The sequence below is a fragment of the Coregonus lavaretus genome (assembly GCF_964263955.1).
Source record: "Coregonus lavaretus genome assembly, chromosome: 32".
Lineage (NCBI taxonomy): Eukaryota > Metazoa > Chordata > Actinopteri > Salmoniformes > Salmonidae > Coregonus > Coregonus lavaretus.
Genome location: NC_140019.1, coordinates 21,500,599 through 21,572,687, shown reverse-complemented (window position 1 = coordinate 21,572,687; position 72,089 = coordinate 21,500,599). Strand labels below are relative to the sequence as shown.

The 72,089-nt window shown below is 40.6% G+C and overlaps 4 protein-coding genes across 4 annotated transcripts; 3 read left to right on the top strand and 1 right to left on the bottom strand.

Annotated features, from left to right (window-relative positions):
* The first annotated feature begins 43,094 nt into the window (after positions 1-43,094).
* aga (aspartylglucosaminidase) lies at positions 43,095-47,353 on the top strand. Its single transcript, XM_084149801.1, has 10 exons — positions 43,095-43,425; positions 44,110-44,263; positions 44,437-44,549; positions 44,773-44,885; positions 45,456-45,561; positions 45,668-45,743; positions 45,827-45,934; positions 46,279-46,412; positions 46,530-46,652; positions 47,065-47,353. The coding sequence occupies exons 1-9, from the start codon at positions 43,263-43,265 to the stop codon at positions 46,628-46,630; spliced, it is 1,068 nt and encodes a 355-aa protein (XP_084005927.1). The 5' UTR covers positions 43,095-43,262; the 3' UTR covers positions 46,631-46,652; positions 47,065-47,353.
* neil3 (nei-like DNA glycosylase 3) lies at positions 46,853-53,853 on the bottom strand. Its single transcript, XM_084149800.1, has 10 exons — positions 53,620-53,853; positions 53,425-53,534; positions 53,154-53,288; positions 51,611-51,824; positions 51,259-51,333; positions 50,951-51,117; positions 48,751-48,920; positions 48,024-48,447; positions 47,452-47,632; positions 46,853-47,243 (listed from the first exon to the last, which is right to left on the bottom strand). Exons 1-10 carry the CDS (start codon positions 53,725-53,727, stop codon positions 47,061-47,063), a joined length of 1,767 nt encoding a protein of 588 aa, XP_084005926.1. The 5' UTR covers positions 53,728-53,853; the 3' UTR covers positions 46,853-47,060.
* Positions 53,854-62,549: 8,696 nt separating this feature from the next.
* On the top strand, positions 62,550-65,442 carry LOC311107843 (ankyrin repeat and SOCS box protein 5-like; the record flags this gene model as incomplete). Its single annotated transcript, XM_084150409.1, has 7 exons — positions 62,550-62,616; positions 62,706-62,785; positions 62,875-62,982; positions 63,214-63,364; positions 63,917-64,051; positions 64,618-64,809; positions 65,315-65,442. 7 exons carry the CDS (start codon positions 62,550-62,552, stop codon positions 65,440-65,442), a joined length of 861 nt encoding a protein of 286 aa, XP_084006535.1.
* Positions 65,443-66,428: 986 nt separating this feature from the next.
* Positions 66,429-71,726, top strand: spata4 (spermatogenesis associated 4; the record flags this gene model as incomplete). The annotated part of the gene is made up of 6 exons (XM_084150177.1): positions 66,429-66,529; positions 69,518-69,647; positions 69,927-70,045; positions 71,017-71,237; positions 71,412-71,525; positions 71,632-71,726. 6 exons carry the CDS (start codon positions 66,429-66,431, stop codon positions 71,724-71,726), a joined length of 780 nt encoding a protein of 259 aa, XP_084006303.1.
* Between the last annotated feature and the right edge of the window lie 363 nt (positions 71,727-72,089).

Sequence of the window (72,089 nt, the reverse complement as noted above, 5' to 3'; positions counted from 1 at the left end):
ATGTCAACGACCATTGACCTGTATATCATTACACCGACTCCGAAGCACCATTTCTTTCCAATCTCCTCAATATCTAGATTTTTTATATTTTCTGTCTTCGCCCCCATTGAGAATGGGGGGAGAAGGGTTGCTGAGTAGGGTCCCTCAGGAACTAGCACCTGGCCCTGGTCTATCATGGCTCTTCATCAGCCTGCCAGACCAGGGGCTTTTGGCATCACCCAGGTCACCTCAACTGAATTATTGAGGCCGTCAAGTGGCGCCATCGACAAGCATAGCTGACATCCAACGTCCCACTGAGCTGTCTGAGGGACACAAAAGAGCCTGACCTGAAGCACTTGGCAGCTCCTTCTCCAAGGAAGCTTGCGAGGGCCAATATTGCATTGTATGGCCTACACTGTCCAGACCTTAGAAAGAGAGGGTTCAAAAGCAGCATTTAGGGTGATCGAAGAGATCGTTCTGAGATGTTCAAGCTTTATACTGTAGTTCCACATCTAGAGTGGGTTGTTTTCTGCATACATTTTCTATTGAAATCCTATAGCAATAAACGACACATGGATATCACAAGAACTAAAGCATCTTTCCAAGTTCTCTCTGTGTTCAAACTGTATTTTCGGTGCGTACTGCATGATACAGTGTGATTGAAGACCGTCATTTATGGATAGGAGGATGTCTGTGACAAAGAAGGGTTCAAGTTACACAGGCAAGATGAGAATTTGGGTAGATCAATGTTACCGCAGACCAGTCGCCTTACTAAGTGTTGATCAAAAGATACTTGAGGTTCTTTGTTACGATGCCAGCCCCGCTCCTGATCAATGTTACTACTACGGTCCATGAATGTAAATCTGTTGGTTCCAGAGACGCTGCAGTGAGTGGGGTATGGCCCCCGGCGCCAGCATGGTCAGCAGGATGCCACCATGTGGCTAATCGCAGGTGGCTTTCAGCCCAAGCTGGAGAGGCAGAAGTAAAAGGCAGATACAAACCAAAGTTGCAATGCACGCAGCTTAGTTTTTCAAGCACTTAAGGAACCGTGTATTAGAGAACAATTTATTATCTTTCATGCTAAAACAATAGCTGGTACTTTGTCTAAAACATACACAGACTGAGTTTGAACATGTGTCGTCTGCGTGCCTCAAGACTGTGTTTTTCAGCTGAGCTAAAGCCTAGGCAAGTCCTCAGGGCTCAGAAAAGGTAAGTCATCACACAAGCTATCTGACGTCACTTGAACCAAAGAAACAGATTACAACCAGAAAAACATCATTATGACGCCCCATGCCTCATTTTGCCTGCTGGGTTTGGCTAGGGAAAAACAAGTACCCCCCACAACTATACTGAGCAGGAGTTGCTGGAAACCAATGTACAAAGCTGTGTACGGCTCACATAGATTATGCACAATTCCAAAGGAATGCATACAGCCAAAACATCTGAAGTGTCCATATTTCAGTTAGCGAAATAAGTGACTTGGATACTAAGTATATCCAGATGCTAAGTGTGTTTCAATAGCGGCCATGGTTTAAAATAGCACAAGGCTGAAAGTAGTAGGCATTAAAACAAATTGCAGGACAGTTTTGGTAGCCAATTGCCCCTAACTTGTAGCCAACTGCCCTTAATATGTCTCTTCAACAGCTTACAGTGTAGTTAAGAACCATGGTGGCAATACATCAAAAGCTGTCATCAAATATCCCTACCATAAGCACATTTCAAGGGCATGCAATCCTCCCCAAAAAATGTGGTTGACTTTCAGAGTACAGCCGTCAAGTTTCCACTGCCACACTGTCAAACGATGTAATATAATAATAAAATAATATATTCCATTTAGCGACGCCTTTATCCAAAGCGACTTACAGTCATGCGTGCATATATTTTATGTATAATTTGTATTGTGCTTATCCAAATTAATTCCATGGAGATAAATGTATCCACTGGAACTTTTTCACGTGTATCTATAAAGACCACATAAAGGGCCACATACAGCGCATTTGGAAAGCATTCAGACCCCTTTACTTTTTCCACATTTTGTTTTGCTACAGCCGTATTCTAAAATTGATTAAATCGTTTTTTTCCCTCATCAATCTACACACAATACCCCATAATGACAAAGCAAAAACAGGTTTTTAGAAATGTTTACTAATTTATTACAAATACAAAACACTAAATATCACATTTACATAAGTATTCAGACCCTTTACTCAGTACTTTGTTGAAGCGCCTTTGGCAGCGATTACAGTCTTGAGTCTTCTTGGGTATGACGCTTCAAGCTTGGCACACCTGTATTTGGAGATTTTCTCCCATTCTTCTCTGCAGATCCTCTCAAGCTCTGTCAGGTTGGATGGGGAGCTTCGCTGCACAGGTATTTTCAGGTCTCTCCAGAGATGTTCGATTGGGTTCAAGTCCGGGCTCTGGCTGGGCCACACAAGGACATTCATAGACTTGTCCCGAAGCCACTCCTGCATTGTCTTGGCTGTGTGTTTAGGGTCGTTGTCCTGTTGGAAGGTGAACCTTTACCCCAATCTGAAGTCCTGAGCGCTCTGGAGCAGGTTTTCATCAAGGATCGCTCTGTACTTTGCTTCGTTCAACTTTCCCTCGATCCTGACTAGTCTCCCAGTCCCTACCGCTGAAAAACATCCCCACAGCATGATGCTGCCACCACCATGTTTCACCGTAGGGATGGTGCCAGGTTTCCTCCAGATGTGACGCTTGGCATTCAGACCAAAGAGTTAAATCTTGGTTTCATCAGACCAGATAATCTGGTTTCTCATGGTCTGAGAGTCTTTAGGTGCCTTTTGGCAAACTCCAAGCGGGATTTCATGTTCCTTTTACTGAGGAGTGGCTTCCATCTGGCCACTCTACCATAAAGGCCTGATTAGTGGAGTGCTGCAGATATGGTTGTCCTTCTGGAAGGTTCTCTAGAGCTCTGTCAGAGTGACCGTCGGGTTCTTGGTCACCTCCCTGACCAAGGCCCTTCTCCCCCGATTGCTCATTTTGGCCGGGCGGCCAGCTCTAGGAAGAGTCTTGGAGTTTCTAAACTTCCTCCATTTAAGAATGATGTAGGCCACTGCTCTACGGACAATTCCTTCGACCTCATGGCTTGGTTTTTGCTCTGACATGTACTGTCAACTGTGGGACCTTATCATGTCCAATCAATTTAAGTTCCCACATGTGGACTCCAATCAAGTTGTAGAAACATATCAAGGATGATCAATGGAAACAGGATGCACCTGAGCTGAATTTGAGTCTCATAGCAAAGGGTATGAATACTTATGTAAATCTGGTTTTCTGTTGTTGTTTTTTATAAATTTGCTATAATCTCTAAAAACCTGTTTTCGCTTTGTCATTATAGAGTATTGTGTGTAGATTAATGGTGAAAAAATATAATTGTATCAATTTTAGAATAAGGCTGTAATGTAACAAAATGTGGAAAAAATCAAGGGGTCTGAATACTTTCCGTATGCACTGTATATCAGTCTGTTCATTGTCATTCTAATTGAGATCCACAAGCTTTGCCTAAATGTTCACCTACCTTAAAATGAAATAATGTAGTTACATATTACTTTCACCCATGGCACTGCTGCAACAAAACATAACTAGTGTCTCATTCATTAATTTATTTTAAAATGCAGCCTACACTAGTTTGAATAAATGAAAGAAGGACCCTATTTATTGCTTTCGTCCACAGTCATATAAAATCAATAAAACATACTCCATCCATATTGATTCATAAACAATATCGATTGGACCATGTAAGAGCTAGAATATCAATCTGTCTCACAGACAAAATCTCAAACAGCAGCAAGAGGATTCAGTGAGAATTCAGAAAAAACAGGTGAGATAACAGATCAGCCAAACAGCAGTATAGCAGCCTTTGTGTTAACAGTAGCAGGCTGTGTGTTAACAGTAACAGGCTGTGTGTTAATAGTAGCAGGCTGTGTGTTAACAGTAGCAGGCTGTGTGTTAACAGTAGCAGATTAGGGCCAGCAATTATGCAAAGCAAATATGCCATAAAAACGATCTGCTGGGCCCAGGGATCTGTGCACAGATTGACAAGCTGCATTAACCTTCACATGTTTGCTCATACAGTGGGGGAAAAAAGTATTTAGTCAGCCACCAATTGTGCAAGTTCTCCCACTTAAAAAGATGAGAGAGACCTGTAATTTTCATCATAGGTACACGTCAACTATGACAGACAAAATGAGAAAAAAAAATCCAGAAAATCACATTGTAGGATTTGTAATGAATTTATTTGCAAATTATGGTGGAAAATAAGTATTTGGTCAATAACAAAGTTTCTCAATACTTTGTTATATACCCTTTGTTGGCAATGACACAGGTCAAACGTTTTCTGTAAGTCTTCACAAGGTTTTCACACACTGTTGCTGGTATTTTGGCCCATTCCTCCATGCAGATCTCCTCTAGAGCAGTGATGTTTTGGGGCTGTCGCTGGGCAACACAGACTTTCAACTCCCTCCGAAGATTTTCTATGGGGTTGAGATCTGGAGACTGGCTAGGCCACTCCAGGACCTTGAAATGCTTCTTACGAAGCCACTCCTTCGTTGCCCGGGCGGTGTGTTTGGGATCATTGTCATGCTGAAAGACCCAGCCACGTTTCATCTTCAATGCCCTTGCTGATGGAAGGAGGTTTTCACTCAAAATCTCACGATACATGGCCCCATTCAATCTTTCCTTTACACGGATCAGTCGTCCTGGTCCCTTTGCAGAAAAACAGCCCCAAAGCATGATGTTTCCACCCCCATGCTTCACAGTAGGTATGGTGTTCTTTGGATGCAACTCAGCATTCTTTGTCCTCCAAACACGACGAGTTGAGTTTATACCAAAAAGTTATATTTTGGTTTCATCTGACCATATTACATTCTCCCAATCCTCTTCTGGATCATCCAAATGCACTCTAGAAAACTTCAGACGGGCCTGGACATGTACTGGCTTAAGCAGGGGGACACGTCTGGCACTGCAGGATTTGAGTCCCTGGCGGCGTATTGTGTTATTGATGGTAGGCTTTGTTACTTTGGTCCCAGCTCTCTGCAGGTCATTCACAAGGTCCCCCCGTCTGGTTCTGGGATTTTTGCTCACCGTTCTTGTGATCATTTTGACCCCACGGGGTGAGATCTTGCGTGGAGCCCCAGATCGAGGAAGATTATCAGTGGTCTTGTATGTCTTCCATTTCCTAATAATTGCTCCCACAGTTGATTTCTTCAAACCAAGCTGCTTACCTATTGCAGATTCAGTCTTCCCAGCCTGGTGCAGGTCTACAATTTTGTTTCTGGTGTCCTTTGACAGCTCTTTGGTCTTGGCCATAGTGGAGTTTGGAGTGTGACTGTTTGAGGTTGTGGACAGGTGTCTTTTATACTGATAACAAGTTCAAACAGGTGCCATTAATACAGGTAACGAGTGGAGGACAGAGGAGCCTCTTAAAGAAGAAGTTACAGGTCTGTGAGAGCCAGACATCTTGCTTGTTTGTAGGTGACCAAATACTTATTTTCCACCATATTTTGCAAATAAATTCATTAAAAATCCTACAATGTGATTTTCTGGATTTTTTTTCTCTCAATTTGTCTGTCATAGTTGACGTGTACCTATAATGAAAATTACAGGCCTCTCTCATCTTTTTAAGTGGGAGAACTTGCACAATTGTTGGCTGACTAAATACTTTTTTCCCCCACTGTATGTGTTGAAACAGATGCCTCAGCCATGCTATTTGCCATATCTAATGTAACATTTCATATGATCAACTATTGAGCGTCCACTGGACGAAACAATAGAAATGTAATGAGCAAGATAACAGGAGTGAGGGAGATGTCCTCCCAGCACCATCCCTCTGGACAGTCTTCAATAATATGTTTCTTCGGTCGGTAAATGAGGCAACTGACATGTGTGATTGAAATACAAATCTTATTTACATTGTAGGCCTATGGAATAAATTAAATGAACCTACCAGCCCATCATATTTTGCAGCCCACAATATATTTCATGTGCTTTTTGTGTGGAATTGTTAAAATAGGCAAAACATTGTTCAGTTGATGTACCATTGGTGTTAAATTGCTCAGTATAAAGCCAGAAACTCCTAGATATTCATTTTATTACAATAAAGCTTATCTGAAAGTCTGATTGTGAATGTAGTAAAGCAATAGATCAGAAGTTGTCTGATTTAATTTAGGTGGATCAGGTCTCAGTGACTGCCTGCGCTACCAACTCCAAAGTGAGAAAAACACTCAAATGAACTCAATTATTCCCATCATGACTGGGGGAATCAGGTGAATTATAGGCAGGCTAAGTAATGGCTGTAATAAGGTGTAATGGACTGGGGACTTAATGAACTGCAGTCCCAACCCCAAGCAACATCTCCTATGGCATTATTGTTTATGGCTGTTATTAGTCAATATGTCCATAGCAGGAATATGACATGTTGGTAAGAATTCCTATGCATAACCTCTTCATAATGCAATATAAGGCATTTATAATGCCTTATGAATTAGCCTATACATTATGCTATATTATATATTCATGCAGTCAGGGGCATTGCCAGGTCACAAATAACAACATACACACAAGTACCAATTTAATCAATTTTAGAATAAGGTTGTAACGTAACAAAATGTGGAAAAGGTCAAGAGGTCTGAATACTTTCCAAAGGCACTGTATATCAGTCTGTTCATTGAAGACAATTTCAAAGAAAAACTGTAATTGTCATTCTGTTTGAGATCCACAAGCTTTGCCTAAATGTTCACCCACCTTAAAATGTAATAATTTCACCTATGGCACTGCAGCAACAAAACATAACTAGTGTCTCATTCATTCATTTATTTCAAAATGTAACCTACACTAGTTTGAATAAATGAAAGAAGGACCCTATTTCTTGCTTTCGTCCACAGTCATATAAAATCAATAAAACATACTCCATCCATATTGATTCATAAACAATATCGATTGGACCATGTAAGAGCTAGAATATCAATCTGTCTCACAGACAAAATCTCAAACAGCAGCAAGAGGATTCAGTGAGAATTCAGAAAAAACAGGTGAGATAACAGATCAGCCAAACAGCAGTATAGCAGGCTTTGTGTTAACAGTAGCAGGCTGTGTGTTAATAGTAGAAGGCTGTGTTTTAACAGTAACAGGCTGTGTGTTAACAGTAGCAGGCTTTGTGTTAACAGTAGCAGGCTGTGTGTTAACAGTAGCAAACTGTGTGCTAACAGTAGCAGGCTGTGTGTTAACAGTAACAGGCTGTGTGTTAACAATTGCAGGCTGTGTGTTAATAGTAGCAGGCTTTGTGTTAACAGTAAAAGGCTGTGTGCTAACAGTAGCAGGCTGCGTGTTAACAGTAGCAGGCTGTGTGTTAACAGTAGCAGGCTTTGTGTTAACAGTAACAGGCTGTGTGTTAAAAGCAACAGGCTGTGTGCTAACAGTAGCAGGCTGTGTGTTAACAATTGCAGGCTGTGTGTTAACAGTAACATTATGTGTTAACAGTCGCAGGATGTATGTTAACAGTAGAAGGTTGTGTGCTAACAGTAGCAGGCTGTGTGCTAACAGTAACAGGCTGTGTGTTAACAGTAGCAGGCTGTGTGTTAACAGTAGCAGGCTGTGTGTAAAGAGTAACAGGCTGTGTGCTAACAGTAACAGGCTGTGTGTTAACAGTAACATGCTGTGTGTTAACAGTAGCAGGTTGTGTGTTAACAGTAACAGGATGTGTGTTAACAGTAGCAGGATGTATGTTAACAGTAGCAGGCTGTGTGCTAACAGTAGCAGATTGTGTGTTAACAGTACCAGGCTGTGTGTTAACAGTAACCGGCTATGTGTTAACAGTAGCAGGCTGTGTGCTAACAGTAACAGGCAGTGTGCTAACAGTAACAGGCTGTGTGTTAACAGTAACAGGATGTGAGTTAACAGTAGCATGCTGTGTGTTAACAGTAGAAGGCTGTGTGCTAACAGTAGCAGGATGTGTGTTAACAGTTAGTAATTGGCTGTGTGTTAACAGTAACAGGCTGTGTGTTAACAGTAGCCGGCTGTGTGTTAACAGTAGCAGGCTGTGTGTTAACAGTAGCAGGCTGTGTGTTAACAGTAGAAGGCTGTGTCTTAACAGTTAGAAACTGGCAGTGTGTTAACAGTAGCAGGTTGTGTGTTAACAGTAGCAGGCTGTGTGTTAACAGTAGCAGGCTGTGTGCTAACAGTAGCAGGCTGTGTGCTAACAGTAGCAGGCTGTGTGTTAATAGTAAGAGGCTGTGTGTTAACAGTAACAGGCTGTGTGTTATCAGTAGCAGGCTGTGTGTTAACAGTAACATGCTGTGTGTTAACAGTAGCAGGCTGTGTGTTAACATTAAAAGGCTGTGTGTTAACAGTAGCAGGCTGTGTGCTAACAGTAGCAGGCTTTGTGTTAACAGTAGCAGGCTGTGTGCTAACAGTAGTAACAGGCTGTGTGTTAACAGTAACAGGCTGTGTGAAAATGTATGCACTCACTAACTGTAAGTCGCTCTGGATAAGAGCGTCTGCTAAATGACTAAAATGTAAATGTAAATGTGTGCTAACAGTAACAGGCTGTATGTTAACACTAACAGGCTGTGTGTTAACAGTGGCAGATGAAGGAAAAGCAGCCAACAAGTGCTCAGCATATATGGGAACTCCTTCAAGACTGTTGGAAAAGCAATCCAGGTGAAGCTGGTTGAGAGAATGCCAAGAGTGTGCAAAGCTGTCATGAAGGCAAAGGGTGGCTAATTCTGGGTCTTCCATTCCTGTGCCGGTCCTCATGAGAGCCAACTTCATCATAGCGCTTGATGGTTTCTGCGACTGCACTTGAAATGTTCCGTATTGACTGACCTTCATGTCTTAAAGTAATGATGGACTGTCGTTTCTCTTTGCTTATTTGAGCTGTTCTTGCCTTAATATGGACTTGGTATTTTACCAAATAGGGCTATCTTCTGTATCTTGTCACAACACAACACAACTGATTGGCTCAAACGCATTAAGAAGGAAAGAAATTCCACAAATTAACTTTCAAGAAACACACCTGTTAAATCAAATGCATTCCAGGTGACTACCTCATGAAGCTAGTTGAGAGAATGCCAAGAGTGTGCAAAGCTGTCATCAAGGCAATGGGTGGGTATTTGAAGAATCTCAAATATAAAATATATTTTGATTTGTTTAACACTTTTTTGGTTACTACATGATTCCATATGTGTCATTTCAAAGTTTTGATGTCTTCACTATTATTCTACAATGTATAAAATTGTACAAATAAAGAAAAGCCCTGGAATGAGTAGGTGTGTCCAAACTTTTGAATGGTACTGTGTAAATATATATATATATATATATATATATATATATATATATATATATATATATATATATATACACTGAACAAAAATATAAATGCAACATGTAAAGTGTTGGTCCCATGCTTCATGAGCTGAAATAAAAGTTCCCCGAAAATGTCCATACGCACAAAAAGCTTATTTCTTTTAAATTTTGTGCACAAATGTGTTTACATCCCTGTTAGCGAGAATTTCCCCTTTGCCAAGATGATGCATCCACCTGACAGGTGTGGCACATCAGGAAGCTGATTAAACAGCATGATCATTACACAGATGCACCTTGTGCTGGGGACAATAAAAGGGAGCGTGCAATTGGCATGCTGACTGCAGGAATGTCCACCGGAGCTGTTGCCTGAGAAATGAACATTAATTTCTCTACCATAAGCTGCCTCCAACGTCGTTTTAGAGAATTTACATCCAACCGGCCTCACAACTGCATATCACGTGTAACCTCGCCAGCCCAGGACCTCAACATCCGGCTTCTTCACCTGCGGAATTGTCTGAGACCAGCCATCCAGACAGCTGATGAAACTGTGGGTTTGCACAACCAAAGAATTTCTGCACAAACTGTCAGAAACCGTCTCAGGGAAGCGCATCAGCGTGCTCGTTGTGCTCACCAGGGTCTTCACCTGACTGCAGTTTGGCATCGTAACCGACTTCAGTGGGCAAATGCTCACCTTCGATGGCCACTGGCACGCTGGAGAAGTGTGCTCTTCATGGCTGAATCCCAGTTTCAACTGTACCGGAGTATGGCGTTGTGTGGGCAAACGGTTTGCTGATGTCAACGTTGTGAACAGAGTGCCCCATGGTGGCGGTGGGGTTATGGTATGGGCAGGCATAAGCTACGGACAACGAACACAATTGCATTTTATCGATGGCAATTTGAATGCACAGAGATACCGTGAAGAGATCCCGAGGCCCATGTCGTGCCATTCATCCGCCGCCATCACCTTATGTTTCAGTATGATAATGCACGGCCCCATGTCGCAAGGATCTGTGCACAAGTCCTAGAAGCTGAACATTTCCCAGTTCTTCCAAGGCCTGCGTACTCACCAGACATGTCACCCATTGAGCATGTTTGAGATGCTCTGGATCAACGTGTACAACAGCGTGTTCCAGTTCCCGCCAATATCCAGCAGCTTTGCACAGCCATTGAAGAGGAAGGGGACAACATTCCACAGGACACAATCAACATCCTGATCAACTGTATGCAAAGGAGATGTGTTGTACGGCATGAGGCAAATGGTGGTCACACTAGATACTGACTGGTTTTCTGATCCACGCCCCTACTTTTTTTTGTAAGGTATCTGTGACCAACCAATGTATATCTGTATTCCCAGTCATGTGAAATCCATAGATTAGGGCCTAATGAATTTATCACTTTCACTGATCCCCCGGTACTGCTGCTCATTCCATTCACCAGCTCCGGAGGTCTACGTCACCGGCCTTCTAGGTGTCATTGAACTAGATCATTACCACCAACCCCCGACTGTCTTGTCTCATTACGCCATTCCCCCCGATTAGTATGTGTATATATGTGCCCTCTGTTCCCCATTGTCCTTGTCGATAATTGTCCCATGTCCGTTGGTCTCGTGAGTACCGTGTATTGTGCTCTGGTTGTTTACGGGTCTCGTCCCATGTATTGTGTAGAGGTTACACCTCGCTCTTTGTTTGATATATGTGTTTGTGTTAGGTGGAGTAAATAAAACCCTCAATACGTATTCCTGCGCCTGTCTTCTAATCATTATACAACATGACAGTAACTCAATAAAATCTTTGAAATTGTTGCATGCTGCGTTTATATTTTTGTTCAGTATATAGATAGATAGACTTACTGTTGAGAGTTAGAATAGTAGAATACACAAGGTGCAATTTAGAAATTAGGCTTGGGCGGTACACAGTATATACCGTATACCGGGGTATTTGGAAAAATCCACGGGATGGTTTTTCAATACCGTAAAACCATTGAAACTATTTATTTAAAGTGTTTTTATAAATATAAATATGTGTAGCTACTTTTTAATTGTATACCTGCAGTCAACTTGTGCAATATGTTAGGAGATAAAGAAGATTGCGTTCTTCATTTCACCTGTCACATAATTTTTCATTATGAAGCTTACCGGTAGTCCCCAGTCAGGTGGTGTTTGTTTACAAGCACACAACGATGACAGCTTGTGAGTCACTCACTGTTGTGCAGCACGCGCCAGGTGATCTAGTTACAGAATGGAATTCTCAACTAAATGTTTGCCAGCTCGATATCTTATAACTATTAAGTTAACTGTCTAAAATGTGCTAAATACTGCAGTTGTGCATTTAACTTGTGCATTTAACTTTAATTTAGTAGCTAGTTAGCTATCTCACTCAAATATCATATTAGCCATAAGACTCCTGAACAGCTAATCATGGCTACCCGGACTATTTGCACTGCCCCCCCACCCCATCTTTTTACGCTGCTGCTACTCTGTTAATTATTTATGCATAGTCTCTTTAACTCTACCCACATGTACATATTACTTCAACTACCTCAACTAGCCGGTGCCCCCGCACATTGACTCTGCACCGGTACCCCCCTGTATATATAGCCTCCCTACTGTTATTTTATTTTACTTCTGCTCTTTTTTTCTCAACACTCTTTTGTTGTTGTTTTATTTTACTTTTTTATAAAAAATAAATGCACTGTTGGTTAAGGGCTGTAAGTAAGCATTTCACTGTAATGTCTGCACCTGTTGTATTCGGCGCATGTGGCCAATAAAATTGTATTTTCTTTTATTTAATTTTTTGATAAGTCATGGCAAAATGTGTTGAATTGCAGGAAATTAGCTGTAAAACTGCAAAAACAAATCTCTGCCCCATGGCAAAATGAATACAATTATATGAAGTTGGTTATTTGAAAATGTCAAAATAATGTATTCGACCCACGGCAAATTGTGTACAATTGAAGGAAATATACTTTAAAACTAAAATGTCTCTCCACCATAAAGACGGGGGCCAGTAAAATGTTTTGCCACGAGGTGGGGGTGGGGGGGCATTCAAATCTCGCTTAGGGACCCCAAAAGGCTAGGGCCGGCCCTGGCTACTGGTATAATGTTTTTAGTTAAGAGGTAAGTAGTTTAACTGCACAAATAGATTGATTGCACAAATCAGTTGACTGCATGTATGGGTATGGATGTGGGTATGCAGACCAGCGAGCCACTGCGGCCCCTCATGATGTGTTCTGATTTTTTGTGGCCCCCACCCCCATCAAAGTTGCCCATCCCTGATCTAGACAGACAATAAGGCCCATGAACAGATAAACTCAAGAATGAACAAAATATCCAGGGGACATAGAACAGTCTGTTTACTTCGACCTATAGGAATGATGATGGATAGGCTAATAATAACCCAATACCGATTTACTGAGTGGTGGAGCTGCTTGTCTGAACTATAGTAATGCTTTACTGGATGCCAATTTTATGCCACACTGCTAAAGCAAGTAGGCTAGACGTCGTCTGACCTGCACCAGTACTTGAATGGACTATTATTTTTTTTATTTTTTTATCCATTCCTTGTGTGATCAAGTATAAGAAAAAAACGCATCTGTTCTGAAGAAACAGTAGGCCTAATTTACTGCCATGAACCTGTAGCCCATAGAACACCACATCTGACGTTATTTAGGCTATTATTTGTGCATGTTTGTGGATAAAATCATCGATTTGAATCATGAAAATAGTAGACTATAAGTGAATATTAAACATGCATGTGTCAGCACCAAAGGTAATAGTTGTTGCCCTTCCTTACCTGGTGGAACTAACTGAACAGTCCCGTTGTCCGGAGCCGCAGAAAAACTTCCACAAGAGACATCCAAACTTGCGCACCGCGTTGTCCGTCCGTGATGATGGTGAGTGAAATTTCACGCACTCACACCCTCAATATCCTTAGAAAAAAATGTGTGCCAAGCAGTCTTCGTTGTTGCAAATTCCTTAACAGACCATGAGACAATGCTGTCATGCAGTGTGAAGGTGTGCGATGCTGAATGTCAAGATTTCAGTTCGTGTCAAGATCACGTACTGCCAAGATTTCTTCCAATTATCTTAGTCCGCTCAGGGGTAGGCTATCAATTCCCTTGCCTGCAGCAATTCAGACTGCCTCTTCTTGATCGTCATGTAAATGAAGACATATTGTTAATAGTGAGGGTTTTTAGTAGTGAGGACGACGCTCTCCAATTACATAATGCTGGTGTTTTGTCCTGTATACGCTGGTGTTTTGTCCTGTATACACTTGTTAGCAGGAGAAATGCGCATCGAGTCCCTCTGCCTCCACTGGACTGAGTGCGCTCCACTCTTCTATATGGGTGCTTCTGATATCCTTGCAAACCGTCCCTTGTGTGTCACATGCCACCGCTCATGACAAATTGCATAAAGCATTTGAGTAATGGGAGAAGCCTGAGGTAGGTATTAATTTCCATTCCAATTTATTTTGTAACAAGTGAAAACAGTAGGCTACCATCACTTAAAAATAAAGTGATGGTAGCCTATACATGTCCAGTACAAAGGCTTTATTTATGGATGGAGTTATTACTCATCACACTAGTCACAGCTCTAAATATATTAGGCTAGCCTACTTAGAATAACTGTGTGTGTGAAAAGTGTAAAAACGTTCTAGATCTTTGAGATTACAACCCATTGCCTTCCTCTTTACTCATGTAACATTTGGCTTATCACTTTGAATTTACTTGAATCAGAAAGACTAATAAACAACTTTTTAACTCAATCTGATGGTATTTAAATGTTAGCATTTAAAGGATCAACAGGGGGGGAAAGGAGTTTCATTAATTACAAAAGCATTGACTAATCCCACTTAAAAAACTTGAGGCAAGAGCTCTGCCAGGTTCTAAGAGAAGAGGGGGTCCGGCAATAGCTTGGCACATCAGAAACGTAAGCTATAGCTGTGGCAGGTCCAGTGCACAATAGGGGGACTAACAATGCTACTCTGACTGGGCAGTTTTTTTAATCCCCCTTCCTGAATTTCCCCCACGTTCGACCACATGCAGCAATGAAGTTATCACAGAAAACAGCTTCTCTCTACCCAACGAGGCCAACCTCGGGTTCGTCATTATCATCCCAACACATCAAAAAGTTGCCTTCATCAAATGGCATTATCTGCATGAATGGCACTGCCCAGCAATCTATCTAAAACTGCCTTTGAATATTTGCTCAAGGGCATACCAGAGTAAAAAAGAAATAGGAGATACATTTTTGTATAGAAACAAATGTCCCCTACCTCTCCTTTCACAGGCTCCAACACACACATGTGTATCTTCTGCAATATGTTCCTAGTTTAGTTTTAAATAGAAAGTGTTGGATAGTACAACAGTTGAACAAAAAGATGAAGGAGATCAATGTTTTGTCATTGAGCAGAAGAGCTAAAAGAGCTGTCAACTCTGAAAGTCAGTCCTTGAAGAGACAAAATCTCCCTTTCTCTCACTAATACTTTTGCTATTGTCTGACCCTGGTGTGGCAATCCAAACCACTTCAATGACATGATAGTACCCACTATTTTACCTGGTATCCACATTGCATATAGCACTCAAACATCTAATTTGTTTTTACAGTTATTCTGCACAAAAGGCATGTTTCAGTTTCACCTCCATTCTCCATTCAGCACACAGCTACAGTAAATAAAACTTCTCACCTTCTCTAATTTCAGTGTTATATGTTCTAACGCATTTTCAGAGCCTTGTAAACTAAGAACTACTGGAAGGATTGGGTTTCTCTAGCACACACAAAAGCACTAACATGTCTATACAGTCTACTATGCCCTCTATTGGAGATAATAACATTCATATCAACATACAGTACATATAGACTACACAGTGTTGTGATACTAACAGACAAACTTGACATATCATCAGCTAAAATTATAATATTTTAATCATAATGCATTATTTATTGTTGTAGCTTACCCAGCATTGAACCAATGGAATAGTCCCAAAAGTGCAAACTCTGCCCTCTGTGTATTACCTTTGGAAAGAATACCATCTTACTTTCCTCTGCTGCTGTTACTTCTGCAGCTATCCCAGCATTCGTTTGCATACACAATATGCACTGACTCACCAGAGGAAACATATGGGCCAAGCCAAAGGGACAGTGGTGCTAATTGTGGACAGTATAAAGCAACATTGACAAATGACTAATTCAGTTTCCCCCCTCTATGTGGGAATCTGCCACTGTGGAATCAGACACCGTGAGGCTATCAGTATGTTCAGAATATAGGTTGTTTTGTCAGTTACGTAACATTAAAGAGTATCAATGGCTATTAAGCTCTACTGTATGTACAGTGTGTTAGCCACATAGTGTAGAGGATGTAGCCTTTTGTTGATACAGTATTGTTCTCCATAACTAAATGGAACTGTATGAAAGGATTGGACAGAACCTTTCCTTTCATGTGGAAATGAATCCCTTCAAAAGGGACAACAAAGCCTTCACCTTTGGTTATACGGAAGGGATTTGAATGTTGCCTGAGGTAAAAGCCCTACAATGTTACGTCACTGATATTAAATGTATTGCACCACTGTTAGAACCTCGTTTGAAAGATGTAGGGGATTTAACCATTTGAGTCAGACTTGCCAAAAAAAAAACATGAAATGACAAGGAATAGTTCATGATTTCATTTCATGCAATTAAAAGGTGTTCACTTTGCAGATAAATAAGCAATTGCACAGTTAATTGGGGAGGTGGAAAGGAAATAGAATATGAAACAAATATATATATTCTAAATTGAAAAGTCAAAGTAAAATCCAAAATACTAATTACTTTGAAAAACAACCACCACAAAGACTACCTGACTTCAGAAATAAGTTACTTTCAGCTGCTTGAATAATCAATGGATTGTAAGCTTGCCTTTGACTGTGACATTTGCATGGACCAATTACTGACCATTCTCCCATGAACGATGTACAATCAAAGTTACTTAGGAGCAGAAATGTATTAGACTGCGACATCATCATCAATCATGGTAGTATCATTTAAGTACAGTAAATGTGACTTTGAATGGCTCATTGTTGCACAAAATAAGATTTTGAAAGAAGTGTCAATTGGCACAACTTCATGTAGCTTACAATACAGTCGCTCTGTTTGAAACATGGGTGACTAGTATTGACATTAACTCAGCTAGAAAGATTATTAAATATAATTTTGAATGTTTACATGTTTTTTTAAGAGAAACCATTGATTTATGACAAATTCATGGAGTGTGCATAATAGTAAATTGAAACAGATAAGAGTCCACACCAAAACCTAATATAGCTGTTGTTCTTTTTTCTCAAGATAATGCAAAGTAGTTGGAATGCAGCATTTACATAAAACCATTATTCTGCCACTTACAGTGATTCAGTATTAAACCTTTGTTCTACCAAGAAATTGAACTTGTTTTTTACACATGCATGAGATAGTACTGTGTGCTGAAAGTGCAGGGGCAACAAAACAGAGAGACCCGTATATCATTGCCTGAACGAACCATACTGCAATTTTCTGTACTGTACTCCTCCTACTCCCAGTTAATGAAGAGATATGTTCTCCATTATGATCCTATATTCCTGCAGCAGCGATTAGAAACTCTCCAGAGAGGCTCTATCACACAGCATTCACTGAGTCTGGACCTTTACAAATCTTCATATCCCATGCAATTTTCATAAATTGAAGTCTAATGAACACGCTTGACATAACTGTGATTTATTGTCTCACAGGCTTACCAAATTGACCATAGTGTGGTGCAAATTATAGATGCCATAGTGAATGTATTCGCAACATAGCGATTCTATACAATGACGGCCTAAATGTCTTGATCATTTTGTTGTCTGTGTATTATGATAAAACACAAATATATACACACAGGGCGAACAAGCTTCCTTTTAGGCGGACAAACATTGTGAACGCTAAATATATTTAGTGCAGATTTGTATACACATAAAAGGGTCACATCTGGAAATGGAATGAAAATTGTCTTATAAAATCATATTGAAGCAATTGTATTCATGGTACATGTCCCAAGTGCATGATCGAGGCCTGGCACTTTCCTTGGCCAATTGCCATGCAGACCAGTCAATTGACCAATTAGCATTTACCCAGTCCACTCCATTGTTGAGCAGTGGATGGATGACGTACACCAGAGCTAAAGAGCCCCACTGCTGTAAGGGCATGGCCAGCATCGTCAACATGCTGTACACTCATGACATGATAACATTTTAGTCCGGGGCCACAGTGGCACTGAGCACAAATAAATTGAGACGGATGATCAGTCGATGACGATTTCCATAATCGTTATACCTTCTGTAATTCATCACGGTAATGATACCCACGTCCCTAATGACACATTTATTCCATTTTGAGCCGAGCAGAGGGCACACTAAAGGATTCATTACACACAGAGTGATTTCTGCTTCTGCCTTTGAGTGGAGGAGCAATCCGTTATTCGCCCCAAAAATAACAATAAGGGAGGGGAAATGCAATCTAAATCCACTCATACAACTTCCTCTCTCTCTGCTGACAGACAGGCAGACAGGAGGCCATTACAGTAGGGCACAGTTACCGTGCTGGAGCAGGAAGAGAGGAGGAGAATAAATTATTTCTGCCTGAAGTGAACATAGCTATTTTGCTTTAGTCTGCTCTATGTAAAGCTAACATGAAGGTTTCATCATCTTGATTTAAATTAATAAAATAGAAGAGAATGGATTATTATCAAATGTTGTTTTGGAAAGTTTTTTTGTTGCAAACAAAATATTATTATAAACACAGAATTGAAACCGGACTCTTAAGTCTTGTTAGTCTCATAGTGCATGCAATATTATAACTACACATAAGTATCTAAAGTCACAATATTTCAAGCTGAATTATCTTGCTGTTTCCAATATCACCCTTCATGCATTACCAAGAATGTAAACAAGTTTGTAAGAGTATCAACACTGTCATACCATATTCACTGTGTTGTGTCTGCTTCTTACTTGTGGGAAAGCAGCCCCTGACCTTTGCCTTGTGACGCCATATACAGACACATTTAATACTTTATTGGGGTTACTGCTTGAATATTAACACCCATATGGAGGTTTTGGGGACAATTGTGGATGGTTATTAGGAACTTCCGTAACAGTCCTATTCATTCATAACCTTTGGTAAAACATGCTACAGGCAGAGCACAAAACTCCATGAATATTGTACATTTTGAGTACAACTATTCCCACAGGGGTCATTTACCAGACTTGTTTTTACCAATATCAAAGGGAACTTGTAACATACTGTATGGCAAAACCATCACAATTAAAAGCTTGGTTTTGACCCCAAAGTGTAATATGTCAACGTTTGAGAGAAAAATGTTTATTCTATTGAATTATTATATGAATACTGCATTGCGGAAGATAAGCTATTGAAATAATGTTTGGCCAGTATTCTTCACATACTGTAGTCAAATTGCAACAGTGAACAGCTAGTTTGCCTCACTATTTACAAACTCTAACTATGGACGTGGGGTTTCTGCCATCCACAAACACAATTTACTGCATATCAGATTTATATCAGTTAAGCACCCATCAGATCTCTGCAATCTTCTCTCTCTCATTCTTTGTCTTTTTCATTCCAAGGTTCCCCCAGACAGAACATCCTCTGGGATGTTGAGGCCATGTCTTGCTACAACATGACTGCATGATAATTTATATTAAATAAAGTAATGGTCATTATAGTGTCAGATGAAACCACATAGAATCAATGCTGTAACTCAATCAAACTGCAGTGGATGATGCATCACATTCACAATGCGCAGACGCACGCACGCACGCACGCACCCACACACACATTTTCTCTCACACGCGGACACACACTTTACACTTGCGCTCATTTGCTACAGCTTGAGGTCTTTGACCTTTTCAAGGTGCAGAATGTCTGACGGTCCCATCACCTCCTTCGCCATCCTCATCAAGCCATCATGTCCACTATGTCATCAAGCCATCATGTCCACTATGTCATCAAGCCATCATGTCCACTATGTCATCAAGCCATCATGTCCACTATGTCATCAAGCCATCATGTCCACTATGTCATAAAGCCATCATGTCCACTATGTCATCAAGCCATCATGTCCACTATGTCATCAAGCCATCATGTCCACTATGTCATCAAGCCATCATGTCCACTATGTCATCAAGCCATCATGTCCACTATGTCATCAAGCCATCATGTCCACTATGTCATCAAGCCATCATGTCCACTATGTCATCAAGCCATCATGTCCACTATGTCATCAAGCCATCATGTCCACTATGTCATCAAGCCCTCATGTCCAATATATGCTGTCATCTAAATGAAACAGGGTGACCACGAGAGCTACAACTAGAAGAAGAAGAACAACAATTGAAACCATCAAGGGACTTCAGTGCTACAGTATTGAGGATCCGTATGTCAACAGATAACTATATGAGTCTCTGCGGCTTTGTCATCCAGTAAGAATTCACCCAGACAAAATTAAATAAATGCACACAAGTAAACATCTCAGATGTTTTGTAAGTAATATGAAACTTTTATTAGCAATGCTTCCTTGCACAAAAGCCCAACCCTACCAGCAGCAATGTAATGAATGGCGTGTTCATACCAGCTGTTGATTGACATATGGTATTGACCAGCCTCCAGATCAAACCTCAAGCTGTCAATCAAGCTGTCAATCACTGTAACAGCTGTAGTGTACAGTATGTCCATCTGTTGAGCCATGGAGAATGACAGACAGGCATCACAAAATGTAGAATGGGCCACCATCTTATACAGTAATAACTAGGATATTCAACACTTGTTTTTGACAACTGTCAATATGGTCGCCCAGTGGAAGCATAAAGTAAGATCTATGGCTCTTTTCAGCTGGCGTTAAGGGGGCGTTAGTGTCAAACGCACGTTAGTTTGCAATTTTTACATATAAAAACTGGTGCACTGGCATTTTCCAGCCCTAACGCCAGGTTCGGAGGGGGTTGGAAATATTTTAGGCGTGTCTTTAAAAACAAAGTGCTAATTTCAGGCAGCGCTTGTAGGAATATTTAAGACCAACCAAAAGCTGGTTTTAGCGGTAACGCAGTTGGTTATTGCATGAATTTTGACAGCGGAAACGCAGCCTATCCAGTCGTGATGCACAAGGCCCATATGCGCATGGAACAAGAGTAGCCTTATGTGCTTTTGGTGCATGTATACTTTGTATTTAAAACATTTAAAAACGAATGTTTTCCCATTTCGTTTTATTTGGTTAAAAACCAAGCATAGCCTCCCCTCCTCTCAATTAAGGCTTTTTTTTTGTCCTGCCCAATGCAATCGTGAAGTAGTCAAGACTGCCAATAAAGGGTTAGGCTCCTGAGACCGCTTGGAAATACATCTTAATCACCAAAGCTTTATTAAAATATAAATCTGACAGGAGAACAGTGACCTGACATTTACTTTTTATCTATGCATTGTAGGCAGGCTCACATTATTTTAGCCATACAGTTCCCGTTTTGGATGTGCGTAAAACCCTCCATAGTCTGCGTTGTTTTAATATTATATGACCACGGGGAGAAATGATGGTGCCTGTAAGTGTAACATAGCCTATTTAAAACAAGTTGTTGTTTCATTTTGTTTAGAATCTGATTAGAATTATTTGTTCCCTTTTTAGGCCTTATCAATAATTAATTTAATCTTGCTTATTGACAATGTTTGGCATCTCCATGCTCAGCCATAATGCAATTTACAGTAGGAGCCCCTATAAGTGTGAATGCTATTGAAGCCATGTAATTACTTAGAATCATGTGGACTGCAAATGGGTTTAGTTAACGTATATAGCAAAGATAGGTCTACATTTTATTTAGTTTCTGTAAGCCATTTAACAAACTATAAAGGACACATTGGAATTGGAGTTGATTCCAAGGCAATACATAAAAGACCGTAAATACACAACTTGAATCAACCACAAATTTCGCCATGGAGCACATTATGATTGGCCAGAGAGGGGCCAAGCCTCCACACACCCCACAACTTGTTTATTCATCATAACACAGCCCTTTCGCGCCAACGCCAGCAACTGCCCCGATAATTGTAATAGCGAAAATAGCATATTTCTGACACACCCCTGAACCTACAGCGCTAGCGCCTGCGCTTAGATTTACCATTGCCTCAGATTTGATCAAATAGAGCCCTTAGTAAGTTAAGTTTGCAATTAAGAAAATAATTACCTCCATAGCGTTTCAAGATGAGAGGAGCCTCACATGGCTACTTGGTGGAGCACTACAGAGTGCAGGAGCAGCAGGGAGTTGATATAATTGACTTGAAATTGGTCTCCCATGGCAATGACACTTTGTTCCTAGGGATAACTGATTGGAGGACTGAGTCATGTTTTGCTTTTTGAAAAATACCTATCTAGTAAGTTTATTACCATTAAATCAACATATTAGGGCATAATGCTGGGTATAGGAAGATAACAAGATATGTTTTCTAATGCATGGATATTTTTTGCTTTGAGATTTTGCTCTGTGATACAGGCTACAGTAATATGTCTGTACTGATTATTTTTAATTGAGCGCCTCGCCCTGTGATTTAAGGCTATATTCTACAACAGATCATTCATGGGGAACTTAAAACTTTACTCTTAAAGTACAGTTACGTTATTCGGTGGTTAAAATATTGATTACAATCACCATTAAGTGACACAAATGTAACATTAGATGTTTAAATGCCCACCTAGAAGGATTATGATCATACACAGTAATATTAATGTAACATAGCATGCCTAAAGCTATCACAATGGACAAAGTAAATGAAATGGATGCCATAATCTGATGAAAAAAAAAATGCTACAGTATAATCCATTTCTCATGCACTCCTTTTCATCAATATGTTAAGGCCAAGCTGCTAGAACACACCAGGGGTCCATGCATTGCTCCCAACATACACTAACGGTCAAAAGTTTTAGAACACCTACTCATTCAAGGGTTTTTCTTAATTTTTTACTATTTTCTACATTGTAGAATAATAGTGAAGACATCAGCACAATGAAATAACACATATGGAATCATGAAGTAACCAAAGAAGTGTTAAACAAATCAAAATATATTTTATATTTGAGATTCTTCAAATAACCACCGTTTGCCTTGATGATAGCTTTACACACTCTTGGCATTCTCTCAACCAGCTTCACCTGGAATGCTTTTCCAACAGTCTTGAAGGAATTCCCACATATGCTGAGCACTTGTTGGCTGCTTTTCCTTCACTCTGCAGTCCGACTCATCCCAAACCATCTCAATTTGGTTGAGGTCAGGGGATTGTGGAGGCCAGGTCATCTGATGCAGCACTCCATCACTCTCCTTCTTGGTAAAATAGCCCTTACACAGCCTGGAGGTGTGTTGGGTCATTGTCATGTTGAAAAACAAATGATAGTCCCATTAAGCCCAAACCAGATGGGACGGCGTATCGCTGCAGAATGCTGTTGGAGCCATGCTGGTTAAGTGTGCCATGAATTCTAAATAAATCACAGACAGTGTCACCAGCAAAGCATCCCCACACCATAACACCTCCTCCTCCATGCATTACGGTGGGAAATACACATGGGGAGATCATCCGTTCACCAGACCAAAGGACAGATTTCCATCGGGCTAATGTCCATTGCTTGTGTTTCTTGGCCCAAGCAAGTCTTTTATTCTTATTGGTGTCCTTTAGTAGTGGTTTCTTTGCAGCAATTCTACCATGAAGGCCTGATTCACACAGTCTCCTCTGAACAGTTGATGTTGAGATGTATCTGTTACTTGAACTCTGTGAAGCATTTATTTAGGCTGGTAACTCTAATGAACTTATCCTCTGCAGGAGAGGTAACTCTGGGTCTTCCATTCCTGTGGCGGTCCTCATGAGAGCCAGTTTCATCATAGCGCTTGATGGTTTCTGCGACTGCACTTGAAGAAACTTACAAAGTTCTTGAAATGTTCCGTATTGACTGACCTTCATATCTTAAAGTAATGATGGACTGTCATTTCTCTTTGCTTATTTGAGCTGTTCTTGCCATAATATGGACTTGGTCTTTTACCAAATAGGGCTATCTTCTGTATCTTGTCACAACACAACACAACTGATTGGCTCAAACGCATTAAGAAGGAAAGAAATTCCACAAATTAACTTTGAAGAAAGCACACCTGTTAAATCAAATGCATTCCAGGTGACTACTTCATGAAGCTGTTTGAGAGAATGCCAAGAGTGTGCAAAGCTGTCATCAAGGCAATGGGTGGGTATTTGAAGAATCTCAAATATAAAATATATATTGATTTGTTTAACACCTTTTTGGTTTCTACATGATTCCATATGTGTTATTTCATAGTTTTGATGTCTTCACTATTATTCTACAATGTAGAAAATAGTCAAAATAAAGAAAAACCCTTGAATGAGTAGGTGTTCTAAAACTTTTGACCGGTAGTGTAGAATACCTTTTTGAGAACCAGTTCTGGGAGACCTCCAAATTGAGAACCCACAATCACTTCTTCTACTCCATCAGCTAGCCCTAAAATACGTGACCATTCATTCTTCCCGACATTATGATCCTCCTTTACATTTATGCTGTGGAAGCCAATGCTATTTATTTTTTGATTTACTAGGGCCAAAACATTTTAAATGAGGCATAACCAAATCTAACGGTATTAAATCTGGGCTACTACTAATGATAATGATAATTCAATAAGGCTATGTCTGTCTTCAAGGCATTATAAATGTGCTTACTTTTTTTTCTAATTCCAATGTAATAACATTGACTTGAAGTTTGACCCAGTGTTTTACTTCCTCAGCTCTGAGGATGTGAGAAGTGCTGAGGGGAACGGTAAAGCAGTCTGTCCGTGGAGTGAATGACGTTACTCATGATAAATTCATAGGAGTGACAGGGCTGAGTGACTCTCCCGCCGTGGGTTAATTTGTCAAGAGGCCTTCTGAAGCGATGAGGGGTGGCAGAGTGACAAAGCAGAATGTCATCCATTTCATCCACTGCGTAGGGGAGAAATAGACCATGAAATGGCTGACTGTTCTTGTACGGCCTTATACATAGTGCAGCATATGATATGCTTACCAAATCATCATGTCCCTTTAGAGTAGTAGGAACCATGGTCTCCTCTTTTTCATTGATTTATTCCTCAGTTGAATTCCCCTTTGACTACCAGTTGATTGATGATGAGCCTTGGTCTCGTTTGAAGTATCGCTGTGTTTGTGTGTGTGTGTGTGTGGGTGTGTGTGCGTATGCGTTTATGTATGTTTAAGTGTGGATATTGATAAATAACAACATTGAATCAAACACAACTTGTTGGACTAACGTTAACTCTAACACCAGCTTCCCAGATGGCCGTCAGATAGGGGTGTCTAAATGCACTGCCACAGTCGGCTCAGTAGTCAATGAGAATACAGAGGAGAGCCGTGGAACAGGGTCTCTCCATTAGTCCACATCAAAGGGACCAGGACTCACTCAATCCCTGCCATTCATCTTCCAAGAGTTCAGTGAGGATTCAGAGCAGTGTGCAGGCCAGTGTGTCCCTTTGAGGAAATTAGACAGGGGAAAAAAATGCTGTGATCAGGTGGAAAACTTCAAATTGAATATGAAATTGAATAGAATAACTTTTTTGAATAAATTATATGAAGGTCCTCCTTGTTTTATTGATGACCAATTAACCCCCTTACCAAAGAACACCTTCAATCTACAAAGATCTACTGTTGTTCCCAGCAACACCTCCCCTCTTATGTCTTTGTTGATCTCAGGGGACCTTCAGAATAAACAGTATAATGAATACATGATACTTCACATGGTATCGCCCCATAGCACTCACTTCTGTCATCATGAAGTGCTTTGAGAGACTAGTCAAGGATCATATCACCTCTACCTTACCTGCCACCCTAGACCCACTTCAATTTGCTTACCGCCCCAATAGATCCACAGACGATGCAATCGCCATCACACAGCACACTGCCCTATCCCATCTGGACAAGACGAATACCTATGTAAGAATGCTGTTCATTGACTATAGCTCAGCATTCAACACCATAGTACCCTCCAAGCTCATCATTAAGCTCGAGGCCCTCGGTCTGAACCCCACCCTGTGCAACTGGGTCCTGGACTTCCTGACAGGCCGGCCCCAGGTGGTGAAGGTAGGAAACAACACCTCCACTTCGCTGATCCTCAACACTGGGGCCCCACAAGGGTGCGTGCTCAGCCCCCTCCTGTACTCCCTGTTCACCCATGACTGCGTGGCCAAGCACGCCTCCAACTCAATCATCAAGTTTGCAGACGACACAACAGTAGTAGGCTTGATTACCAACAATGACGAGAGCCTACAGGGAGGAGGTGAGGGCTCTGGGAGTGTGGTGCCAGGAAAATAACCTCTCACTCAACGTCAACAAAACAAAGAAGATGATCGTGTACTTTAGGAAACAGCAGAGGGAGCACCCTATCCACATCGACGGGATCGCAGTGGAGAAGGTGGAAAGCTTCAAGTTCCTTGGCGTACACATCACTGACAAACTGAAATGGTCCACCCACACAGACAGTGTGGTGAAGAAGGCGCAACAGCACCTCTTCAACCTCAGGAGGCTGAAGAAATTTGGCTTGGCACCTAAAACCCTCACACACTTTTACAGATGCACAACTAAGTGCATCCTGTCGGGCTGTATCACCGCCTGATACGGCAACTGCACCGCCCGCAACCGCAGGGCTCTCCAGAGGGTGGTGCGGTCTGCCCAACGCATCACCGGGGGCAAACTACCAGCCCTCCAGGACACCTACAGCACCCGATGTCACAGGAAGGCGAAAAAGATCATCAAGGACAACAACCACCCGAGCCACTGCCTGTTCACCCCGCTATCATCCAGAAGGCGAGGTCAGTACAAGTGCATCAAAGCTGGGACCGAGAGACTGAAAAACAGCTTCTATCTCAAGGCCATCAGACTGTTAAATAGCCTTCACTAGCACATTAGAGGCTGCTGCATATATACATATATTAGAAATCACTGGAACACTAGTCACTTTAATAATGTTTACATATCTTGCATTACTCATCTCATATGTATATGAAAAATGTATGGAAAATGTATGCACTCACTAACTGTAAGTCGCTCTGGATAAGAGCGTCTGCTAAATGACTAAAATGTAAAATGTATATACTGTATTCTATACTATTCTACTGTATCTTAGTCTATGCCGCTCTGACATTGTTCATTATTTATATACAGTATTTCACAAAAGTGAGTACACCCCTCACATTTTTTAAAATATTTGAGTATATCTTTTCATGTGACAACACTGAAGAAATGACACTTTGCTACAATGTAAAGTAGTGAGTGTACAGCTTGTATAACAGTGTAAATTTGCTGTCCCGTCAAAATAACTCAACACACAGCCATTAATGTCTAAACCGCTGGCAACAAAAGTGAGTACACCCCTAAGTGAAAATGTCAAAATTGGGCCCAATTAGCCATTTTCCCTCCCCGGTGTCATGTGACTCGTTAGTGTTACAAGGTCTCAGGTGTGAATGGGGAGCAGTTGTGTTAAATTTGGTGTCATCACTCTCACACTCCCTCATACTAGTCACTGGAAGTTCAACATGGCACCTCATGGCAAAGAACTCTCTGAGGATCTGAAAAAAAGAATTGTTGCTCTACATAAAGATGGCCTGGGCTATAAGAAGATTGCCAAGACCCTGAAACTGAGCTGCAGCACGGTGGCCAAGACCATACAGCGGTTTAACAGGACAGGTTCCACTCAGAACAGGCCTCGCCATGGTCGACCAAAGAAGTTGAGTGCACGTGCTCAGCGTCATATCCAGAGGTTGTCTTTAGGAAATAGACGTATGAGTTCTGCCAGCATTGCTGCAGAGGTTGAAGGGGTGGGGGGTCAGCCTGTCAGTGCTCAGACCATACGCCGCACACTGCATCAAATTGGTCTGCATGGCTGTCGTCCCAGAAGGAAGCCTCTTCTAAAGATGATGCACAAGAAAGCCCGCAAACAGTTTGCTGAAGACAAGCAGACTAAGGACATGGATTACTGGAACCATGTCCTGTGGTCTGATGAGACCAAGATAAACTTATTTGGTTCAGATTGTGTCAAGCGTGTGTGGCGGCAACCAGGTGAGGAGTACAAAGACAAGTGTGTCTTGCCTACAGTCAAGCATGGTGGTGGGAGTGTCATGGTCTGGGGCTGCATGAGTGCTGCCGGCACTGGGGAGCTACAGTTCATTGAGGGAACCATGAATGCCAACATGTACTGTGACATACTGAAGCAGAGCATGATCCCCTCCCTTCGGAGACTGGGCCGCAGGGCAGTATTCCAACATGATAATGACCCCAAACACACCTCCAAGACGACCCACTGCCTTGCTAAAGAAGCTGAGGGTAAAGGTGATGGACTGGCCAAGCATGTCTCCAGACCTAAACCCTATTGAGCATCTGTGGGGCATCCTTAAACGGAAGGTGGAGGAGTGCAAGGTCTCTAACATCCACCAGCTCCGTGATGTCGTCATGGAGGAGTGGAAGAGGACTCCAGTGGCAACCTGTGAAGCTCTGGTGAACTCCATGCCCAAGAGGGTTAAGGCAGTGCTGGAAAATGATGGTGGCCACACAAAATATTGACACTTTGGGCCCAATTTGGACATTTTCACTTAGGGGTGTACTCACTTTTGTTGCCAGTGGTTTAGACATTAATGGCTGTGTGTTGTGTTATTTTGAGGGGACAGCAAATTTACACTGTTATACAAGCTGTACACTCATTACTTTACATTGTAGCAAAGTGTCATTTCTTCAGTGTTGTCACATGAAAAGATATACTCAAATATTTACACAAATGTGAGGGGTGTACTCACTTTTGTGAGATACTGTATTCTTAATTCCATTGCTTTACTTAGATTTGTGTGTATTGGGTATATGTTGTGAAATCGTTAGACATTACTTGTTAGATATTACTGCACTGTCGGAGCTAGAAACACAAGCATTTCGCTACACCCGCAATAACATCTGCTAAACACGTGTATGTGACCAATAACATTTTATTTCATTTTATCTGGTACTGACTGATACATAATATAGGGCTACAGACAGAATAGAAGACTAAAGCCAAGGTCCTATGAATAGCCAGGACTCCTTCAATAATTATATGAACGTAATAAATACAGCAGCTTATTGTATTCAGACCATTCACTTGCACTGTCTTTTGGGTACACATATTACTCAGGAACTGTGTGACTCAACATGTGTTTATTTCTGTAGAAAATACTATCTGGCCTTTTCATACAGTGTGAATTTGTCCCAAAAAAGGTTTGTGATACGATGGCATTCAAATGCCAAAGCACACCTCCAGTAGCCTTTCAAGCTCGTAATCGAGTTAGCATAGATATAATCGTATTATCATATGCTCTGTTCTGGGATTAATTTGCATACATAGTTGTTTTGACATACATACACTTGCACCCTGTGTTTTGGATATAATGTCACATGACCTATATTTTAAGCCTTTACCATTAATGAGAATTAGCAATTGTCGGAGGATGGTGCTGGACCATCTGCCATCAAAAGAAAAAGGGACAGTTTGTTGAAAAAGCTTTAAATAAAGGTTTAAATCCATGTCATGTGACATGATTGTCCAAGACTCAGGGCCCTATATAACATATACACATATCTAATTTTTGCATGATTCAACTTTGTGTTCCAACGCAACACTTTCCACCCACCCCAAAGCACCACCTCCGCCTACTCAAAACACAGCAGTTGACTGTGATTATCTACTGATTATGTATTTTGCATGCTATCCGTGAAGCAGCTGGAGAGTTTGGGGAAGAGGAGAGGCATTAAGGGCTTGGCGACTGTGGGACCCCCTGCTGAGATGAGAGGGGAATGTGAAGAGGGGCTAACCAATCCATTGTGCTGGAACGGGACCCGTCATGGCTGCTCAGTCGCTCTGGGGCTCTCTCTCTCTCTCCCTCCCTCACCTGCCCCATGATAATCATGGGATTGGGCTTCGTTCGCCCACTTCCTCCAGCACCGCCCCCAGAGTCCCTCCACCCCACCTCTACCTCCCTCCCTCATATTATTATTCTATCTGCAGACACTAAGGAGATGCACACACCATCCATCACAATGCACAAATTCTCAGCGCACCGATTCAGTGTCAGAACTAATTAAAAAGCCTTTTCCAACTTGCTTTCTTAGAGATAATTAGACTCATCTCACTAGGACGCCTCGCTCACCCAAAGATCAATTTCTTTCTTCAAGGCAGGCTATGAGAGGAAAAAGAGAGGGTCTTTAACCACTTCCCTTCATGGGACGAGTCAATAATTCAAGATATCTTGAAAAAAGAGTCGGTCTGATAGAAATAGATTAATATCTTAAATTCGAGCACTGCAACTCACTGGGCACAAACTGGTTGAATCAACGTTGTTCTTAATGTAATTGTTCAATGTATTTTTCAGTGGAAAATACATTGGATTTGAAAAAAGGTAATCAACGTAAACTGTTGTTTTGAGGGTGAAATTTCAACCACAGGATCATGTCATCATGGTAACCAAATGTCAACATAGACAAATCTTGTATCAAATACATTGAATTTGTACCTTTAAAACAACGTCAGATTTTCAACGTTATATACACTATCAGAAGAGAAAAAAAAAAAACTATAGGCTGGGCAGCACCTCCTACTGGAGGATTGATCTATCTACAGCTACCATTTCATTTGTTAATAGGCTATTTATTGTATTTAAAAAGTGATATTGAATTGTGTGTTGGTTGTCAACACAACCAAATATCAACATGCACTTTAAATAAAGTTTGATTTGATTTAGTCCTTTTCTATAACTTAGATTTTTGGTTGAGATGGAGATGTGAATCCAACATATAAATGATTTATTTGTAGACAAACTGGAATTAAAGCCAGACTAACTCAGTAGCACAGATGGAACTATCCAAGCATAATATACATCTCTTTCAAATGTTGATATTTGGTTGCATTGACAACCAAACACAATTCAATATCACTTTTTAAATACAATAAATAGCCTATTAACTTGTTGATAAGTTAACAAATTATATGTTGGATTCATGACTCCAACTCAACCAAAAATAAAAGTTAAAGAATGGGATGAAGCCAGTGGCTCAGATGAAACTATTCAAGCAGTAGATACTTCTCCTGTTGATACACTACATGACCAAAAGTATATGGACACCTGCTTGTCGAACATCACATTCCAAATTCATAGGCATTAATATGGAGTTGGTCCCCCCTTTGCTGCTATAACAGCCTCCACTCTTCTGGGAAGGCTTTCCGCTAGATGTTGGAACATTGCTACGGGAACTAGCTTCCATTCAGCCACAAGAGCATTAGTGAGGTCGAGCACTGATGTTGGGCGATTAGCCCTGGCTCACAGTCGACGTTCCAATTCATCCCAAAGGTGTTCGATAGGGTTGAGGTCAGGGCTCTGTGCAGGCCAGTCAAGGTCTTCCACACCGATCTCAACAAACCATTTCTGTATGGACCTCGCTTTGTGCACGAGGGCATTGTCATGCTGAAACAGGAAATGGCCTTCCCCAAACTGTTGCCACAAAGTTGGAAGCAAAGAATCGTCTAGAATGTCGTATGCTGTAGAGTTAAGATTTCCCCTCACTAGAACTAAGGGGCCTAGACCGAACCATGAAAAAGAGCCCCAGACCATTATTCCTCCTCCACCAAACTTTACAGGTGGCACTATGCATTCAGGCAGGTAGCATTCTCCTGGCATCCGCCAAACCCAGATTTGTCCGTCGGACTGCCAGATGCTGAAACGTGTTTCCAAAGAACGCGTTTCCAATGGCGGCGAGCTTTACACCACTCCAGCCGACACTTGGCATTATGCATGGTGATCTTAGGCTTGTGTGCGGCTGCTCGGCCATGGAAACCCATTTCATGAAGCTCCCGACGAACATTGCTTCCAGAGGCAGTTTGGAACTCAGTAGTGAGTGTTGCAACAGAGGACAGACGATTTTTAAGCGCTACGCGCTTCAGCACTCGGCAGTCCCGTTCTGTGAGCTTGTGTGACCTACCACTTCGCGGCTGAACCATTGTTGCTCCTAGACGTTTCCACTTCACAATTACAGCACATACAGTTGACCGGGCAGATCTAGCAGGGCAGAAATTTGACGAACTGACTTGTTGGAAAGGGGGCATCCTATGACGGTGCAACATTGAAAGTCACTGAGCTCTTCAGTAAGGCAATTATACTGCCAATGTTTGTCTATGGAGATTGCATGGCTATGTGCTAAATTGTATACACCTGTTAGCAACGGGGTGTGGCTGAAATAGTCGAATCCACTAATTTGAAGGGGTGTCCACATACTTTTGTATATATAGTGTGTTTGGTTGCGTTGTCAATCAACACAATTCAATACTTTAGTAATACTGTAAATAGCCCAAAACCGCCTAGAATCGCAGTCTGTGCTCGCGTGTCAATCTAATTAACATAATACAAAATCACCATCAAATCTGTCTGTTTAAGCTACAGATATGTTTTTTTGTATGGGCTGCGTCTCAATCCACCGCATCCGCCTATGGGCTGCGTCTATCCCCAAATATTTCCACTCATAAATAGAGAAATGTACACTGGGTGGACAAAACATTAGAAACACCTTCCTAATGTTGAGTTGCACTGCCTTTTGCCCTCAGAATAGCCTCAATTTGTCGGGGCATCGACTTTACAAGGTGTCAAAAGTGTTCCACAGGGATGCTTCCCACAGTTGTGTCAAGTTGGCTAGATGTCCTTTGGGTGGTGGGCCATTCTTGATATACACAGGAAATTGTTGCAGTTATTGACACACTCTAACCGGTACCTGGCACCTATTACCATACCCCGTTCAAAGGCACTTAAATATTTTGTCTTGCCCATTCACCCTCTGAATGGCACACATACACAATCCATGTCTCAATTGTCTCAAGGTTTCGAAATTCTTCTTTAACCTGTCTCCTACACTTCATCTACAATGATTGAAGTGGATTTAACAAGTGACATCAATAAGGAATCATAGCTTTCACCTGGTCAGGCTATGTCATGGAAAGACAGTTTTATACACTGTGCATATGGAAGTAAAGTACTTTTGTGCCTAAAATAGCAGTTAAATATGGGTAAACAAAAAAATATATAATTTCCTGAGCTTTCTTATATCGCTCAGATATAGGACAGACACTTCAAAATAAACGTCCTTTTGATGTATCTATGTTTGTCATGTATGAATATGTTATTCAATGTGTTTGTATGGGCTAATAGCAGTAAGGCCAAATTCAATGTTTCATCAACTATTTTTTTAATATTATTTTTTATGCTTACAGGGGTCCTAAAATTCTAAATCAAATAGCTAAATGATCCTTGGTATGACCATCTTATAACAATTCCATATGTTAACCACAGCCCTGGGCCCTTAGACCTCATTAAGGCGATCTTACAAACTAATGTAACATTCAACCTTAAAATGAGTAACACATCCAATGTAACTATAAATGTCTTATGAAATCATATAAAGCGTGCATGTTCAAGATAGCATGCATAGGTCATCATAGGTCTGTGGAGATCTTCACAATTGCTGTAATAATCTGTGCAGAATCTCAAACAGCATTGATCACTTGCACCATGTACTTTTAATGTAATCTCAACTGCAATCTAGGTCATGTGGTTGTGCTATTAGATGAAGCACAGTGATATCACAATATGTTGTATAAATAAACAAAATATCTGATATTGTATTCCCATTTGAACTTTGCTGTGCTTTTAAAATTGTTGAAAGTGCATTTGGGCAACAATTTAACCAGAAATCTGACATTGTTTTTCCATTGGAATTTGGTTGTGCTTTTAGATGGTTGAAATCATAGTGATAACACATTGGAAATTCAACTAACTTTTGGTTGTCTTTTTGAGTGGGCGAATATAGGTTGTAATTTCATTGATCAACGTCTCAACCAAATAATACCCAATTATCCACGTTGAAAGGACATAGTGTGCCCAGTGGGAAGCAAATGACTTCATTGGGAGGGAGATTATTCATTTTTTTACGAAGAAGAACGTTAGGTTACATTAGTGTTTCGGCTTCTGGGGTCAAGTGCTTGAGGCATTGATATTAAGTAATTACACCGCTGTGAGGAGTCCATTTACAATGCGTCCTGGCCAGTAAAACTCAAACTCAAACCAGTATGAAATGAAGGCTATGAGAGCTATAAGGGGCCAGAGAGCTTGAGGCAGCCTGCTATGAGACAACTGTGAGGGCTGAATAATTGAAGAGTGCAGACCAGCTCTAAAACACAAGGCCGTGTCCTCCCAGCTGTTTTCCAAGCTGACACTTCAACACTCATCAGACGTGTGCAGTTAACAGGGTCCATCTGTTATTGGAATAATGAACATCGTCTTTAAGCATGGGGAAATTAATCATTATTGTGTTAATGTCTGACGATGATGATGACGATACTGGTGATGGCGAAGGTGATAGCGATGGTTTTGGTGATGATGATGGTAGTAGCTTTGATGATGATGATGATGATGATGATGATGATGATGATGATGGTTGTAGTAGTAGTAGTAGTGGTGGTGATTTGAGTAGAAATGACAAAAGTAGCCTACAAGGGATGGTAAATGTTCATCATTCTCATAATTACTCAATCACTCAATAAAGTAATTTACATATGTCTAGGACAACAAAATAACATGAATGATAGTTGCATGTACAGTAATTGTTGACAGCTCACCAGAAAACTCATAATTTTAACAGGCCACCGATGAAAGGCATCGAAAGTGCGTAACCTCATAAATCAATAAGCACACTGCCTTTCATTACATAAGTGACATTTGTTTTCATCTCAGAGATATATATTCATCCCACTTATATCCTTGGTCCCAGAGCAAATTCATTTAGTAATGATTACCTGATTCCGTTAAAAACAATTTCCATTCACTTGTTACCCAAATTGTTGACAAGGGCACAACAAGGCTTACATTTCAGCACTTTTTGGCTTGAATCAGCATCTGATGTCATGGTGTGTGTGTGTGGATGCATCAATTCAGGGACGAACCGGGACCAGAATCAGCGTGGGCATTTCTAACACACTGGCCCATTTTTTGGGGGGGAGGCCCCCACACAGTCCTATTTTTCTCCTTGAGGCCCCGATTATACAGCAAAAAACGATTTAGACAGGTCCACTGGGCAAAGGATGGACCGGCACTACAGAAACTTAAAATAGGGCCTTACGAGCATCTCCTATAGCTCCAGCTTTTCGGCTGAAAATAGACCAGTCCGTCTGGCATTTGCCAGAATTTACCTAAGGTCATCCCTGTATCAATTTCCCATAAGCCCATCGGAGTCTGTCTGCAGCAATGACTGATACAGTGCCTATTTTAATATTTGCGAACATAACAATGCTGCACAATCTAAGGATAGAAAACGGTTCAAATTCAAATTTGAGCAGGTGTAGCATTTGTTTGACATTATGTCCATGCAATTGCTATCATCACAGACATTTTTTCATAAAGTTTTTATTATATGGACTGCACATTTCAGCTGAGGTAAAAGCATAATGCCTGGAGAGTGGTAATGATGCCTTGACTTACCACAGCTGCTTGTCTTCTTACAGTAAATAAGAGTTTACAAAAGTTTAAATTGCCAGTCTCGAAATCAAGCACTTTTCATATCTAACATAGGGTACTGACAATGTTCATTGCAACTTCACTTATCCCTCACACTAACAATTACCAAGACTCAGTTACTGTTCTTTCAGTTAACCATTTGTTTATATGCACAACTTGTAAATGAGTCTTGCATCTCTGGAGACGTGCTTCTAAGATGCATTTGTCATTAGTGGAAATGTCGACATTGGTGCCATTTTCTCAGGTTTTGTCAGTACACACTTTACATAAAACTACTTCAATACCATCTTATATTTTTACAAAGATAAGCTTTTTAAAAACACATAATTAGACTTGGGCATCATTATGGCGCTGTGTCTCTGTAGACCTGAGAGTTGGTTTAATACAGTCTGGACCTTCGCTAATTAGTCACCTTGAGCATATGAACAGGAAGAGAACATCTTTGTTGCTCGACGAGGGGTTGCAAGGAGTATCTCACAGCACCCAGTTGTTAATTGGCGACCGTTTCCACCAAAACGAAAGTGATGAAAATGATGACAATCAAGAGGACCGTGTAAGAGTGATCCTTACATGGTGGCAGGTAGCCTAGTGGTTAAGAGCGTTGGCCCAGTAACCTAAAGGTCGCTGGTTTGAGTCCACGAGCAGACTAGGTGAAAAATCTGTCGATGTACCCTTGAGCAAGGCACTTAACCCTAACTGCTGCTGTAAATCGCTCTGGATAAAAGCGTCTTCTAAATTACTTAAATGTATTGATGGTTTCACAAGCAAACATATTTCTCTGTCCACACTTTCATGTGTTGCTATCATGTCCGGACATGTACCTAACAAGAAGCCGCCAATAAATGAATGTTCTCGAAACAGTCCGGATCACTATGGCTGTAACACGCGAGGCGTAGCCTATTAGCCCTAGATTTTGATTCCAGCCCCGCTTTAGGGAGAGACTTCCAAAGCTTTGCAGCGCCGAAATGCTGCCCTGCTTTCAAAGACCCCCTGCTGCTCTTGTCAGAGCGAGGAATCTCTCTGTACTAGATTAATTAAACTTATCCCAATGGTCTCATGGCATTAAACAGAGGCTTCATCGCTCTTTCTCAGAGAGCTCCACTAATGAGGACTGTTGTGTGAGAAGTCTTGTGCATCCATCAAACCAAAACAAATAATTTTTTATCATTTTGTAACATTTTATTTTTGCATGAGGATGTTTTCTGATAGCTCAACCAAAAGTAGTCAGTCACAGAGGTGGTTTTATAAAGTATTTAATTGACTTTAAGCTGTTAGTGGTGTTTTTCATAGACAAATGGAACCAAATTGTGTTTATGTTGTAGATTAGGGTTTATGTACTTAGTACCCTTTTCAGACTGTCAGAGTTTTTATCATTTAGATATTTTGTTATTTACTTTTTTCTATATGATTTTTTCTTACATGTCAATATGTCTGCTGTTTGGAACACTACGCTGTTTGTGAAAATGTGATTGTTATATACATTTTATAGTATTTTAATGTTTTAAAGAATATTGGAAGATTAGTCCGAATGAGGACTTAGAACCGATTTTATTTCATTATTAAGATCTAATTTAAGTATTTTGTATTTAAATGGGCAATTGACAAAGACCACATCTTTCCAAAGCATATCCTCACATTGAAGACTATAGCCCCCAGAGGTGATAGGATTGATTACACTGTGCAGTGCTCGCTTAGCCTAATTAAAGATCTTAGAAGAACTCTCTCAGGGGGAAATTAACTCCACCATTTGAACCAAATGTCATGGCATCCCTGGGATGAGTGCGACAACATCCTGTTGTAACTCTAGTAAATCTAATGTTTACTCCATTTTGTTAATACATAAGGCCTACTGTAATACACTATATTGTGTACTCTATGTGATCAAGGGTATATGTAAAACAAACCTGTAATCTTGGAGATCTTGGTTTTGGAGAATTTTAGGAGATAATGCGTAATATTATTGTAGTTAGTTGATACACAGTTTTAGGTACCAAAAAATATCCATGTTTTACTGTGAAAGAAAGAGCATCTGTGTTTAAATACCTTATTGAGATCAATATCAGCAGTCGCAGGATATCACAATCACAGTATTCAGATGTACAGGAAATTATGTATACAACAATTGTGTTTTTGTTCAATACTGTAATACATTTACATTTACACCAGGGAAACACCAGGGAAAACATTAGCATAGCTGCTGCTTTCTAAATCAGACCCTACAGTGATTTTAACAGAGAACCAGATGGTGGGAACAAAAAGTTATTCAATTACATCGATTCCTCAACAGGTGCCAGTCAAAACGCTGTCACTGATCACTTTGATGATGAAGGAACACAGGAATTAAAGTGGTTCGCTTACTCTCGTTGTTTGGAGTGACACATGCAGCGCTTTTCAAACAAATGGATCCATTTCCCCACAACAGCTTCATTTGAATACAAGTCAATAAGACTCTTCTCTACAATACTCTCAGCGGTTCTGGGGACCTTTTCTATTGCCCTGGAATAAATGTCCCTTTAATTGAATGGGTATTGGTGCTCTTAAATCTTTAGAACACAAACTAATGTATGCTGTCGGTTGTTTTGTTTCCATCTCAACCCAGGAGTGAAAGGAGAGGTGTCCAATACTGATTGGGAGCTATTGCCCACTAAACAATTCACAAGCAGAATTTGGTGTACAGATTGACCATCTAATTCAATCACAATTAATCTAGTTGGAACAATTTATTTTAATGAACTGCACATGTCATTCTGCACGTTTACCACAAATAAATGTTTTATGTGGTCAGTAATCAGAAAACAAGATTTAATTAATTTGGTATTTGATTGAATTGATTCCCTGAAGTGTACCTTACAACACCGACACCTACCTAACACAAACATGTTTAATACAGACTGGCATTGCTAAGCAATGTTATATAATGTGTAGATAACCTCTAGGAAAGGTGTTTATAATTTATAGACCAAGTCTGTGTTGATAACATATAGGAAAGGTGTTTAAATTGTATAGACTGTTAGTCAATAATTACATTGGTAATATCACCTGGTTGTACCTTTGTGTATTTTGGTACTGCACCGTTTATGTTTTTGAACACTTCTTCTTTGTGTACAAATGAAAACAAGATAGATTGGATTTTGTCTGGTGGATAGATTGGATTTTGTCTGGATTTTGTCTGGTGTCAAAGTCTAAAGAGCTGCAACGGAATTCAAAACAGGTAAAGAAATAAGAATGCAGTGGAGAGAAAATAAAGAGATTTCAATTGATACTGCTTTATTTTCCTAGGAAATATCTTCTGAATATGAAAGGCCTATCACTGTTAGATTGAGCCGATCATAGCCCACATACTTAACTCAGCTATGTGCATTTGCAATGGCACAGAGTGAATGGTTAAAATGTATGGCTGTAATTTCAAATAGTGGCCTCCCTCCACTTTCACCTCTTTCAGATCAGTGGACTGTTGAAGATAGGATAGGAACAGTTACCTGAAATGTGTTTAAATCCACAATGTTTGCTTGCTACCATAGTGCAAGCTACAGGAAATGTAACACTCAGACCACTTGATGCCAATAGTCTCACAAACAAACCTATTTGCTCTCATGGGGTTACTATCTCATTGTTTTATTAAAGTGGGATCATGACACAGGCATGGCAGAGGCTTTTGTGTTGACACTAGTCACCTAACAGCTTTCTGTAAAGATTGGTGTCCCCCTAGCACATCATTACCATTTAGAGTAAACAGTTCATCAGTGACTCCATCGAAAGCTTAACACAACACCCCGGGTAGTCTCCGCTGCCTCTACAATGTGTGTCTTATCACGGCTGCACAGTTAGTAGAGAATAGAAAAGGCAAAGCAAGAGACTTCATACGGTTGCCAAAGCTAGGATAGAGGCTCTTCCTGCTCTCTTGTGTGTGAAGGGGAATTTAAATCTCAAGAGGAATACCTGAGGTTTTGTGATACTTACCAATGGCATGCCTCTTCCTCTTCTTGAAATAGCTTCAAACTGCTTTGAATTTGTCTTGGGATGCACCTTTTGCTAAATGTTGATCTGGTACACTGAAGATTTTGGGAGAAAAACTTTAGAAGAAGTAACCTGGCGTAAACTACAACATATCATCCAAAATAATGTTTTCCATTAATGTTCATTCACAAGCAGCATTTCCAAAAATAAACAAATTAAATAAACAAAATAGCAATTGTTTAATATTTTGGATTGCACATGCTTTGAGAAATAAGAACAGCCAATTCTGTAGAACAATCAATTATGTCGATCCTAAGGATTTTACGATCATTGTTCATCATGTAGAGTCATGGGATTGTAGGATCTATAGATCCATCCACTGGATCTATAGGTCATTACATTGTGTTGGATGTACTGTATACTGTAGTCTGAGCCAAAATAACATACTTCACATCCTATTCTCATAGCACACATTCTGAATCTTTAATAATTCTTGTTCATGGTCAATCAGCTACTGATGCATGCATGATATTGGCTCTGAGTACCTTAATGTTCTAGTAAGAAGAAGAAAAAGACAGCACATAGTCTGAACTAGGGTTGCAAAATTCCAGGAACTTTCAATAAATTCCATGTTTTTTCATCAATCCTGGTTGGAAGATTCCGGAGTTCTTGCGAAAGTTCCTGGAATTTTGCAACCCTAGTCTGAATTTACCTTTCACTTCACTAAATATGTGTCCTTCCACTGTCAGATTCCAAGTAGCCATTCTAGTCCACCTTGGCATCTGCCTTGTATCAATTGCAGTGTTAAGCAGTTCACATTCACCAGTTGTGAATGTGACAGCAGCAATCTCTGAGAAACAACACAGGAGGCCATTCCAAGAGGCAGTCAATGTAACTGGAGAGTACAGCACAAAATACATTACACACAGCATTAACAGTCTTAAATGATATATCTCTCGACATCCTCTGATCCAGTCTCTGAATTGATTACTGGATTGTACACAACTGCTGACAGAGCTGAACAAGTGGTAATTGTAAATGTTTAATCTCTATATTGTGAGTGTTAAATGTTTGGGGTACATACATATGCTTAAACCGAAAGTAAACATTGATATCTGCTTGAGTAGCCTCGAATGCAAGGCTTTTGGGAGGATTTAACGCATTCAAATCACTTTGAAAAGCACAAGGAAATATCCATACCTAAGGTTCCTAAATGTCTTGAAAAGGGTGCTTGACTGAGCAGAAATGCACCTAATCCACTGATGTTATTGTGCTTTCCTAAAGGAACATTATACTGGTCTTCAAGTGAAATTAAAGTTCATAATGACTCTTTGATAATACAAATAAAATACTATTTGATATTCAACTCATGATACAAAATGTTTCTCATTATTTTTTTAAAAGAATCCTCTAACTATAGTTTTAATGCCGTATGAAGTATGAGTGTAGCTAGAATTATCTTGGTGTCCCAGTTTAGCCATTTTAGAATATATTTTATTATTTATTTATATTTAAGTTTGCCTTTCATTTTTTTTACAGAGGCTAGTGCATTACCTAACTAGATGGATACAAAAATGAATAAATAAGCTATTGGTTTGCACTTTGCAAGTGCTTCACTTTTCTAATAGCTAGAAATTGGCCAACTTTTGGCAATATAGCAATGGATATTTGACTTATTGTAAATGTTAACTTTCAAGCTAGGTAGTGTCAAATACACATTGTTGACAAAGATACAAACAGATTGATATGCTTAATGTTTATACTGATCTAAGTTTTGATTGATTTAAAATCATCTCACTTTTTTCTTCACTTGTATATCTGAAATAAAGATACAAATGTTAGTTAGTTTCCAATGAAACGTGTAAAGAAAATACTTTTCATTCGTAAGTTGCATAAATGCAAGAAATTATTCTCTGTACTCCATCCAAATCTGCAAAAAAATACAACAAAGAGACTGCCGAGTTGGCCATTGAACTTGAAATAAACAAGTGGCAACTCTGAATTAATCATTTTTGTAATTACCTCTGCAATTAGGATTTTATTGGCATTGTTTGACAGATAAAAATGTGGAAAAGTGCCTACCATCCTTATTATCGTCACTTCACCTTCAACAAATCGCAATATCACTTCTTGTGGGAATACTTCAATAATCGATGCTTTGTTTATTTGCATTTTAATTCCTTTGAAGGCAGATATGTTGTGCTCCCGCTTATTCCAATGCCAGCCGTTTAAAATAACGTTTTTTTCTTCTTCTGGTCGGGCAGCTGCTATCGCTGTTTACCTAGCTGGCGTCTTACCCCATTTGCTTGCTTTGAAACACTGCTGGTCTTTTATCGGACCTTTAATCGCTACCCATGAATCTCTTCACTGCGCATGTGTTACAAAGCCAGGTCTCTTGACAAAACGCTCTACCATCTGTTTCAGATTCAATAGTATTGCTCCAAATGGAACCAAATGACTTTGGTGTTGCTTAGAATTTTCTTAACGTTTCTTCCGAGCTATATTTAATAATCTTAAGAGTGGCTAATCATGGAACTCTACTTAGTCCCTATGGTCATGAGACAAATTGGGAGGATTTAACATGTTTTAAATAGAAACATTAAACTATTTGCAAAGTTCCTTTCAATAAAAAAGTGTAGTTAATTAGCTCTTTCTCTCAAGTTTCCCATAACACGAGCTGAACCCTATCATGATTTTTCTTTTGTGCTATTATCGCACGCTATCTCACCTCAATTGTGATCCCATGGTCCTTTACAAAGTGCATGCTGCAAAGGTATTTACATGTGAAGTTGTAAAAAAAAAAGCTTTATGAAAATCAGTTGTACACCACCATGACCTCGATAACTTGTGGCTTTTAAGGTCCATCTCAAATTCATGAGTTAGTGATTTTCACACCTTTTTATTGTATTAGAGCAATAAAACACATTATTAGGCCTTGCAATTTTACAAATTTGACAAGTTCAGTGTCTCAACCATAAACCGCTATAGTCTGTATACAGCTATATGCTATTAATGGATTAAGGCCAATCAACTAATGGTTCAGTCAACAACAAAGATGAATCAGTTTAATCAAATGTTTAACCAATGCCTTTAACATGACCATTCAATAACAATGACATCATTAGCCCTCTTCAAACCCCAGAAGTAAAATGTATGTCACATAAGAAGTCAACAGTTGACTGCCAAGAGGGCTAATTATTGCTCACTCTGGCCACAACACACCTAAAACACAACGAAAGTCAGGATTACCATCTCTGTGTATCGGATTCATCTAATAGGGAGAATAAAAAAAAAATCACCTATTTTAATTGACTGACAACACAAATTATTTCACATGCTATAAGCATTCATAATATTTAATTTCTTATTTTTAGACTATAGACTCAGATACAGTATGTGCACGTGCTGTCCTTTCTCACCGTCTTTTATGCTGGCATGTAACATTTATTCATAGGATTGAGCTGTGATGCTTATTCTACACAACTATAGTGACATTGTTTATTGAAAAGCTGTGAAGGACATCATGAAATTGCCTCACAAAGGGCATGTGTGATTGATGAAGTTATATCCTATAAGGGCAATCCTTTTAGCCTCTGCTCTTTAATTTTGATCAATAACACAGAAGAAGTAATAGTACTCTCTTTCTCGCTCTTCTTTGTTCTCCACCAGACACCTTGTAACAATCATGGTATGACATGCCATGTTTAAGGACAAACCAACAAATAGAATATCAGTGAAAATCGCATTTTCCATATGAATAATGTAAAAGAGGACACACTACTAAGGTTCACTTCTCAAGGTTGGACTTGATTGTTTTGTTACTTTCCCTGTGAAGCCTGTGCTTTGTCTTCTTTTGTTTGAGATGAGAAGATCAAATTAAATCCACTGTGTTCAGTTCCAGCAAAACTTTGAATCCAATATCTCAAGCAACTCACATTAATCGTGAACCTATTTTAAATGGATGGAGTAAGTCCATTTTTATTTCACTGATTTATTGGTAGGCTACAGTTGTGAAGGAGTTAACATGTGTGATCTGTTTCAGATAAGTGTAGGCATTATGAGTGCAGCAAACATGTTTTTTTTTATTATTCACTTTAAGTCCCATGTAATTGCAGAAAAGCAATGCAGAGCATGAAGCTGTATTTCAACATATGCATTGTATTGAAAAGATACGCTGGCTCTTTAATGAAAAGCCCGCCCACTAGTCATGTGCCAAAACAAGGAAGTCAAAAAATTAACGTCTAGTCTTCATGAAAGCAAGGTTTATTTTTAACAAACTTACTTCAAAACGCCTCGTATATTTTCGAAATACTGTGGACCTTAAACTAATGTTCACGTGAAATGTTTAACTGCCTGTAGAGGTTATGGGCGAAAATTGCAAAGTTGAAACTAAAAGCTATTTCTTTTGCAATTTTTTTGTTGTAAAAATGCATCTGTGTTTTATTTTTATTTTTTTGTTGCCATTTGGTCATGCAACATTGCCTCTTGTTATTAACACATGGCCATTCGAGCATGCTACAGTGGCAGGTAACTACATTGTATAATTTTGTTTTTATTGTTGCAAAGAAGTTATCCATTTCGATACATTGTATCATATTTGTTTTATTGTAGCAAAGAAGTTATCCATTTCGATACATTGTATAATTTTATGAAGTTGTAAGAAAGACATTCATGAAGTTAGCTAGATCTGTCCTGCCAGCCCAAGAGATGAATGTGTCCCTCTAAAATATTTCGATTTTATTTTCTGAGTTGATGTGGACAATCCAAGCTGTCGAAATATCACCAGTTGGCGTTCTAATCCTTGGCAACTGGGGGGATCATTGACCAAATGGTTCTTTGGCAGCCTAGGCCTATTCCTTTGAGATGGTCATGCTATCTGGCATGATTGGGACTGCACTGTCTGGCACTCTGACAATGCATGACCGAAATCATGTCTAAATACTGGGGGAAAAGAAAAATACTGGGTGCTTCTAGGTTCTGCCTCTACTACATATTTTGTGTGTTGGGTGGGAACCAACATATTATTTTATGTTCAAATGATGCTCTTGGGACCCATTAATATTGAATTGGCGAATCAGGAGGCACATCCATTACTTTTTTATCAAGTCTATTTTTGTGTGTAAACCTATTGCAGTCCTGCTACATTCTGGGAATATTCTTACTAAGTCAAACACTCTTGTCTGTCTGTCTGTGACTATCTCCCTCTCAAAGCGTGGAGTGCTCTGCAGGCTGGGGGCTCTGTGCTGGATGCCGTAGAGAAAGGCTGTGCCCGCTGCGAGGCTGACCAGTGTGACGGCAGCGTGGGGTTTGGAGGGAGCCCAGATGAGAGAGGAGAGAGCACCCTGGATGCCATGATCATGAACGGGCAAGTCTTACCCACTAACTAGGCATCAGAGTAGGGCTTGGGGGTGTCTAAAATCAGTTGCTCCCATTTCAGTCAATACAAGGTTCAATGAAGTTATAGTGGGACATGGCATTTCTTGGAAATATTATTAGTATTCTTCATTTAAAAAAAATCCTGGTTTTGTATGGATGCAGTAATACAATGGAGGTGGGTGCTGTAGGAGACCTGCGGAGAATCAAGAATGCCATTGGGGTGGCCAGAGCCGTGATGGAACACACCGACCACACACTACTGGTGGGCGAGTCAGGTATTCAGGATAGGCTTTTATTTGCTAAGGGGACAGACGCAGCAAAAACATTTTACTCTCTTTGCATGTAACTCATCACCTATCTTTTAACATACAGTAGCCTCCTACAGCTAACCATTCTATCATATACAGCTATCAGTTAGTAGTACATTGTATTGCTGTTTGCTGCTATTGACCCTACATTGTTCTTATTTTTTTAACCCCACCATCATGTTCAACACAGCATCAGTGTTTGCTGAGAACATGGGCTTCACTGCAGAAGACCTGACAACCAACAAATCTATCAGCATTTTCACACAGTGGTTGAAGGACAACTGCCAACCCAATTATCGCAAGGTGCGTGTTTTCTACTCTAGCTTTGGTCTGTCATTATCTTGTATGGAAGATACATGCAGGCTTCCATAATCATATTGATTTGTACTGTTCTGAAAACATTTAAGGATATCACCATCATGTTTGAAAAAGTAATGAATAAAATGGACTTCCATGTTATGAATAATGCATTAGGGGATGTATGAACGGGACTATTGTTTATCCCAACATGCTGTTACCCTTGGCACAACCAAAGCCCTGTAGACAATACAATGCTTATGCATATTGGGCTACCGGCTGCTTAAATTACTATTGAGCTGGGTAACCATAGCCAAAAGATTAAGATGCTTAGGTAGTGTGCTGGTCGAAGTAGAAAATATCTTCATTACATTGGAAGCCTTCTCTTTGCTTTACTGCTACTGTAAGTCACAATGGATAAGAGCATCTGCTAAAAGACAAAAAATACAATTTACAGAACTGTGGATATAATCACAAACAACCTAATTCGTGATATTCATCTATTGCTGCTGTGATAGAACAGTCTTAACCCAAATTTGTTGACTTTGACTAATCTTTCCACTTTAATATCAAAAGAATGTTTCCCCAGATCCTTCAAAGTACTGTGGACCATACAAACCTGGAGCCACATTGAGGCAGAGGAGAAAACGACAGATTGATATACATGCACATGACACTATTGGTAGAGCTCATTAAATTCATTCATTGTTTTGTAGAAGTCTATAGTCAGCTTTGATCTTCAGATCAGAATTGTACATTTAATATTGTGTTACTTTTCCTGACATTAGGGATGATAGTAATTGGTCAAGATGGCCAAGTTGCAGCAGGAACATCAACCAATGGAGCGAACCATAAAGTCCCAGGGTATGCATGTGTTGTTTAAAAATATGTATATAATGAATATTGACAATGAGGATACCTGTACATCTCCTTGTTCTGTCCTGTAGGCGTGTAGGGGACTCTCCCATTGCTGGAGCGGGATCCTACGCCGACAGTACTGCAGGGGGTGCGGCAGCAACGGGAGATGGAGATGTCATGATGCGCTTCCTACCTAGGTATCCATCCAGGCTTGTGGCACAGAGATGGGGCTTGTTCGGAAGGATGTAACGTTAAAGAGTGTTCCGATAATCATATTTTGCCTATACCATATGTGTCTATCATAGAAATATAATGAATAGAGCTGACACTTCTATCTGCAACACTCAGAACATTTCACATCACTGAATTACACCCCAGATAAGACTTACATTTTTGCTTTGTCTACATTTGGGTCGACTTTTTAGTCACAGTTGACATTTAAATATTTGAAGGATTATCAAACGTCTTATCATCGCTAAACTTGCTTGATGCCAGAGAACCAGATACTAATTAAATGAGTTTCATTTGTTGCCGAATGCAGTTACCTGGCTGTGGAGCTAATGAAGACAGGAACAGATCCATCCACTGCTTGTAAGACATCCATCTCCAGGATCAAGATACATTACCCAGGGTTCTTTGGGGCTGTCATCTGTGCCAATAGAACAGGCCACTATGGTGAGTTCTCTAGATTCACCCAGTTATGGTTACAATTGCCATAAGTGAGTCAAATTTTGACTGATAAAAACTATGATAAATGTGATGCTTACCTGTTTTTCTGTCTTCTTTCTAAAGGTGCTGCATGCAACAAAGTTCCTGGCTTCTCCAAATTTCCTTTTGTGGTGTACAACTCTCAGACCAATTCTCCACTTTTACAATCAGTTGACTGTTTTTAAAACCATTCGATGTTAATTTGAGGTAATGTGTACCCTAGTGCCACTATCAATTATGTTAATCAATACTGATTGTATCATGAGCCATGTATTCGAATCTAAACTGTTTGAATGTTTTCATAAATACAGAAATAGTTTTTACTTAAACGTTCACATTTGATTAATAAACTCATAATACAAAAAGCTGTGCAGTTCATAACGTTTAAAATGACTGAGCCATGTTTTATATTGAAAGCGATCAATTATTTAATGACAGTGATGGATTTTAATATTATAACTCATGATAACAAGAATGAAGTTATGAAGAAAAAAATTAACAGTGATACATTGAGTAATTAAAACATTATTCTACCCCAAAATGGATCAATATCAGTACAAAAAGCAGTGATGGACAAAACAGTGATTGTCTTTGTATCTTGCCCCTTTCCTCTCATCAGCAACCAGGAAGGATGGAGATTCCTGGACCATTTTCTGCCCACTGGAAGAAATCACACTGCTTGCCCTTTGGGAAACTGCATACGTAAAAGTTGCGGCCGTTGTTTGGTCCTAGTTTGAGTACAGTCCTCATCAGGCAGCGTTTTGCATGGTTACAGAATGGAAAGTGTGTATCAGCCCACTAAGGAAATAAGTGAGAATACGGTCATTCTGAGGCACCAGTTTTTCCTGGTCAGTCTAATAGTCTTCTATGTCTGTGAATCAGGAGGAAAATACATCTTCCACAAACTAGCAATGTCTTCAAAATGTACTTCTTTATGTTCGAACAAACACAGCCACAATATCTACCTACTAACGGACATGTAGACCAATTCCCCCATAATTCTTACCTCAAAGAATTTGCATTGTGTCTCCCTTGGGAGCGAGCAGGTGTAGAACTGTCTTCCTTTGTTGTCTCCCTGCTTGGTAACCACTCGGAGCACACTGGGCCTCCCATGGGACACACAGCAAGGGTTGCTGGGAGGGGACTGGGTCTGTGTACCCCCAGTTGGCGCTTTGTTTTGAGGGGGGCTGACAGGCGGAGAAAATGATTACTGTTAGATAATTGGTATGAAATTCGCTGTCAAATGATCAGCTGTTAATTGAACTGGAGTATGTTTAATTATCTCTACACTTGATAACATCTTTGAATTTTAAACCATTCCGCATGTATTTGTTAGTATTCAACTTCTTTCAATCAAAATACAGTATATTAACAGTTTTAGTGAACATTTTATTTAGCACCCTGACCTACATTCTGGGCTCATTGAGCAGAGCAACACGTACAGTATGTTCATTAATCAACTATTCTGTAAAGTACAGAGAGCAGGACACTTTTCCATCCCAGTTACCCACACAAAAGTCACAAACTACCTCGTTATAATGTTTTACTTACGAATACCAAAGCACCCCATTCACTCACCTCAAATTAGGGTGGGTTCCGTTTTGAGGTTCGTTACTGCCGGAAAAGGGACCATGATCAATTCTCATTTTCTTGTGCGGCTGACTGTAGGAGACCATCGTTGATTCCCCTTTGGAGAGCTCCCTACTTTTGTCCTGCCAGCCACCAGAGGCGTAATTGGGACTACTTCTTTTTCCCTGGCAGATGTGTTTATTTAAACCTCTTGCTGTGGAATTTAACTGACTGTTAGCGGAGGATAGGGGAAGGGGAGAGTTGACGGGGCTCGCCTTCGGGCTGAGGTCGGTGAACATCAGGGTGGTGTTCCCGAATGCTGCCCTGCGGTTGACTTTCAGGCCCTCTTGTGGTTTGGAAAAGGCATTGCAGGGGTACTTGATCAGATCTCTGGTGAAGGGCGAGCTCTCGGGGCTGACATCGACTTTGGGGACTGTGGAGGGGACGAGGACAGTGGGAAAACTGTCTATTTTATTAAACAGCCTCAATCTATTCACATTCTATAGTTTTGTGAGTTTAGAGCTGGATTAAGTAACTAAATTGAGATTCAACATTGAGAATGCTATATTAGTCCAGGAGGAGGCTCATTCTGGGTCAAGGAAACCTGCACAGACACATTGTCATAACTGAATACAATGTACTGCTGAGTCATGGGTATATGAAACCAGACCTAAATGTGATTAGAATTGGTTTGACACAACCACATTGGTCCATATAAGAGTAGTTGACTACTCACGCTCAGGCCTAGGGGTCAGGCAGGCGTCACAGGCCTTGCTCATAGGCTGGTTGATCAGAGTGCAGAGTTGACAGGCCCACTCCTCTTCCTCCCTCTTGGCCATGTGATCGTTGCTACTCATGCTGCTTTGGTAAGCCCAGCCAACTAAAGTGTTCCTGGTCGGGAGCTTGCTAAAGAAGAGGAAGTATAAGGAAGACAAGGTTCATTCTTGTTCACCAGTACCTTTTACATTCAGATTATATTACATATATGCAAATTCACCTACAAGATGCATAATGCCTTCAATAAAAATAAAATATATATACAGCTGTGGAAAAAATGAAGAGACCACTGCAATTTCTTCTTAAATCAGCATCTCTACATGTATGACAGCCATTCCATTCCAGTGTCTGTTGAATTCCAACACAGGCACACCTCATTCTACTGAATTAGGTACTGATTAGGTGATCACCTGAACAAAATCTTATTTAACGACGAAAAGTATAAAAACCACTGCTGTGGTCATCACTATCCTCTTGCAATAGGACCAGCTGGATGGCAAAAACAGTGCCAATAGTACCTCAAAAGTAATATGAATCAAAAAATAACTATTGACCATGCCAAAAGAGTTGAAAAGGAAAGTTTTGAGTGAGGAAAAGAAGGGTTCAATTCTGACTTTACTGGCAGAGGGATACAGTGAGCGTCAGGTTGCTTCCATCCTTAAAATGTAAAAGACGGCGGTTCATAAGAACAAGGTCAAGCAGCAGACATTGGGGACAACAAAGCTACAGACCAGCAGAGGGCGAAAACAACTCTCTACTGACCGGGATGACCGCCAACTCATTCGAATGACACTCAACAACCGTAGGATGACATCAAGTGACCTACAAAAAGAATGGCAAACGGCAGCTGGGGTGAAGTGCACGGAGAGGACGGTTCGAAACAGGCTCCTAGGGGCAGGGCTGAAGTCGTGCAAAGCTAGAAAAAAGCCCTTCATCAATGAGAATCAAAGAAGAGCCAGGCTGAGGTTTGCAAAAGACCATAAGGATTGGACCGTAGAGGACTGGAGTAAGGTCATCTTCTCTGATGAGTCCAATTTTCAGCTTTGCCCAACACCTGGTCGTCTAATGGTTAGACGGAGACCTGGATAGGCTTACAAGCCACAGTGTCTCGCACCCACTGTGAAATTTGGTGGAGGATTGGTGATGATCTGGGGGTGCTTCAGCAAGGCTGGAATCGGGCAGATTTGTCTTTGTGAAGGACGCATGAATCAAGCCACATACAAGGTTGTCCTGGAAGAAAACTTGCTTCCTTTTCCTTTTGCTCTGACATTGTTCCCCAACTCTGAGGATTGGTTTTTCCAGCAGGACAATGCACCATGCCACACAGCCAGGTCAATCAAGCTGTGGATGGAGGACCACCAGATTAAGACCCTGTCATGGCCAGCCCAATCTCCAGACCTGAACCCCATTGAAAAATTCTGGAATGTGATCAAGAGGAAGATGGATGGTCACAAGCCATCAAACAAAGCCGAGCTGCTTGAATCTTTGCGCCAGGAGTGGCATAAAGTCACCCAACATCAATGTGAAAGACTGGTGGAGAGCATGCCAAGACGCATGAAAGCTGTGATTGAAAATCAGGGTTATTCCACCAAATATTGATTTCTGAACTCTTCCTGAGTTAAAACATTAGTATTGTGTTTAAAAATGAACATGAACTTATTTTCTTTGCATTATTCGAGGTCTGACAACTGCATCGTTTTTGTTATTTTGACCAGTTGTCATTTTCTGCAAATAAATGCTCTAAATGACAATATTTTTATTTGGAATTTGGGAGAAATTTTGTCAGTAGTTTATAGAATTAAACAAAAATGTTATTTTTACCCAAACACATACCTATAAATAGTAAAACCAGAGAAACTGATAATTTTGCAGTGGTCTCTTAATTTTATTCCAGAGCTGTATATATTTTTTTTAACTAACAAGTTCCGTCATTTATACCTGTTTACCCCGGTGAATCCTGGATTTCTTGCCAGCTGACCTGCTATTATGCAGCGTGATTCAAGCAACGTTTACGAGTACCGTGGGTGGCCAATGATCAGAACCGATGTTAATTGTAAGTCAGCCCATGTGAGGAAAATCCTGAAGTGTCGGGATCCAAGGCTTTTATCCCAACTAATTTCTATTTTAATTCAGCTTAAATTCAGATCCTGTGACTTTACCTCACATTAACCTCGCTTGGGTCACCAGTCTGGCAGCGGTTGCAGAAGTACGTCATCCTTCCGTTGTCTCCGAGGCGACAGACGGTGATGGCCCCGTTGCACTGACCACACTGAGGCCGTTTGTAGACTTTGTAGTGTTTGTTGAGAGCGGAGCCTATCTTACGGCACTGAGATAAAACAGAAGTGAAAGAAAAGGACATGGCTGATGAATACATGGTCTTTATACTACTGTAAAGCGTTTTTATTAAATTAAGAGGTCATTTAGCACATAGGATATCTCTTTCATTGCATTGCTAAGTGTAGCCTACCTTGTAAAATAGAAGGGTGAAATCTCGTGTCATTTTCACAAGATGGTGGACCTGGGTATCCGTGAGTTGTTTGACCTGAAAGATAGCAATCACAATTTGGAAAATTGTATGCATGCCATTGACTTCGTTCCATTCTAATTAGCATTTTGAAATCTTAACCATTTAGCAAATTATAGCAATGAAATACACTACTCAGTCACAACAGTGCTGAATAAATTAATCCAAAGTCACTTACTGAATGGATTCCATGTAATTTGTAATGCATGCTAAATAGCCTAGAGGCAATCCAAAACATGACTGGAGCTTGCTCATAATGTATAGGTATCTAAAATGGTGCATCAGCTTTACCCACCTTAACAGAAGGGTGAAGACCGGAGTCAAACAGGGCTTCGTTCTTAATAATGTTTCCCACTCCTGGTAGGACGGCCTGGTCTAGGAGTACATCACACAGCATCCTGCAGCTCTGCCTCCTCACCGTCTCCTCCGCGTGGGAGAAGCTGAACTTAGCGGAGCAGACATCCAGACTCTCCATAGCTCTCACTCTCTGTTCACAGTCTTCCATCAGTCTGCAACAGAGTTGTGGACTTAAGTCACATGACTTGACTCTGATTCAAGTCACAAATTTGAAGACTTGACTTGATATGAAATAAAATTACTTGAGACTTGACTTGGACCCTCAAGACTTGGGACTGGACTTTGACTTGAGACCAATGACTTGTAATTATCTGGCCAGGTTTTGTCACTCATTTTGTGGCACAGAGTCTACATGGATTACTCTACATGCAGCCAGAGAGTAGCCACTGCATCGCCCTTGCAAAAAACCCTGCAACAAATTGGCTAGCAAAACGCACACTCGGCACTCTGATCGGACCAGTAAACACAGGTCGGTTGAGCTAGTGAACAGATTGCTGATTTGCTTTACAGATATAGACGAATCGGGTACAGCCCAAATGTCAAATTGTAGGGAGAGGATTGCCATAATAAATAAATATGTTTACTTTGCAAGCTCACCAGCAATGGGGCAACAATTACTAGCATAGGCCTACTGGTCTTTTGGTATGTAACAGTTGCTTGAAATTCATAATTTACTTACGCTTTGGAGTCAGAACGTTGTATAAGACAAAATGATAGTTCCATGTATGCATGGTGTTGAAATATCATTAATAATAATTAAGTCTGATTAAGACAAAAGTACCAATGTAACAATGGATGTGGAAATCGCTTTTACATTGTAGAATTAGTTTATTGGTTGTAATTGTCAATTGGGTAAATGTATGGTCCTGGGGCCAAGTGCTTATATTATGTAGGCCTACCTGTTTAAGCTCCTGTTAGTTCAGATAGGACAGGTTAAGCATGATACAGAGGCTATTTCTTTTGGGCTATTGCCCATGTATATTTGATAAATCTGATTTTATATTTTGCATGATATGGCACTTTTACCATTGGATCACCTAGACCTGTAAATACATCTACACTCTTTCTGGTAGCCTCAATAAATAGACATGTATAGATTTTTTTTTTTTACTTCACTTGAGACTTGACTTGAAAACGTGTGGCTCAACTCGACTTGCTCTTAGAATGCACGACTTGGACTTGACTCGAGTCTTGACCCGTTCTACTTGGGACTCAACTTGAGACTCTGACCTTTTGACTTGAGACTTGCTGATGACCCGAATAATAGTGACTTGGTCACACATCTGGTCTGTAATCACATGTGTGTGTGTGTGTAGAGGACCCAATTTAATGTTAGAATGATGACAATCAAAGGCACAATTGGAACTATATGGGTTGATGCCAGGAGCAAATGTGTAGTGCTTCACAACAGGGATTGGCACCTACAAGTGCAGGCTTTTGTTCCAGCCCAGTGTGAATTAGCCTCTAGTTTATCCCCGTACCTGATTTCCACAGTAGAGTCAAAGAAGGAGACTGTGTCATTGGTCAGGTGGATCTCCAGTACAGGGGGTGATCCCTTTCTGCTTTTCCTGTCAGTGTGGTTGATTCGCATAGAGCCATCCATACCAAAGTGGACTCTGCCATTAGAAGATAGATAATGACAAATGTAAACAGTTCAGAAATGCAGTGGTACGTTAGACATTTAATACATTAATTTAATCCATTGATTCATATCAATAAAATAACGTCAACCACATAATAACTGCTAGTTACCTCAGAGCTCTTTGGCCAAAGTACATGAAGAGTTCCTTTCCAAGGGTCTCAACTCCTGTGTATTGACAGCCCATGAAAATCTGGAAGGAGATCGTATTGGTGGCATTCCTCTGCAAAAAATAACGTTCGTTACAATTTCCTAACGTTAGCAAGTTACAACAAGAGGTAGCTAGCTAGCGAACGTTAGCAACTTACTTGTGTGTTTGTCGTCAAGCTTCCCCTGAATTCTTTCACTTTCTGTCCTCTTTTGACCCTCGAGCGGATCTTTTCTCCATTCAATGTGCATCCTGGACCTTCAACCATTTTACCTTGGTATTTAAAGTTATTCTTGCAAACTATTTGATAAAAACCCAAAACGAGAAGCTGTGCGTACTGAATGTTTACAACACCAAAACATCCAGATTCCCGCCATATGATTTCTTCTTCTTCTTCTATGGTATGATGGCGGTCCGCAAACAAGCATTAGAAGTGCATGCCGCAACCTATTGTACGGGAGGTAAACGATTGAAAAAATATCCGTTGTAGAAAAAACGACATTGTACAAAATACAAAAATAGACATATTAAAACCCATCCCACTCCTCCAGTCACATTCCTAAACAGGCTCAGTGGCATGTGAGGGTGGAACATTCTTTGACAGGATTTCTTGCTAATCAAATCAAATGTTATTTGCCACATGCGCCTCATACAACAGGTGTAGACCTTACAGTTAAATGCTTACTTACAAGCCCTTAACCAACAATGCAGTTTTAAGAAAAAAGTGTTAAGTAAAAAATAGATGAGTAAAAAATATATATACAAGGGGTACCGGTACAGAGTCAATGTGCGGGGGCAACGGTTAGAGGAGGTAATTGAGGTAATATGTTAAAGTGACTAGCAGCAGCGTAAAAGAGAGGGTGGGGGGGGACAATGCAAATAGTCTGGGTAGCCATGATTAGCTGTTCAGGAGTCTTATGGCTTGGGGGTATAAGCTGTTAAGAAGCCTTTTGGACTTAGACTTGGCGCTCCAGTACAGCTTGCTGTGCGGTAGCAGAGAGAACAGTCTATGACTTGGGTGGCTGGAGTCTTTGACAATTTTTAGGGCCTTCCTCTGACACCGCCTGGTATAGAGGTCCTGGATGGCAGGAAGCTTGGTCCCAGTGATGTACTGGGCCGTACGCACTACTCTCTGTAGTGCCTTGCGGTCGGAGACCGAGCAGTTGCCATTTTTTTTTTAATTTTTTTTTTTCACCTTTATTTAACCAGGTAAGCCAGTTGAGAACAGGTTCTCATTTACAACTGCGACCTGGCCAAGATAAAGCAAAGTAGTGCAATAAAAACAACACAGAGTTACATATGGGGTAAAAAACATAAAGTCAGAAATACAACAGAAAATATATATACAGTGTGTGCAAATGTAGCAAGTTATGGAGGTAAGGCAATAAATAGGCTATAGTGCAGAATAATTACAATAGTATTAACACTGGAATGCTAGATGTGCAAGAGATTATGTGCAAATAGAGATACTGGGGTGCAAAAGAGCAAAATAAATAACAATATAGGGATGAGGTAGTTGGGTGGGCTAATTTCAGATGGGCTGTGTACAGGTGCAGTGATCGGTAAGGTGCTCTGACAACTGATGCTTAAAGTTATTGAGGGAGATAAGAGTCTCCAGCTTCAGAGATTTTTGCAATTCGTTCCAGTCATTGGCAGCAGAGAACTGGAAGGAATGGCGGCCAAAGGAGGTGTTGGCTTTGGGAATGACCAGTGAGATATACCTGCTGGAGCGCAGACTACGGGTGGGTGCTGCTATGGTGACCAATGAGCTAAGATAAGGCGGGGATTTGCCTAGCAGTGATTTATAGATGGCCTGGAGCCAGTGGGTTTGACGACGAACATGTAGTGAGGACCAGCCAACAAGAGCGTACAGGTCACAGTGGTGGGTAGTGTATGGGGCTTTGGAGACAAAACGGATGGCACTGTGATAGACTACATCCAATTTGCTGAGTAGAGTGTTGGAGGCTATTTTGTAAATTACATCGCCGAAGTCAAGGATCGGTAGGATAGTCAGTTTTACGAGGGCATGTTTGGCAGCATGAGTGAAGGAGGCTTTATTGCGAAATAGGAAGCCGATTCTAGATTTAACTTTGGATTGGAGATTCTTTATGTGAGTCTGGAAGTTGAGTTTACAGTCTAACCAGACACCTAGGTATTTGTAGTTGTCCACATACTCTAGGTCAGACCCGTCGAGAGTGGTGATTCTAGTCGGGTGGGCGGGTGCCAGCAGCGTTCGATTGAAAAGCATGCATTTAGTTTTACTAGTGTTTAAGAGCAGTTGGAGGCTACTGAAGGATTGTTGTATGGCATTGAAGCTCGTTTGGAGGTTTGTTAACACAGTGTCCAATGAAGGGCCAGATGTATACAAAATGGTGTCGTCTGCGTAGAGGTGGATCTGAGAGTCACCAGCAGCAAGAGCGACATCATTGATATACACGGAGAAAAGTGTCGGCCCAAGAATTGAACCCTGTGGCACCCCCATAGAGACTGCCATAGGTCCAGACAACAGGCCCTCCGATTTGACACACTGAACTCTATCTGAGAAGTAGTTGGTGAACCAGGCGAGGCAGTCATTTGAGAAGGCGTACTACTAGGCGGTGATGCAACCAGTCAGGATGCTCTCGATGGTGCAGCTGTAGAACTTTTTGAGGATCTGAGAACCCATGCCAAATCTTTTCAGTCTCCTGAGGGGGAATAGGCTTTGTCGTGCCCTCTTCATGACTGTCTTGGTGTGTTTGGACCATGATAGTTCGTTGGTGATGTGGACACCAAGGAACTTGAAGCTCTCAACCTGTTCCACTACAGCCCCGTCGATGAGAATGGGGGCGTGCTCAGTCCTCTTTTTTTTCCTGTAGTCCACAATCATCTCCTTTGTCTTGGTCACGTTGAGGGAGAGGTTGTTATCCTGGCACCACAAGGCTAGGTCTCTGACCTCCTCCCTATAGGCTGTCTCATCGTTGTCGGTGATCAGGCCTACCACTGTTGTGTCATCGGCAAACTTAATGATGGTGTTGGAGTCGTGCCTGGCCATGCAGTCAAGGGTGAACAGGAAGTACAGGAGGGGACTGAGCACGCACCCCTGAGGGGCCCCCGTGTTGAGGATCAGCGTGGCAGATGTGTTGTTACCTACCCTTACCACCTGGGGGCAGCCCATCAGGAAGTCCAGGATCCAGTTGCAGAGGGGGGTGTTTAGTCCCAGGATCCTTAGCTTAGTGATGAGCTTTGAGGGTACTATGGTGTTGAACGCTGAGCTGTAGTCAATGAATAGCATTCTCACGTAGGTGTTCCTCTTGTCCAGGTGGGAAAGGGCAGTGTGGAATGCAATAGAGTTTGCATCATCTGTGGATCTGTTGGGGTGGCATGCAAATTGGAGTGGGTCTAGGGTTTCTGGGATAATGGTGTTGATGTGAGCCATGACCAGCCTTTCAAAGCAATTCATGGCTACAGACGTCAGTGCTACGGGTCGGTAGTCATTTAGGCAGGTTATCTTAGTGTTCTTGGGCACAGGGACTATGGTAGTCTGCTTGAAACATGTTGGTATTACAGACTCAGTCAGGGACATGTTGAAAATGTCGGTGAAGACACTTGCCAGTTGGTCAGCACATGCTCGGAGTACACGTCCTGGTAATCCGTCTGGCCCTGCGGCCTTGTGAATGTTGACCTGCTTAAAAGTCTTACTCACATCGGCTACGGAGAGTGTGATCACATAGTCATCCGGAACAGCTGGTGCTCTCATGCATGCTTCAGTGTTGCTTGCCTCGAAGCGGGCATATAAATTATTTAGCTCGTCTGGTAGGCTTGTGTCTGGTAGATGTTGCCTGTAATCCAAGGCTTCTGGTTGGGGTATGTACGTACGGTCACTGTGGGGACGACGTCATCGATGCACTTATTGATGAAGCCAGTGACTGATGTGGTGTACTCCTCAATGCCATCGGAAGAATCCCAGAACATATTCCAGTCTGTGCTAGCAAAACAATCCTGTAGTTTAGCATCTGCGTCATCTGACCACTTCCTTATTAATCGAGTCACTGGTGCTTATAAGCAGGAATCAGGAGGATATATTTATGTTCAGATTTGCCAAATGGAGGGCGAGGGAGAGCTTTGTACGTGTATCTGTGTGTGGAGTAAAGGTGGTCTACAGTTTTTTTTCCCTCTGGTTGCACATTTAACATGCTGGTAGAAATGAGGTAGAACGGATTTAACTTTCCATGCATTAAAGTCCCCGGCCACTAGGAGCGCTGCCTCTGGATGAGCGTTTTCCTGTTTGCTTATGGCCTTTTACAGCTCACTGAGTGCAATCTTAGTGCCAGCATCGGTTTGTGGTGGTAAATAGACAACTACGAAAAATATAGAAGAAAACTCTCTTGGTAAATAGTGTGGTCTACAGCTTATCATGAGATGCTCTACCTCAAGAGAGCAAAACTTAGAGACTTCCTTAGTATTAGATTTCGTGCACTAGCTGTTGTTTACAAATATACACCGACCGCCACCCCTTGTCTTAACGGAGTCAGCCGTCTATCCTGCCCATGTAGCATATATCCCGCCAGCTGTATGTTATCCATGTCGTCGTTCAGCCATTTTGTTTTCCAATGATTGTACGTTGGCTAATAGGATTGATGGAAGAGGCAGATTACTCACTCGCCGTCAGATCCTTACAAGGCACTCCGACCTACGTCCACAATATCTCTGTCTCTTTCTCATGCGAATGATGGGGATTTGGACCATGTCGGGTGTCTGTGGAATATCCTTTGCGTCCGACTCATTGAAGAAAAACTCTTCATCCAATACGAGGTGAGTAATCGCTGTCCTTATATCCAGAAGCTCTTTTTGGTCATAAGAGACGGTGGCAGAAACATTATGTACAGAATAAATGAAAAAACACACACAATAGCACAATTGGTTAGAGGGCCGCAATGCCTAACTGTAAGCTCACTGACTCCAAACAAGTGTTCTGCTGCACTCACAATGATTCCAATGTGTGCTATGAAGTTTATGACCATTGCAATAAATGCTACAATGTCCAGCTTTTTGACATAGAATTTTAACACGGTCAAATGATTTAAACGTGCATGCACCTTTAACGTTTGTCCTTTAAAGTTTTTTTGCGGACCACCATAATACCATAGAAGAAGAAGATTTAAACCACAGATAGAATAATGAGTCAGATATTTAACCAGCTGTAAAAGTGTGAAGCATCCGGTTGGCGTTTCCACTCACTACCAAATATGGTGATGAGAGGAAGCTCATTAACCGGCAGAGGGAGAAGCTGGAGGGATATGGATTTTGGTCGACATTCTGCAAATCTTCTCATCAATGAAACATTTGATCTCCATACAGTTTTCTGTTTGCTAAACTAGATTCTGTAACAAACAGAGTGGACAGCATTTTGTAGACTTTACCTTTTGCCAATGTTTCAAGAAATTGCTTTGTTTAGAAAGAGTGCAAGGGTGAATTGAGTTATTGCACACGCGCACTTACCAGAGTCGGTGTTCCTTAATTGAGATATCCAAATAAATGCAAGAACGCGTCAATAGCATCTCACTAGCATCATCTCGTGCTTGGCTCTGCTTGCGTGTTCTGCCCACTGTGATTCATTTGCTCCCATTGGAAATGACAGGCTCTGATCAATCTTGGGTTAGTTCTACAAATCTTTGTTTAAATGTGCACATGCATTGTACATTCCAGGAAGTCCTATGAGATGCATGGGATCCATACAGTCATTGATGTAGCTTGATGTAGCTTGTAGTAGAGAGTAATGTCTTTGCCAGCGAAAACTTTACTATGAATACAAGTATGCCCTAAAAGGAAAAACAGGTATGTCTTTCAATAACTTGACTACCAAAATATTTCAAGCTTAGCTTGAAATTATATATTTTGTATTCAGGAATGTTCGCAATCAAATAGGCACATTTTACATACAAAAAAACACTTGTTCTAATCAACAGATCGAGCAACTAGAAAAAGCATTAATAAATAATATAAAAAAGAAGAAAGAAAACAGACACAAAGTGGTCTAATCAGGGATCAGAGATATTATACAGACACAGGGCTTGCTTAGATTGAACTAATTTCAAAGATTTCTTGTACAATGTATCCTCCTTCATAAAGACTACAAACAGAGGGGTAGTTTTTAAGAAACGACATTTCTGTATGAAATATTTTGCCTTAATAATCTAATTATTGTACATAAATTCAACATTTCTGTCCTCCATTAGGAAACCAAATCTGACATAATTATAAGTTAAAGTGGGTATAATAAGATAATTATATGTAATCCAATATTGAAATGCATCCCGAAAAGGTTTTAGTGAGTTGACATGAAGAACATATCTTCTGCCGTTTCAATATCAGAGTTAGAAAAAATACAATGATTAAAGACAAAATTAAATCTCCATCTTAAGAAATCATTACATGGGGAATGTAATTAATTGTTTTGAGATGAACTTCTTTAGGTGAAGAAGGAAAATAAAGGTATCTGGTTCTTATTTTGACTATAGAAATCCTATTGAAATCTTGTAACAAATATTTCCCTTTCAAAGATTAAAGGAAACACAGAAGTAAGAATATATATGAAGAATTTGTTATTGCATTTTTTTTAATCTAAGAATTGACATCCATATACTGTATAACTAATGAAAACATCTGTGGTACTGCAGTACAATACATCGACATTCCTTTGATTAAAAAAGCATTGATTGTGGAATTACCTTAACTACTGTAGAGTATTGCCTATTGGTGCAAACAACATCATACTTTGAATGAAATCGTTATACAATAGAACCATAATCATCCATTAAATGTTGAATAGACTAGATTCAGTACCTTCAGAAAGTATTCACACCCCTTTACTTTTTCCACATTTTGATTAAATAGAGATTTTTTTTCACTGGTCTACACACAATACCCCATGTCAAAGTGGAATTATGTTTTTCTACATGTTTACAAATAATTTAAAAATGCAAAGCTGAAATGTCTTAAGTCAATAAGTATTCAGCCTCTTTGTTATGAAAAGCCTAAATAAGTTCAGGAGTAAAAATGTGCTTAACAAGTCACATAATACGTTGCATGGACTCACTCTGTGTGCAATAATAGTGTTTAACATGATTTTGGAATGACTACCTCGTCTCTTTACCCCACATATACAATTATCTGTAAGGTCCCTCAGTCAAGCAGTGCATTTCCAACACAGATTCAACCACAAAGACCAGGGAGGTTTTCCAATGCCTCGCAAAGAAGCGAACATATTGGTAGATGGGTAACACAGTTTGTCGTACTGCTCTGCTGCCGCCAGATGACGCTATTATTCCTTACGTCGATTGATGACAAACGACGGCAGCTGAGCTAATACTAGGACAGATATTTTGGTAAAGAATGATGTCCAAACAAACATTGCAGAAGACAACGTAAATCGAAACATTATACAGTCATGTTTGAAGGTAATTCGTTGGTTGTTGTTGCACAACATGGCTGATTCAGCCAGGCTGAAAATAACTACAGAGAATGGAATGAAATACGGCAAAATATCCCACCTTCCTAGCGAATAGTGTTACTATACTGCTCTCTGCTGCATATAGCCTACAACATTTATGATACTACCCAGCCATCCGTTCAACCAACTCTCACTCCTTTATATCAATAATGCTTTAATAGGTAAGAGATGCTGAAATGGGCACTTTGTCTTATTCATATACAGTTGGAAACTTCACCTTGTTGTGGACATTTTCCTTGTTCCTGGATAAAAAATGCACTCAACATTAACCTCTGATTCAGAGGGGTTGGGTTAAATGCGGAAGACTTGATCGGTTGAATGTATTCAGTGGTGCAACTGACTTGGTATCCCCTTTCCCTTCTTTCCTTCCTTGTAACTTGATTCTGGACCATGCTCTGATTTACTAGTTGAATTTAGCCCCTAACATGCCTTGGAACCAGTTGTGGACACTGATTACAGGATGATATTGACTGTGCTGAAACTTCCATAATTTAAATGACACTCCACTACACCACAATGAGAATGACACTACTTTAACACAGGAGCAGCTGGACAATATTATATCAACTAATTCAGCGAGGACCACTTGAGAGTGGCATATGATCCCCTCAGTATAGCAGAGGCATGTTCAAAAGAGGGGGCAATATGACAGAGGCAACAGATAATCCTTTTGCGCCATTATTCCAATGTTTACCTCACCATACTGGCTCTGTTCTGCTTCAAGCTATTTATCAAGATAAGCCTCAACTGCCTCTCCTACTTTTACATCATCAGAGGGAACCGCAAGGAGGTGGCCAGGATATCTGCAGAGTTCTATGATTTTGGTCAAGGACACAGTGAGTACCCACATCTCTCTACTGTATTGGTCTATTTTCAAAAATATATACATTTTTGGAATAATTATTATATTAAAATGATTATTCTTTTTATATTTGCAAATATTATAAAACCAAAGATGTTTGCCATTGCATTTTGCCTAAAAAGTTAACATTTAGGAAGAGAGTTGATCTGACTGAAATAAAGGGTGATTAGGCTACACCCTGCATACTGTGAATAATGCATATACTCACTTTGTTGACCTTAACATGCAAAGTAGCTGAAACATGACTGTGTATCCTGTACATACCGGTCAGCCTCATTTCTACCCTGATCTATTAATAGAATGGGCCCACCCCCTTGCCCTAGTTTCCATTCCTGACTGACTGTGGTCTGTAGGCAGACTTGCAGACCAAAACAGCACTTAAGCTTCCCAGTGTCAGTGACAGACAAGTGTGCCAACATGTTTGGCACATGGAAAGGGAACACCAATGCAGCAAACAGCAACACAAAGTCAAATCTTGTCGTGCGTTATTAAAGGTCAGTGTGTAGCTACATGTAGTTCACACTTTTCCCAGAACATGTTTTGTTTTTGATTTACAGTGGCTTGGTCTTCCATTACTACATCAAGTAGGTTAGGCTAGTTCAAGAGGAAATAGAATTGACGGCTATTGCCAATGTAAACATATTGGCTCACCCTCAATTGGACTGCATGGATCCTTAGTACTCTGCCTCATGTGAAGTGAAATAGAATAGAAGTTTCAGCAGTGTCATAGATCAGTGATATGGAGATAGGTAATAATGATGATGCAGTATGGAACGCATCTGGCGCTATTCTGGATATTGACCCAGGTGTGTGTGCCTTGTGAAATGGAATCATTCATCAAAACTGTAAGACGGTGAGTTGTTGTGAGTGACATAAGCATTTGTGTTTGCTGCAGGGTCCTGGGCTGACCGCTCACCCTTACATGATGCTGCATGCCAAGGTCGTCTCCTAGCTCTGAGGAATCTCATTTTACAGGTGAGCCAAAGGTAATCCAATTCAATTCAGTGTGCACCCACTGCTTACCTCCTGCAATGTACTATGGTTGTGTTCTGCTTCTCCCACAGGGCCACAATGTAAATGTAGTCACTATAGACCATGTGAGTCCTCTCCACGAGGCCTGCCTTGGAGACCATGTAGCATGTGCCAGAGCTCTGATCGCTGAAGGAGCCAATGTGAGTCACTGGAGAAAATACATTAATAATCAAGAATATCTTCTTCTTTTTTTCTCTTCTTTTTTTACATTAAACAATAATACTTTTTACTAAATAATACATTAAGAAATAGCTCAATAAGGCTTTTGGAAAATACATCTTGTTCTCTGTAATTTGTTATTTTTCCTCTGCCCCGAAATGGTGCTGCGTTATTCAGCTGAGTGGTCAGAGTTAACATGAGACTCTGTACAGGTGAACATCACCACCATTGATGGGGTGACTCCCCTTTTCAACGCGTGCTCAGTGGGCAGTGTATCATGCGCAGAGGTCCTCCTGGAGAACGGGGCCAAACCCCAGGCTCTGGTATTTCAGCCCTCTCCCATTCACCAAGCCAGCAGTAAAGGTATGCTCAATATCCTATAGAAATGCATTTATTAATGTCTATATTCGTTTTTGACACATTCATTCTATTACAGACACTTAATGCATACTTTTAAATTATATTATGTGAGCTAAACATATATATATTTTTATAAAAATACATACTTAAATACATGTTATCTTGTCCTTGAAACATAGATTCGAGACACACAAACATAATTAAGTCAGAGTACCCCCTGTATATAGCCTCGCTATTGTTATTTTACTGCTGCTCTTTAATTATTTGTTACTTTTATTTTGTATTATTTTATGTGATTTCTTTTGTGTTCAATTTTTTTGGGGGGGGTATTCTTTCTTAAAACTGCATTGTTGGTTAAGGGCTTGTAAGTAAGCATTTCACTGTAAGGTCTACACCGGTTGTATTCGGCGCATGTGACAAATACAATTTGATTTGATTTGATAATGCTTAGAGGATTCATCATATTCCGGGTCAGAAATAATTAGCTAAGACGCCCGCCGCAGTAATTGGAAAGCTGACAGTAATGACTTCCATGTATGTGCCTACGGTCGGTAGGCAGCAGTGGGTGTGTGGAGACTCTAGTCAGATGGGGAGCCGACGTGGACTTTCACATTCCTCATCTGGGAACGCCCCTCTACACCGCCTGTGTCTCTCAGGAGATAGAGTGTGTCCAGAGGCTGCTGAGGGAAGGTGAGGCACGTGCACCTCTGCTCTGCCAAAGCACCATAGCCAGGTATGATGAGAGGAGGAGAGCTGGTGGTAAGATTATTACTGTCTCCCCAAGTGGTGAAATGTATTGTACCTGTATAGCACTCTTACTATGGCCACATCCACCACTAATGCAGTAGTAGCTTGGTCTTGGTGGGATAGCTCAGAGCGTCTGCTCTTTTCTACACCACTAATATGTTGCACCCACCTGGATAAAAGTGTACACAAGTCTAAATCCATCATGTTATGCCAGCGATAAAGTACATATTTCCTGTAACTGAACGACATAGAACTATTAAATGTGTATTATAAACTGGGTGGTTCGAGCCCTGAATGCTGATTGGCTGAAAGCCGTGGTATATCAGACCGTATACCACAGGGGTTTGTGATATATGACCAATATACCACGGCTAAGGGCTGTGTCCTAGCACTCCATGTTGCGTCATGCAGAAGAACAGCCCTTAGCCGTGGTATATTGGCCATTTACCACACCCCCTCTGGCCTTATTGCTTAATTAAATCCATACCTTGGTTCACCCCTCCACACAGGAGCAAATGTACAGAAAGGTAGATATATGGAGTCTCCCTTACATGCTGCCGCTGAGAACGACTGCATAGCCATTGTTAAGCTGCTGTTGGACTTTGGGGCAGATATCCACGCCAGGAACATGGAGTTCCAGAGGCCTGTGGAGGCTGCTCCCCCCAGCAGCCTGACAGAAGGGTTCCTACTGGTTTATGAGGGTAAGTTCTATAGGCCTATTCACAGTCATCCTTTGAAATCAGTGAATTCCTATAGCCAAAGTATCGTAGTGTTATTGGTTTATCGCCCAAGTCAAACTAGCTGTCCATTATATGTTTAAAACTAAACCATTATTGTCTGGAATAGAATAGAATACAACACAATATATAAAGTAATCCTTCTACCCCCCCCCCAAAAAAAAAAAAAAAAAAAAAAAAAAGTTTAATTGTAAAGTGGTTATCCCACTGGCTATAGGGTGAATGCACCAATTTGTAGTCGCTCTGGATAAGAGCGTCTGCTAAATGACGTAAATGTGCCCTTGAGCAAGGCACTTAACCCTAATTGCTCCTGTAAGTCGCTCTGGATAAGAGCGTCTGCTAAATGACTAAAAAAAACAAAACAAAAACACAACATCATATGTTCAAGCAATAGCAAACTAGCCGGGCTGTAGTGGATTTGGTTGAATAGCATGATATTTTTTCCCTTCTCCTTTCCATCTATCTGCAGCCACGCCCCAACCATTGAGTCAGCTGTGTCGACAGCATATCCGTGACCGTGTGGGCCACGACAGGTTTCACCTCATCAACCATCTTCCCCTGCCCAATCCCCTCAGGAACTACCTCCAGTACAGATGATGAGCATAGAATGTCACGATTTCAAAGGCTGTGGTGGTGGCATCTTCCTTTTGTCAATCATTCATGGGAACTCAACAGCCTGCAAGGATTGAAGGGGCACAACTTGACTTGAAGCAATGAAATACATAGTTGATTTAGCCTATACCTGATTTTAGTATGGTTCACAAGCAACTGCTCAATAACCAGCAACCATGGTTTGCTATGAACGTTTTCAAGGGAGAGTTTCATTTAAATCCAGAGCAGGACTGTTAAAGGCACTTTGAAAATTAGTGCCTCATCAATATTTTGCAGCAGGTTTATAAATTAATCAGTGGCTGGCGCATATGCTCATACAATAACACAATTTAAAGTGCTTTCATATTATGGAAAATACAATATTTGGATTGTTATATTATAATGGTTTATCGCTTTGTTATGTATTTGAGATTTTACCTGTTCATCTGCAAAACTTGAAAATCACCAAAATCTTACCATTATCATTAAGAATACTTCACTCCTGCATTCATATCCTCAAAAATATATATATATATAGATATAAACTTGCTTGCTTGATGTGTTTTATTATGTGTGATCTTATTGTCTGAGTTGCTTGATATTATTTTATTAAAACGTTTAGAATTCAACGTTTTTGCAAGTCTTTAAAGGGCAAGCAGCTCGCATCAGCGTGCGGCAACATTTTCTATTTCCATTGGGTGGCAACATTGTACCTTCCCGGGAGAAAGAAGAAGTAGGGCCGTTGCTATGGAACTGTTTATAAACATGTCAAATGTGCCATATGGGCTAGTAAGTTGGTTAGCTTAGATGGTATGTTTAGCACCATTTTCTATAAGACCCAGTATTATATAGCAACAACTTTAGCTAAATACTGAATCGGAAAAGTAAGACCAACAGTAAGTTATCTTTTCGTGTAATTTTGTAAGCGTGTGTGGCTGGTTCATAGACGCCAGCTGAATTAACGTTACATACAGCTGATTGGCTAGCTAACAATGGCTTACGCACAGCCTCCCAAAAAGACAGGACTGCCACGAGAAGTTCTGAAGTGGCTTCAAAGCCTGGATTTGTCATTTTCTCCAAAGAATATGCGCAGGTGAGTGTACATTTATTTGCAAATTGCAAAGTATTTCTCAGTGAAATATAACTTGAGAGTTTGTCTATAGGGGACAGTAGGGTAAGTTGGAAACCATACACAAAATGTATAATTTGACCAAATATTTAGGAAGATTTTCATGGAGTCTGTGAAGGAAGAAATCACATGGAAAAAGTGGTAAGCAAGTTAGGTAAAAAAATAAATAAAAAGGAAGGATTTTCACCAAGTCAAATTAATTTATTGGGTTAGAGGCTTCATGATGCTTGTATCTAAACCAAAAGTAGATCATTTTAAGATTGTTCTATTGGGGTCTCTATAAGCTTTAATATGACTTACTAAACCTAGCATGAACGTGCATCCTTGTAGCTGTGTGGGCTATAGTCTTTTTTTCATTGCGGTAAGTTGAGCCAATGGCTATGGGGTAAATTGAGCCAAATGGAAAGTTGAACAAATTGAAGTGTTTTCTTCCCAGGCATAAAGCAAGGCATGAGGTAAAAAAATTATTTAAAAAGCCTGTGTTAAAAGATGCTTTAAATGATCAAAAGACAAAAACGCGATTGTTATTTTTGTTGAATTGTGTTTGGGAAATAAAAATAGACATGGTTTTAAAAAGGTAGTTGTAATATTCCATTCAGTAAAGAAATGTGTAGGCAGCTTAACTTACCCTGTCCGGCGACTCAACATACCCCATACCCCGTAAGTTGTGCCAAGAGACCACTTTTTTTGGGCAAGCAATGTTTTCAAAACTGTAATGTTTACATTAATTCTGATTATTTCCATTGAAAACATTCGGAAAGTATTCAGACCCCTTGAATTCTTTCCACATTTTGTTATCTTACAGCTTAATGTCATTTTCCTCATCAATCTACACACAATACCCCATGATGACAAAGCAAAAACAGTTTATTCACCCACAAAATAACTGCTAGCTACCTCAGAACTCTTTGGCCCTGACATCCATGGGTCTCAGCTCCTGTGTATTGACAGCCCATTAAGATCTGGAAGGAGATCGTATTGGTGGCATTCCTCTGCAAAAAATTAAGTTTGTTACAATTTCCTAACGTTAGCTAGCTAAAACAACAGAGGTAACTAACTAGCTAGCGAACGTTAGCAACATACTTGTGTGTTTGTCGTCAAGCTTCCCCTGAATTCTTTCACTTTCTGTCCTCTTTGGACCCTCAAGCGGATCTTTTCTCCATTCAGTGTGCATCCTGGACCTTCAACCATTTTACCTTGGTATCTAAAGTTATTCTTGCAAACTATTTGATAAAAACCCAAAACGAGAAGCTGTGCGTACTGAATGTTTACAAAACCAAAACATCCGGATTCCCGCCATATGATTTCTTCTTCTTCTTCCTCTATGGTATGATGGCGGTCCACAAACAAGCATTAGAGGTACATGCCACAACCTACTGTACGGGTGGTAAATGATAGAAAAAATATCAGTTGTAGAAAAACCGACATCATACAAAATACAAAAATATACATTAAAACCCATCCCACTCCTTCAGTCACATTCCTACACAGGCTCAGGGGCATGTGAGGGAGGAACATTCTTTGACACAAAAAAACAGGAAATATCACATTTACATGAGTATTCAGACCCTTTACTCAGTACTTTGTTGAAGCACCTTTGGCAGCGATAACAGCCTTGAGTCTTCTTGGGTATGACGCTACAAGCTTGGCACACCTGTATTTGGGGAGTTTCTCTGATTCTTCTCTGCAGATCCTCTCAAGCTCTCAGGTTGGATGGGGAGTGTCGCTGCACAGCTATTTTCAGGTCTCTCCAGAGATGTTCGATCGGGTTCCAGTCCGAGCTCTGGCTGGGCCACTCAAAGACATTAAGAGACCACTACTGCGTTGTCTTGGCTGTGTGCTTAGGGTTGTTGTCCTGTTGGAAGGTGAACTTTCACCCCCGTCTGAGGTCCTGAGCAGGTTTTCATCAAGGATCTCTCTGTACTTTGCTCCGTTCATCTTTCCCTCGATCCTGACTAGTCTCCCAGTCCTGCCGCTGAAAAACATCCTCACTGCATGATGCTGCCACCGCCATGCTTCACCGTAGGGATGGTGCCAGGTTTCCTCCAGAGGTGACGCTTGGCATTCAGGCCAAAGAGTTCAATGTTGGTTTCATCAGCACAGAGAATCTTGTTTCTCATGGTCTGAGAGTCCTTTAGGTGCCTTTTGGCAAACTCCAAGCGGGCTGTCATGTGCCTTTTACTGAGGAGTGGCTTCCGTCTGGCCACTCTACCATAAAGGCCTGATTGGTGGAGTGCTGCGGAGATGGTTGTCCTTCTGTAAGTTTCTCCCATCTCCATAGAGGAACTAAGGAGCTCTGTCAGAGGAACCATCGGGTTCTTGGTCACCTCCCTGACCAAGGCCCTTCTCCCCCGATTGCGCAGTTTGGCCGGGCGGCCAGCTCTAGGAAGAGTCTTGGTGGTTCCAAACGTCTTCCATTTAAGAATGATGGAGGCCACTGTGTTCTTGGGGACCTTCAATGTACCCTTCCCCAGATCTGTGCCTCGGCTCTACGGACAATTCCTCCGACCTCATGGCTTGTTTTTTGCTCTGACATGAACTTACAACTGTGGGACCTTATATAGACAGTTGTGTACCTTTCCGAATCATGTCCAATCAATTGAATTTGCCACAGGTGGACTCCAATCAAGTTGTAGAAACATCTCAAGGATGATCAATGCAAACAGGATACACTTGAGCTCAATTTCTAGTCTCATAGCAAAGGGTCTGAATACTTATGTGGTATTTCTGTTTCTAAAAACCAGTTTTCGCTTTGTCATTATGGGGTATTGTGTGTAGATTGATGAGGAAAAACATTAATTTAATCCATTTTAGAATAAGGCTGTAACGTAACAAAGTGGGAAAAAAGGAAGGGGTCTGAATACTTCCGGAATGCACTGTAATGAATATAAAAATTGGCTCAACTTATCCCACTCTCCCCTATGTTATGGAATCACATTTTCCCTTCACCAGGGATTTCTCCAATGGCTACCTTGTGGCAGAGATGTTTTCCTGGTATTATCATGAAGACTTCCCCATGCACTCCTACAACAATGGGACATCACTTCCAACCAAACAGGGCAACTGGGCACAAATAGAGAGGGTAAGAGTTGGAGGGTATGGCCAGGTAGCCTGGTTGTCGTCTCTGTTCATCTATCACATTACACTCCTTAGCTAAACAGACTGGAACCCATACTAACAGACAGTAACAAAATAGTAGGTGTATGAGTACAAATAAACTGGTGGGTATAATCCTATGTCCACTTGCAAAGTCATCAATGTTTTTGCTGTGAGAAGGCTGTCTTGCTATAGTCCAGACATCTGTTTTTTCTTTTGTTTGTCATGTTGAATAAAGGAAAATAAATTTCTACTCTCTTCTCAGTTTCTAGCGAAACAGAACATCCATCTGCTAAAGGAAGTTCTGGACGGGACCATCCACTGCAAACCAGGAGCAGCGGAGCTCCTAGTGCAAGAGATTTACACCATCTTAACTAAAAGGAGGTGAGACATAGCATGCTCAACCAATTCAAGTCCTCTCTTCATCAATACATAAGGATTACAATAGGCTTTGTTAAGAGAGGGAGACAATGGGTTGTCTGTTTTCCAATTGTTACTGAGCCGACTATCCTGGCTAAAATAAATATAATTCATAGACGCTAACTGATCATCAAGGGATTCTCTTTCTTAGCGTTGTGAAACTAGACTGTCTGCTGCACTTACAATAGTTTCACTAGTGAGCATTGTGGTCAGTCTGGTTTAACCAGGCTTTCTTTTACTGCTTTCCGGATCCAGTTCCTCATATTTTTCCATTGTCTAAATATAACTGATATACTGTACAGTACCCTATGAGTGAGAAAGCTATAGACGCACAAATATCATACCCCCCCAAACAATTATTGGAGGTATGATATTTGTGCGTCTGTAACTTTCTCAATCATCATTATTCATGATTCATTCAGGATTATCCATAATCATGGTATCATCCACATTAATGTAGAAGTCTTTAGAAACATATTCTATTCTTATTTACAATAAAAGTCACTCCAAAATGACACAATACATTATTTACCATTAATTTCTATTAGGCACGAAATAATCTGAAAAACAACCAAAACAAACAGCAAATGCATCCAACAAGTTTGTAGAGTCACAAGCTTGATGTAATGAATGAAGTACCTTGCGTGCTATGAAAAAGGGAACAAATACTTAACTTTTTACTACTTTAATACACAATACTCCCCTAAAATGGAGGGGACTATGTACAAAAAGTGCTGTTATTTCTAAATGTTTCACCCAATATGAATGGAAATACCCTCAAATTAAAGCTGACAGTCTGCATTTAACCTAATAGACATTGTTTGATTTCAAATCCAACATTTTGGAGTATAGAGCCAAAAGAAGAAGACATGTTTCACTGTCCCAATAATTACGGAGGGCGCTGTAACTGATATAACTGATATATAACTGTCCAGGATCAAAGGGAATCAGGGCAGGGAGATTGACTTCACAGACAGGGACTACCAGGACCAACTGCCCATGCTGGCTCGGGCCACGGCCTCCAAGGCCATCAAGAACAACCTGCGGCTGACCGAGGTCATAGCCGAGCCCAACATCTCCACCAACCAGAGGAAGGTGCAGGCCATCATCCACATGCACCTGGAGCAGAGGGCGACCGAGAGAGCCCAAAACCCCAGTGAGTGCACCAACAATCGGGATAGAGTGGGGTTCTTGGACAGACCATGAGGCTGGTAACATTAGGGTTAGGGTTCGACAGGACTATCATGTGATTGTGATTCAATGCTTTTGTTAGTCAAATCAAAATAATGTCATTGAATTGAGATAAGAAAACTGCATTTCTCTCTAGCAGAGCGCTTCAACGTTAAGCCCACCCTGGGAGAACTGGCCGTGAGACTGCCCCCATCTTCTCACCACGGAGATGACAGCTCCGATAGCAACGCCTCAGTACAAAGTGGAACCGCAAGTAAGTCATTCACATAGTTTTTTTCACCACCACCATATTTACATTAAGGTCTACACTAGTCTCTCTTTCATTTTTCCTCACTTTCCCTTTTTCCTCCCTTCTATAGAGTCATGTGAACCATCCATCAGGAGTAAAGCCAGTGTCCATTTCAAGGAGATTGAGGTGCGTCAGACGGACAGACGCTCGCTGATTGCAAATTGAAAGGCCAGGAGTTGCAGCCATTTGGTGTGTATCTGTGAGAGATGCCTCTGATACGATTCCTCTAATAAAAGTACCTCTATACCTCTATTCCTCTAATAAAAGTACCTCTATACCTCTATTCCTCTAATAAAAGTACCTCTATACCTCTATTCCTCTAATAAAAGTACCTCTATTCCTCTAATAAAAGTACCTCTATACCTCTATTCCTCTAATAAAAGTACCTCTATACCTCTATTCCTCTAATAAAAGTACCTATATTCCTCTAATAAAAGTACCTCTATACCTCCATTCCTCTAATAAAAGTACCTCTATTCCTCTAATAAAAGTACCTCTATACCTCTATGAAATAATACAAGTACAGCA

Coding starts and splice junctions, on each gene's coding strand:
- aga (XM_084149801.1), top strand. CDS start 43,263: ATGGGCGAAAATTGCAAAGTTGAAACTAAAAGCTATTTCTTTTGCAAT. Junction 44,264..44,436: donor GATGCCATGATCATGAACGG/GCAAGTCTTACC, acceptor GTATGGATGCAG/TAATACAATGGAGGTGGGTG. Junction 44,550..44,772: donor ACTACTGGTGGGCGAGTCAG/GTATTCAGGATA, acceptor TGTTCAACACAG/CATCAGTGTTTGCTGAGAAC.
- neil3 (XM_084149800.1), bottom strand. CDS start 53,727: ATGGTTGAAGGTCCAGGATGCACATTGAATGGAGAAAAGATCCGCTCG. Junction 51,825..53,153: donor GACTCTACTGTGGAAATCAG/GTACGGGGATAA, acceptor ACTCTGTTGCAG/ACTGATGGAAGACTGTGAAC. Junction 47,244..47,451: donor CACAATGCAAATTCTTTGAG/GTAAGAATTATG, acceptor TTATTTCCTTAG/TGGGCTGATACACACTTTCC.